This window comes from Cavia porcellus, unplaced genomic scaffold, assembly GCF_034190915.1.
Source record: "Cavia porcellus strain 051 isolate PalLab524CR breed Dunkin Hartley unplaced genomic scaffold, mCavPor4.1 scaffold_61, whole genome shotgun sequence".
NCBI lineage: Eukaryota > Metazoa > Chordata > Mammalia > Rodentia > Caviidae > Cavia > Cavia porcellus.
Genome location: NW_026947544.1, coordinates 93,124 through 165,212, shown reverse-complemented (window position 1 = coordinate 165,212; position 72,089 = coordinate 93,124). Strand labels below are relative to the sequence as shown.

The 72,089-nt window shown below is 40.1% G+C and overlaps 1 protein-coding gene and 1 pseudogene across 3 annotated transcripts; both read left to right on the top strand.

Moving 5' to 3' along the window:
• Positions 1-25,591: 25,591 nt before the first annotated feature.
• LOC134475099 (ubiquitin-like modifier-activating enzyme 1) lies at positions 25,592-44,195 on the top strand. 3 transcript variants are annotated; one of them, XM_063244457.1, is made up of 26 exons: positions 25,592-25,717; positions 27,601-27,705; positions 27,843-27,898; positions 27,997-28,165; positions 28,251-28,385; positions 29,506-29,612; positions 29,851-29,941; positions 30,048-30,180; positions 31,196-31,293; positions 31,439-31,585; positions 31,730-31,906; positions 32,019-32,123; positions 32,203-32,283; positions 32,627-32,782; positions 35,531-35,696; positions 35,808-36,004; positions 39,037-39,101; positions 39,352-39,547; positions 40,133-40,207; positions 40,310-40,499; positions 42,268-42,356; positions 42,582-42,674; positions 42,797-42,988; positions 43,426-43,527; positions 43,638-43,738; positions 43,885-44,195. In XM_063244457.1, exons 2-26 carry the CDS (start codon positions 27,601-27,603, stop codon positions 44,018-44,020), a joined length of 3,162 nt encoding a protein of 1,053 aa, XP_063100527.1. In that variant the 5' UTR covers positions 25,592-25,717; the 3' UTR covers positions 44,021-44,195. The 3 variants fall into 3 exon arrangements, with proteins under 3 accessions (XP_063100527.1, XP_063100528.1, XP_063100529.1); XM_063244458.1 differs by lacking the exon at positions 28,251-28,385 and having other exon boundaries at positions 25,627-25,717; XM_063244459.1 differs by lacking the exons at positions 27,843-27,898; positions 27,997-28,165; positions 28,251-28,385 and having other exon boundaries at positions 25,630-25,717.
• Positions 44,196-57,743: 13,548 nt separating this feature from the next.
• LOC134475102 (ubiquitin-like modifier-activating enzyme 1) lies at positions 57,744-69,266 on the top strand (annotated as a pseudogene).
• Positions 69,267-72,089: the final 2,823 nt, after the last annotated feature.

Genomic DNA, 72,089 nt, shown 5'->3' with positions numbered 1-72,089 from the left:
CAGAAGTTCTTTCCAATAATACAGAAAAGCTTTCCCAAAGAGAGATGGACATGAAAAATCTCAAAGTCGCTTCAGTTTTCTTCAGACTCCATGGTCTCTTGAAGAATTCTTGGTTTCTAACCTATCAAGTGGCTCATCTACATCCTAGGTAAGACAATCGTGTCACTGAAAAATGTTGTAATTTTCTCTCCACCTGAGACAAGGAAAGCAGAACTGCAGAGCTGAGTCCAATTTAGACCACACAATTTCCCTGCAGGCCAGCAGGCAACTGTCAAAACTGCTCAAGCGGGTGCAGGTTCAGATGATGCAGGCTGCAGACTAGGGCCTGATACTTTGTGTCCCCTACAGCTACTCAGTTCCCATCAATGTCATCGATTAACTCAGGCCTGTATACTCATTCCTCATCCTGTCCACATGACCCACTGTCCTTGGATCTTGTTCACCAGAGGCTTAGCCATCCAATGACACAACCTGGAAAGGGTAAACACACTCTTGCCTCTGGGCCTTGTATCCCATATCAAGAGAAATTGGAGGCCATGAAGTCACCAAGAGAAGCTGATCTTTGAAATGACTCCTCCACTCTCCTACATCCATAAAGATTAAGCTGTCTAAATAAGCATTTCATCCTTTTAGTTTCAAATATTCTGCAAGGGATCTTCCTTTCCAAAATTTCTTTTTTAAAAAGTTCTTCATTAATGACTATGTATGTTTCAGCCTCATCCCATAAACTTGACTTAAATTTTTCACAAAGCTTTTTCACAAATTTTTCACAACATAATTTCCATTCTTTCAACATAATTTTCATAGTTTCCTAGGAAAAATTAGGGAAAGTCATTGTTATCTTCATCTCATTCTGAGATATGAAATGTATAATTAGGTCTTTTTACAAAGCAACCTTGAGCCAAAACCTGGAAAGTGTGTTCCTCAATCACAGGCCTTACTTCCAAGGCTTCCATGCATGTGTGATCACACAACAAAGATACAAATACTGGAACCAGTTGATTCATCTTTAGAAATAGCATCTTGAATTCCTGAAGAAATTGGGCCATCCCAAACAAAGATTTTCACAGTGACTCTTCTCACCTCCATAGGTAACGCAATGATCACTTAAGACATCCCCTGCATATCTATGACATCACAAAATGACTTGTCTCCTAGCAACTAATGTGTAACATCCAGTGTGAGTGTATCTATTTTCTTCTATTCTGATTTTATTTACATGAGGTGAACCTCAAAATCTCATTTCCACAGAATATTTCATAACAAACAAACAACCAGTCTTATTTTCAATTCCTGAAAACTTTATTTTAGTTTTACATGTGAATACACTTCCCACACTACAGGAACAGAACTGTACATGGGACATAGGTTACAAATTCTGTAAATTTAATAGGGCTCCAATGGAGGGATTGTATCCAAGTTTGGATATAGTATATTACATTTAGTATGAATAGTATAAGTAATGAATTTATATATTGTATTTTAGGAAACTTTTTAGTGTGTGCTGTTTTTTTCATAATTTGTCTTTAAACATAAAAATGTTTCTTCAGTTCCTTATAAATTCTAGATTTGAATCTCCTTTCTGTGAAATCACTTCCCAAAACTTTTCTTTCCCATTGTGTATGTTGCCCTTGTACACTAAACCTTTGTAGACTACACACATACCTTTGTAGACTAAAATAAAAACATAAATAAAAATAATAATACCAATAATAATAATGATAAAGCAGCATGGACAATAAGAAGGGAAAGTTACATTGGAGACTTTTTTATTTAGAAAATTGAAAATGAAAAGTGAGAAATCATTTTGCTAAAACAGCTGAATGGCAGATGAAAAGCCTTAGCAATCAATGTTCAGAAAACAATGAATCCACTAGAGTTTGTAAGATGAAAACAGAAGACCCTTGATGAATGTGTTGTACAGCTATGATGCTCATAATGCAAAAGAAGGTTGATTGATCTTCCTATAAATAAGCTAAACTATCTGGCCTACCACCTTGGATGACCGATATAAACCTACCTTGCTTATGTCTCACATGGAAGTCAGCTCTGATGTTAATCTGTGGATGACAAAATGCCTATCAAAAGTGTGAGAAAACAAACATTCTCAATTGACTCTGACTTTGAGGTGAGAAAAACAGTGGTTGAGTATTGAGGGAGACCATTGATTAAAGATTGATTAAAAGAACAAAACTTTCACTGTAGACTCTTCCATTAGAGAGAGATGAGCACTTACATGATTAAGTGAAATATCAAGCAAGTGAGCATCTCATATAGTCTTGAGGACTGTAAATACACTGAAGCATCTGCTAGGTGATTGTGCCCAAACAAGTATGTTGAATAAAACATGATACCTGGAATTTCATTTGTCTCTAATGCTTGGTTTCACTTTAACTTTACACTTAAGCTTTCTTTATTTCTTTATTTCATTTTTCTTTCTTTGATTAGACTATTTTTAGTCTAATCAATTATTAGACTAATTAGACTATTTTTCTTTTGCATTATTCCTCTGTATGTAAATATTCTGATGCATGTTCTGCCAAAATAAAATTTGGAGAACTCACTTTATGTTCAGAGGTGATTAGATGAGGCAGACTGAAACGTGAAGTTTGCATAAATATTCTATTTGATTTATGGTTGCAAAGCATTAGATAAAACAGACTGTATTTCTCCTATTGATTTTACTTCCTTCCTTTCCCTAAGTCCAGAAGGGTAAATATGTAAACATTCTTTTTAGGGAAAATCTTAAGTGCTTTACATATGTAACCTATATTTCCATTTTCAAATGTTTTCTGCAACTAGAAATAAAACCAAGTAGCTCATTATAAAATTCAAATAAGAAAAAAATCACAGCTAAGAGATGACATTAACAATAAAATTTTGGAAGAATTGTTTTCTCTGTAGTTAGAAGACAAAAAGGGAAATTGGGAAAGTGTGTATCTCAATACAAAGAAACAATTTAAACTCTTCTAATACTCTGTATCAAAAAATTAAAAAATAAAGATAGAAATTAATATGCAAAATATAATATTGCTGAAGAAAGCATTGGAAAACTGAGTCTGAATACATTTCTTTGATTAAACCATGGTAAATAACAAAACCAAAAAGAATGCTCAGAACTATATCAAACTTTAAAAGTTTATTTTCAATCAAACACAAATCAACCATGTGAAGAAACAAATTATGAAAGTGCATAAAATGTTTTCATCTCATGTATTTGGTGAAAACTAATAGAATATATAAAGGAACTTTCAGTTCTAAAATGGTTAGTTCCACCAAAGAAATGTGAACATGATGTACTGTGAACCAGTCATGATTTTAAATAAATCAAATTATCCAATCAAAAATGGTTAAATAAAATAAATGTACATTTTTCCAAGAATGATGTTGAAATCAAAAACAAGGATATGAACTGATAGTTAGAATTCATGCTAACAATGCAGTTTGGAGCTCTTAAATCATATTCAGAAGATGGATTTTACAAAGCCAAACCTAACAAAATGCATCTAAATCCAGAAAATGTGTGATAGTGTGGAAAACTTGGAGCACTTGTTCACTCTTGCTGGGTTTGTAGCACGCTGTAGTAACCAAGAAAATCTGGAGGGATCTCAAAATAGTAAAATTAGACCTGTTATAATTATTACTCTTGTTGATATTTCAAAGAGAAGTCTGATGTATTTGAAAAGGGCTCTCCCATGTTGATTTGGTTGTGAGGGCAGTATAGTTGACTTAATGCTTGGTGGTGTGGTTTATTTTAAAGCAAATGGTCCAGGGATTATGAGATTATCTTCTTTTCAAAATTCTTCTTTCTCTCCTTTTGTTTCTTGACCTTTATGACTTGAGTGTTTTCTCTCCATCATTGTCATCAGCCATCCTATCCTGACCTGGAGATAACCAACACTAGAAACTGTTAGTCTCGATCACCCTATCCTCCTTTAAGTTGCAAGTGTGTGGTATATGACCCCAGGGATAAAGGTGGCATATTAACTCTATTAAGTATGTATTGAGTTCAGTAAATTTCTTCCCTTATTTTCAATATGTTTATTTTGTTCATTACAGACACATGTAAAGTACAGAAAATGAAACAATTATCTCTAAATATCTTTATATTTAATATTTTAATATAAGTTGAAGTAGTAATTATAAACTTAAAAATTTAAATACATGAACAGTATAAAAAGCAATAGAAACATTAATTTGGAAACCTTTGGGGAGGACATAATATCACAAATTTGTCATCCTGATAACTGATATAATCACAGTCATAAAAATTAGGAAATAATAATAAGCTCAATTATTGTGACTCTGAATTTTTATTAACTAGCTAAAACATTCACATTAGCTATGTAGCTAGTTACATAGCCAAATAAAACTGTATAGCATTAGATTTCATAAAACTTATTTAGTTACTAAATTGTAACAGCAACTTGGAATTGGCTGGGCACATACATCACACTTGGAAAATATTTTTAAAGCATGACAAATAAAATTAAAATATGAAAAACTGTTTAAAAGATTCTGAAAGTTTCAATTTGTTATTGGGGGTAAGTCAGCTATTGATGCTCACAGAAGTTCTGAAAATCCACTGAACTAGATTACTTTTGTCAGTGACAATTTTCACGTGTGTTCACAAGATTTTTTGCAAATTCATAAAACTATATATTTGGCACATTTGTGTGGTTTTAATTTTGAATCTCTCCTATTCCAGCATTAACCTATGCAACTGTCTACAGCATATCAGTATGTCACCTTACTATATTAGTTGTATGTCTTTTTTTTTTTCTTCATAAGAGGTTATTTCCCTCTTTTTTTTATTTAAGAGGAAAAAGAGAAAAACACAAAACAAAACAAAGCAGTGTAAGGTTACACATAATACAGAACTACAAAAAAAAAAAAAACATAACAGTAAGAAATCACCTGTTAATGGATTACATATTATCATCTTGGAAATAGTTGCTCAAATCACAGTATCAAAGAATACTAAGTAGACATTCAAACAGAGAGACTGCAAACAGCTGTGTTCAATGATCCAAAAACATTAATATAGTCAGCTATTTAACATCCCTAAACACACTTGCTGTTATATCCATTAGAGCTCTTTTTTTTCCCTCCCTCTCTTTTTTACAACAAAATTTACACATTTTGGATTTTATTACTCCTTAGTTCTTATTACTTTTTTTGGGGGGGGGAGAGAATAAAGTCAAATATGGCAAAACAAAGCTGTAAGTCAAAACCAAGGATAGACATAGCACATGATGTAGAACAGAGTACAAGGTTATTAAAAATGGTTATCAACATTATCTCTTGTTTCCTTAAAAGGAATTGTCTATCTCACTAGAACTAATTTGAAGGCAATAAGATTCACAAAGATGCCCATTCTGGTTTGACTATTGTCTCCTTTGGAAGTCCTGTAATGTTCACAATGCCTAAGTTTTATTGGTCTTGTTCTCCACTGTTTTGTCCAACTTTATAATATCTAATGAGATAGTTGTATGTCTTTAAGCAAAGCAGACAATTTTTTTTCTAATTGTATGTTTCTTCTGCAAAGCTGTTCAGCTTCCATAGTCCAATAGGAGTTTCAGACTGTGAAAGTTATCTGGTCTCTCAACTAGCAAACCAGCAAAAAGACAAACTTTTATAAACAGATCTGTTATTCAAGTATAGGTGTACGGAATCACATTCAACAGTTGCCTCCACACAGCTCAACCTGCAAAGAGCAGGTTCCATGAAAAACCACAAGGGAAATTCTGTACCTGACAACATCCCCTAGACCCAAAACTGGCCTGTCTATCACCTCGACTTAGATTACCCTACTGAGAGAACCAAACTTTTTATCCCCCTCAGCAATGCCTCCCTCCCTTACCTGAATTCCTTTATAAAAACATGACATATCCCCTTATTCTGGGTGAATCATATTTTTTGCCCTTGGTTCAATCTCAACAACTGGCAATAAAGTCCTGGCATTCTGCTTCAACTCTGCTTGCCTCAATGATCCCAGTTATACTTTGCTTTAGCATAACATCTAGTGCCTCATGTGAGAACAGAATGGAGGACTATTGCCCTAAGGATCTGACTTCCCCTCCTCAAACCTTGCCTGCGTGCTCTGACAGAGGTTGTTGGACCTCTGGCCCCACTTCCTCTCCACCTGCCACAGAATATGATCCACCTTCAGGTTGGGTATGTGACAGTTTATTGTCCCTAGCTTCCTTCTCCACTTTGCTTATCCTCAAAGACCAGTCAGAGTTGTGTGGCAAGAAATTCCAATCCTGGTTCTCATCCATCCACCGCCAGGAGCCTGCATCCCTGTCTGGGGCCCAATCTAAGACCTCTGACTTGATCTCTTCAGTCTACTCTACTGTTCTCAGGCTCATGAATTGATGGAAGATGTCCCCTCTTTTTCCTGAATTGTCCTCTGATGTCTTGAGTCATCCTGGATAACTTGCCTCCTTCTATCTCTGTCACCTACCATTGGTTTATGTCCTACAAGCTCTCAAGCCTCACTATCTCATCTGCACCATGAAGACAAAATGCTACGTTTTCTTCTGTAATATGACCTGGATAGCCTATAAGATGGACAATTAATACCAATGATCAATTAACAGGATATTTGATTTTTTAATCCTTCAAGGCATTGACAGTTAACCTCACAGACTGTATAATTGGTCTAAGGTCCAACCTGTCCTGGCATTTTTACTGTCTGCCAGTTCCTTCATTATGTGCCACCTGTGAATAGGTAGAACTTCTTCTCTCCACACCTCCTTCCATCCTTCCTTGGCTCCCCCAGCATATGATTCTTTACTGAACCCACTTTACTTTCTCTATCGCCTCATCCATCTCCACCTGCCATTGGGTCTGACAGCTCTTCCAGCAGCAATGGCACCACTCATAAATTCCCCACCTTCTCCTGTACAACCACTTATGCCTCTTGTTTCCTCTCAGCAATGACCCAAAGTCCCACTAAGTCTACTTCATCTAATATGTTATCTGGCCTCCCCTTTAACCTTCCTGCCCCACAATGTCCCCTTTGACAGGTTGCTAAGACAAAAGATAGTATCCGGGTCCAAATTCCTTTTCCTCTCACAGACCACACTCAAATTAATTGCCTCCTTGATTCCTTCCGTCTGGACACTTGCAAATATGTCCCAGAGTTGCAGCATCTAATGTACACATTTGACCTCACTTGGGATGCTATTACTGTCATCTTAACCACTGCTCTCTCATTGAAGGGATGAGAACAGGCCTATGCTAAGTCTCGGGCTTATTCTGAGGACTACTACCACTTCAAGCAGTTCTTGCTGAACCAAGTTGCAAGTGTTGCTTCAGTCAGTACTCAGTGCAACTTCAGTGTCAGAGTCAAACCAGGCTTTGGTCCATCGAGAACTGCAGATAGAGATCACATGTTACTTGACATATTGAGGGAGTAAAACATGTGGCACATGAACCAGTGAATTATGATAAACTCACAGAGTTTACCCACACTAAAAATGAAAAGCCAGCTCAATTTATGTCAAAGCTGGTGACAACCATGAAAAATATACAAACCTTAACACAAGGAGCCAAGGAGTTCATCACCCAATCAGCCCCTGACATATAGAAAAAGCTCCAAAAACTAGAGACCCCACAATGGGAATTTCCCAGGCCTAACGACCAAAAGGTCTATAATGACTAAGATGAAGTTTCCCTGCCCCGCAGCAATGGATCTCTGATCTTCATTTACTTGTCTAAACCATATGAATCCTAAAACCTAAAGCCAGTACAGATATGTCCAAACAGGTAAAAAAGGTAACTGTCTCTCAGGGACTTTGCTTGTAAAAGCATCAAGCATCAGGCTGCCAGGTCAAACAATGCACTAACACCAGGCCCCTTTCCAAACCATGTGCCATGTGTGGGGCTACTTTCTGGAAGTGGAACTGTCCCTTGGCAGTCTGGCTTGCTGCAGCAGTCCTTTAACAGAACACCCCACCAGACACTCCTACCTTCTCTGATATGATCCACTGGGCCTCAGATGGCTGAAAGCTCAACAGTCTCAAATATCCCCAGGCAGTCATAATCACTGAACCGTGGGGTAACACTAAGGGTGCAAGGTAAGACTGTTTCATTCTTAAGTGATACACATGCAGCCCATTCCACCCTCGTCTCCTTTTCAGAATGGCTGTTTTTAGCTGATATTTCTGTTGTAGGAATTGACAGCAAGATATCTGAGTCACCCTTTTTTCCAATTACAAAACCACTTTCCTACTGTAGACCTGTACTGTTCTGCTCTTTTGAGGAGGCATTCTAGTAAAAGTATCTGCTACTCTGTCACTGGCACTATCTCATGCTCATGGTATCTGCTTTCCCCTTCTCACACTGGGCTTGATCTCCCTCTCTCAATCACTTGCTCAAAACCTTCCATAGACACATAACAACCTCCCTTCCTTCTTTCCCAAGGCATCCACCCACACCCAGCTCATCAATAATAGCAAAACTGGTATCTGCTCTCAGAGGACTTGTACCTATCATTAATGACCTGCAGCCAAAACCTCACACCTTTTGACTCCCTTTTCCATACTGCCTCCCTTACTGCCAAGAATTCTGACCAATCACACCATCTGATCCAAGACCTCTGAAATTCAACCAAATTGTATTCCTCATCCACCCAATTGTCTTCAGTACCCATAACGTCTTATCCTCTATACCCTCCTCCTTCATCCACTACACTATCTCAAACTTCAAAGATGCTTTCCTACACTCAAAATCACAGCCATGCTTTGCATGGACTGACCCAGACACATATCAACTCCAGCAACACACTTGGACAGTTCTATCTTGAGGCCTCCATGTCAGCCCTTACTTTTTCAGCTAGGCCCTCACTGAGGACCTCACCCTCTCTTTGTACCTTGCTGCTTCCCATCTCCTACAATATGTCCATGATGTTACTTTTTCTACTCCCACTACTACATCTTGCCCACAGGACGACTTCAACTTCCTCCAACACTTAAATAGCAAGGGATAGCAAGTCCCACACTCTACAGCATACCAAATATGTAAGATCTCAGTCCTTTGTCTAAGCACACTTCTATAAAAAGTACCAAACTACCAAATTTCTACCTTCTAATGCATACATTACATGCCTCAAATCCAGATGCCTTCTATGGTCCAATGGCTCGTTTTCTTCCTGGGAATTATAGGCTACTTCCATCTCTGGCTCTCAGGCCTCTCTATACTGGCCAAATCCCTCTATGAACATACTCACAACAACCTTTCCGATGAAAAGGCTTTGCCCATGCATCCTTTCCGTTATTAAAACAGGCTTGAAACACAACCATTCCATTCACTGCTTCTTGCTGCACACAACAGAACACAAAGGAGGTGCTGCAGAAGGTAGGAGTCAGAGTTTAAAATGTGAACCAGTCACATTCCTCTCCAACAACTGGACCCCACTATCAGAGGATGGCCACTGTACTCATTGCTCCTGGAAGCCCTACAGTTCATGCCCATGCACCAACAACTTTTACTCTCCTCATCATTAATGAATTCACCTCACATTGTCGTATCTCCTCCACCTATTACTGCTCCGTGACACATACAACCCTTTGCCCTCTTCTTTGAGATCTGTACCATTATTTTAGCCTCAAGCTCTGCCTTGTTATCAGCAGATACCCGAATTTCACTGCAAACAACAAAACCCAACCAAGCCTCTACTGGGAACATGACTGAAACTCCTTCCTGCAATAGCACACCAAGATTTTCCCCACACTTCAGACCTTCCTACTTCTAAACTTCAGAGACAGAAGCTCCTACAAGGCCTCGACCACTGCAACAACAAAAATCAGGAAAAGGGACATCAAAAGCACAGAGACACTGGAACACAAGGAAGTTCATTTGTGGATGACACAGTAGGGAATGCTACTGGCTCTGTCAAGACTCCACCTGCCCCTCAGGGTCTCTCTTTGGTATCTCTCTTTGGAAGGCATCACCCCCAATTCTTCACAGGAAAAGTTAGTGTCTGCAACTGCCCGTTTCTGAGGGTTCATTTCTTGACCAGGGTTCATTTCTTCCTGCCTCCCCCACCTGCCACTTCTTTCTTCCCTTCATGACAGCTTTTATAGAAGTTCCAAACCCCTCATCTCATTCCCTTCCTGAGGGACAGCTATAAACAGAACACTATATACTGTTCAGTCTTCCATTCAGCCCCACCCTACCTGCAGGTCTGCCTCCATCTCCATGCTTACCCCACTCACCAACATCAAGGATTAATACTGATCCAAGACTGGCAAATGAACTCCACATATATGCTATAAATTTAAAAATTTAGATGTCTTCTTTTCCCTGGCAGGGGGCAGGCAACAACTTCTAAACCAGGTAGATGTCCTGGTTGCCACCATTCTCTGGCCCCTAATCTCAGTCTTTTCACTATTGTTTTTGCCTCATGTGATCTCTAACAGATTTCATCCTAGGTCAAGTCCAGTGCATGACAGCCAGACAACTCCTTCTGATGGCCAGCTACACTGCTGTCCCCCAAGAACTGTATGCTGATTCATGTGGAGACGCTGTCCTCCACAGCAGCCTGCACCCCCCAATTCTCTGAATGAGGCTCTGAATGATGGTGCTTCTTGCCCAGACAGCACCCCAATTTCTTTAGGTTACCCACAACCTAAAGCCCTCTGTCACCCTTGAAGAAGCCTTCAAAAACCACACCTCTAACCCATTCTCTTCTCTATCTTTATAAGACAACAGTCAGGAAATTCAGGTCTCTGAATAAGGCTCCTGCCCCTTTAGGAGAGAAAAATCTTCCCCAAATAGATTGTTACTCACTGTTGGGTTGGGGCATGGTGTTCAACTGTTGTCTCTACATAGCTCTAACTTCAATGAGCTGGTTCCTTGGAAAACCACAAGAGATATACTGTGTCTGCCAGCATCTCCTGTACCAAACACTGCCCTATCAGTTAGCCTTAAACATCCAACTCAGAGACCCAAACTTTTGCACCCTGTCAGCTATGCCTCCCTTCCTTTCCTAAACTCCACCATAAAAATGTGCCCTTTCCCCTTGTTGAGGGCCAAGATCTTTTTGCCCTCACCCCTTAGACCAGTTGGCAATCAAGTCCTGGAATACTGGGTCAACTTTGTCTGCCTCACTGGTCTCAGTCATACCTCAGTTTAGACTAATACAGTTGGCCATAACCTCTCAAAATCATGAGACCCTAAGCACATACTTGAGAACAAAGAATTCAATCCCTTAAGGCTTCATTTGTAGGAAAGAAAAGCAATCCAAGAATTTCACATTCTTCACTGTGTCCGCATGGCAGAAGGCAAACACCAAGGAATATCATACTGTAGCACTTCAGAAGAGAAAAGACAAACTCACTTTTATAAGACCCTTTCTGTGTGTGTGTGTGTGTGTATGTGTGTGTGTGTATGACTGTGTGTGTGTTGGTATGTGTGTGTGCTGGTATGTGTACACTTGCCCTTATTTATCTATAGAGAAAATGATGACCCTCAGGATATAATAAAAAGATTCATGTAAAATAGCATCCACTTCTAAAGGTATTCTGAGTTGAAGTCCCAATCAAGTGTCCCGGTTCACATCCTGGAACGTGCATAGCCAGGTACAGCACTGGAATGAAATTCAAAATGTTAAGAGAGACAGTGCATATCACTTCTATTCACTTGAAGAATGTCAAGGGGCTGTCAAATCTGACACTACTTACTGTGTAACTCTTTTCCTGGAGTAAAGTATCATATCATCTCTCTATTCTCATTCCAAAATGATATCATCTTGTTTTCTGATTGCTTTTGCAACTGTAAGTTTGTCTTAGTTGTTTGAATTAGATGGTGTATGATATGCTTTCTTCAACTAACTGATCACTAAGCCAAACCTTAGGCTTTCCTAACTTACTACAGAAAACTAAACCATATTCCTCAACTAAGTGAGGGAGGGCATTTTAAAATACTTTCATGTTATGCTGTCATTCTAAATTTATCATATATCTTTAAGGTTCATGTTGTGATTAAAATACTCATAGTGAGATATTATCTTAAGAACTGTAGTTTTAAACAAATAAAAACTATAATGTCAATGGTAATGTTAGAGTTTTCTGGTTAAAAAACAGGACTTGAAGTTTTCAACTGCTTCTAATAAAACATCATGCACTTTGTCACATTTCAGAGGGTATGGCTTATGTGTTTTCATTTTGTTTTGTTTTTAGTACTAGTGATAGATCTGGTGACATTGTGCTTGCCAGGCTGGCACTTATGATGCTGAGCTAAACTCTAGGGCCTATGAGGGTAGGTTTATTTAATTATTTAATTAGTAAATAAAAAACAGAGATGCAAGTCTTTTAAAAAGAAGCAAAATCTCTTTGTTGGAAAGTGTAGGGACAAAGTTGAGGATCTAATAGTCACCTTAATGGCAGTGAGGTAAGGAGCCCAGAGCCAGCACACTAGGTTCTTCGTTCTTTGCTACATTTACAGTATAGCAAAACTGCACTCTGCCCTTGAGTGTTAGAATGAATATTTCAGGTCCTAATACACTCGAGTTGGCTGTTGACCATTTCCAGGGCCTACTTGCAAACTGTTTGTTAAGTTCATTTTGGCCTCTTGGTCCTGTCAAGGTACTATGTCTAAACTTTATGGTGGGCTTAGGAACCAAGAGAAGGAATACGTGCAGATTGCATTAGGGTATATGGTGAGATAATGTAGTAATGATGTTGATGTTGATGATGAGATACACAAGAATCTGAAACCTGTCTCTCAAACTATGACACATTGTATCATTCTTGAGGACCCATGCAGGATGTATCTGGCATGTTATCAATAAGGAAGTAGAAGTCAACCTGTAGAGACATTGTTTCACTTCATCCATCTCAAAAAGGGGCAGGGCATGAGCCAGATCATCATTTGGCACATTAAATAAGGTGAAATACTCTCTTGAAGGGAGAGGATGATACAGCTATGGAGTAGAGAGCTTCAGCCTTCACTGAGTATACTAGGCATCCCACATTTTGCTTTGGGTGGGATTTCAGTCCCCCCCCCCCACTACTACCCATCTACTGCCATCTACTTGCAAATTTGGGGACATGACTGAAATGTTTTGTAAAATTGCTTAGCTTTTTCAGACAAGGTCCCCAAGAGGAACCTAGAGGTCTTATTATAAGGTCTTACAAGTTCTTATTATAACCCATTAGAGGGTGAGTTATTACAATCCTTCCTAGGATAGATACATGGTAATTTGATAACTGGCCAGAGGCATCCAGTTAGTAAGGAAACTTGGTTCCCAACTGCATGTCTGGAAGATGGCTTGTGGCCTTAGAGGAAAAGGCAAATGTCCAAAAGAAAGTGGTTCTGGTGCCCCCAAATGGTCAGACAACAGCAGCATAGAAGGAGTTGAGCTCAACTCTAAAAACACCTTGGTGAATAGCTAGCTGACCTAGAGGAGGCACTTTGGGTGGGATTTGTATGTGAAAATTTACAAACAGAAATTTCTATAAGGTTCCTATGTCCTAATCTGAAAGAGCCTGTTCTTATCAGGATGTCATGGGTGCCAGACACCTCAGGGACTGGCCATGATACTTGTAGAAGTATCATGCTTGGATTTGGGACTGAGCCACTGAAATAAGTGTAAGATTTCCAAATCTAATATATACCCCAACTGTCTATAAGCACATCTAGGGATGCACGTCAAGGATCCATCTGAATCCTCAACTGACATAAACAGGAAAAACTGTTATATATGCTTGTCATTTATGCCTTTGTGGGCCTCTACAAAGGTCTGATCTTAGCTGCAGATCTAGTCCTTCTTCAGGAGTGAGGCTGTTGAATACTTTCTAATGTCAGCTTTTTTGCCTCAAAGGTTTTGTAGCACAGAAAACCCTGTACAGTCAGTAAACAAGGTGTTAAATACCATTTCTTTTGTTCACTTCATAGCAAGGTGCAGTCTGCATACCCTAGCATACTCAGTGAACTCAAAATCTCAACTTGCCACCATTCTCCACAGCAAGAAGGCTTAGGCATGAATGATACCTGCCATCTGGGTGGAAGTCCCTTTTTCACTTAGGTACATTCAACAGTGCCAATAGAAACTCGGATACATTTTGTAAGGACTCTGAAAAACTTTCTGGTGGATTCTATATCATCACATTGGTTTGTGACCCAGTCTAGTGATTTGTCCAGTATGTCCTAGTTTCTTGGTGCACAAAGTACAGAAAAAAGAGTCATTAGAATTATTAGAACTGCAAGAGGGGCTAATGATGATGGCTTCACTGCTGCAAGTTGCAATACCCTTAAAATTGATACATTATTTGGACAGAAAAGATGATCATATGGGATTATGCATTGGGTAGAGAAATCAAATGAAGGCTCTACTTTAGGTGATCTGAGCTGGGTATATGCCAGGGGAAATAAAAGCTTGAGCTCAGTAAAGTTAGCTAGGTGAAAATCCAGCTGTTTCCCAAAACCACTTTGTAAAGGCAAACTATAAAAATGCTATTTTAAAGCCAGAGTCAGGAGTGAAGAAAACACCAGATTTCTTAAGGACAGCAATTGACTTACTGGTCCTCCCTGGGTATTGGGAGAAAACTGCTAGAAAATACAATGGGGTCAACAAAATGTGATAATTCATTTGACCAGTGTTGCTTACTCAGGCTTTAATATCCTCAAGTTTGAGAACAATTGAAATTTATAAGGAAAATAAATCAAGAAACAAACCCCAGTGACAAATGGTCATGGTGAGATCCACAGTATCAAGTAGACTGAGGTAATCTGAAGCAGGAGGGCAACAAATGAGTGAGCTTTGAGTGCAGCTGGCCTGTGCACTGAGCAAAGAAGTAACATCTACAGCTACCAAAACCTTCTCAGTTTAGCCAGAATATGGATAGATCATTGGCCTTCTAGGGGGACAGCCCTTCTTGTGGATAAGAACCCAGTCATCTACCTACACAGTGCCTAGAGAAGAATGCTTGGATATCAGTTGTTGGTGCCTGTCTCTCACATAGGATGTCACCAGTCATTTGCAGGAAAATCCAATAACTGAAGATGAAGAGGGCAAACAGTTTAATTTTTTATATTTTGTTTTGTTTTGCTTGTAATACTGGCCAATCTTATTCTGATATCTTCTTGTGAATTATCATGCAGTTTCCCAGTGGTTGTGGGCCTTGGAAAATTTAGCTGGTCATAATTCTTGACCTGCATTCTAAATGGGTCATTAAAATATTTTCATTTACAAGCTACTTTCATGGTACTACTGGAGCGTCCCCATTTGGAAAAGATTAAAAGGATATTTATAAGAATTTCCAGGTCATTTTTGTCATTCAACACTCTTCCAAGCCATGTTTCAGTTGTTAAAGACCTGGCCAATACTGAAACTCTTTGATTCTGATTTTCCTGTTGGGCACTTACAGCTTGAATAGAGGGATGCACCTTGAGGAGCATTGCCAAAGCCATTTGTCAATTATTCAGTAGAGAGATTTTAATCTACACTCTCACAGAAAAATGCATTACATCAACTGATGATGAGCTGGGCAAAGACTTAGGCCAACTTTCAATGTTTTTGGCTCTCTGTTTCATATTACCATGCACAACTCCATGCATTATGCCTTTTTACTAATCATCAAGCCATCAAAGGAAAATCATCCAGTACAAAAAACAGAGCCATGCATGAAGCAGTGGTCCCTATTCAACCATTAATAGTAGACACATACTGTCATATAGGACAGATTCCAAGAGACCAGATATTAGCTTTGTTACCTTGATCTCAAAAATGTCTTCTATTCTATATCTGGGGCATCCAAGTCTCAACATTTGTTTGTCTTAAAATGAGATGCTTTACTCACCAATATGATACTTGGACTGTCTTGCTCTAGGGCTTCAGATACTTCACCTCTTCATTTTACACAGGTTTTAGCTGAAGTGTTAAGAAACTTAAGGTTCAAAGTGGTGAAGGTTAATTACAGAACATAGGTGACCACATTTTGAGTTCTACTAAGGAGTTATCAGAGAAAAACTTCATAAAACTCAATATTCTACTAAAAAGGATTCAAAAACTTTCTGAACGTAAGGTCCAGATCTCTCAACAAAGGGTGTCCTGCATGGGAGTAGTTTTAACATCATGGCACAGATAATTGTCCTCAAGAGAAGACATACAAGTTGCCAACTGGATCTTTTAGAGTCTTCACAGCAGCTCAGTCTTTCTGTGGAATGCCTGGCTTCAGTGCCATGTGACTATTCCATTTTGTAGTGAGGGCCACTGCATTAATTAAAGCAACAAATGAACCCAAAACTGAATGCTCAGATGGATACCAGCCATGCAAGTAGATGTCCAGTCTAAAATGAACCCTGCTGTCTGCTCCAACAGTAGCAATCACAGGGACCTACTTAAGTCTTGCACTTGCCTCAAGGCAGGACAGAAAAGAGTCCTTGGAATGTGAACTCAGTGTCTGGTCCAGAAAAACTGAATATATATATTTCTCAATAATTAGATGGGGTCACAGAAGCCCATATTATCTGCCTACGAGGAATAGCTGCTACAACATTCTTAGCCAAGAAAGCTTATCAAATATCATGGAGACAAAATCTCTCAATTCGTACTCCACCCCAGGTTAAGGACCTCATAGAACACAACACACACTTGTATATGACTGGAGAATTATTAATATAGGAAGATTCTTAAAATCCCCAAAGTCCTTCTGAGTTCTTCTAAACCTAGTGACCCTCCAGCAATCTAATCACCACTTTGTGCATGAATGTGAACAAAACATAGTGCAGAACTGTGCCAACAACCCTCAGCTGAAGGACAAGTCATTGACAGGGATATCTAGCACATGGTTCACTGATGGCAGTATTTTCAAAAAGGATGTAACTTAGTAGGGAAGTTAAGGTTTAGTGATCCCTACCCAAATCATGGAAGCAAGAGGACTCTGCAATGGACTGCATGTAGACAACACCCCAATTGTCTCTTTCACATATAGGTGGGACTGTGTGGGTCTTGACTGCATCTAGGGTGTGTAGATATAGGCAAAGATTTTTTGTGAATACTAAATTCAGCCAAAGGTTGGTCTTGCACAGTTCTGGATGTGGATAATTTAATGATCAGCTCTGGAAGTGGGTGGCACGCCAAAAAGGTTTGTAATTTAATGGAATAAACAGGAAAGGGAGGTTGGGTGTTACTGCTGCTGCTGCTACTACCAGCATACCATGCCATGTATACTTTCTGTTTTGCCATGCCCTTTTGCCCAGCCACCATACCTTAGAGCCGGTCAACAATAGACTGAAACCTCTACAAAATGCAAAGTGGAGTAAACTTTCCTTTCCTCCTCTACTTTTCAGGTGTTAGACTTGTTTTCTTCACAATGAGAAAAGTAAGTAAGACAGATTTTGGTACCAGATGAGTAGGACCCTTGCTATGCCACTGACCATATGATTCAGACCTCTTTGGAGATAGTTTATGAGAAGTGAATAGAAAGTCTTGGAGATGACAGATACAGAAGCTGCCCTGGAATGTTGCAGTCAAACTTGATATGAGATCTGACCACAGGTCAGAAGACCAGAGTGGTGATAAGGAGAAATGTCCACACTCAGGAGGCTTCAGTTAGGAATTGGTACTGCAATGTTATTTTGGTGTAGGCTTGTGTGTTATGCTTTGACAGAGAATTGGTCTACATTTGGCCTGTGTCCAAAAGCACTGTAGCTCACTGAGATTAATGACAGTAAAGGAGCTGTTCTAGCAGGAAAACATTTAAGGAAGCCTAATGTTTAGATGATGACATGGTTGCAATAATAAAACAAAACAAAGTAAAATAAAAAATAAACATTAAAAAATGGATTTAGACAGCTGGACTTTGAGGATCAAGAGCAAGCAGCCTGGCACAATGATTTGAAGTGTTGAGTTTGACCTGAAAGCAGCATTCAGCAGAGTTGTACCTTGCAGAGCTGAACCTAAAGGCAATGTGTTTGATGAAATGATTGGCAACAAAATGCCAGTAAAACCTTAATATTCTCAGAGATAGACTTTTAATCCAAACTGTGTATTTATTAAATGAATTTCCTCCACAGAAATAGTAAAAATTGTTTATGTGCTTGGTTTTAATGTTTCTAACATAAAAATAAAAGAAAAAAAAAGAAATTTTTAAAGTCAGACTAGTAATGGATATGAATTATATTGAGATGCTATGCAAAAGCCTAATGCATTGACAGGGGGATTTTGAAATAGGGTTAAGTTATCTGCTAATATTGCCCACAGAGAATTCTGAAAATCCACTGAGGTTGATTTTTCCACATTAACCAGCTCTGCCCTGTGTCTCCAAGTTTCTTTTTAACTTCATTAGATCTTAGATTGGTATATTTTTGATTCTTATTTATTATAGTACTAACTGGGTATCTTTCCCTAGAATAATGACATATTGTCTTGGTTATTTTCTTTGTATAGTATCCTCATGACTAGTAGAATGATTTCTTTTTCCACTTGTACTTCTCTATCAAAAGTGCTTAGATATCATCATGAGACAGGAGATTAGGACTCAGTGTGGGTTCGTAATCTTCCAAAGTTATGAGACTCCAAGTACATGAACAGAACACAGAATTCATACCTAATTTCTCATCAGTAAGAAGGAGAAGCAATCTAAGCATTCAAGATTGTAAGCAACCCCGATGTGATTTATACAGGTCTAACAGTCTGTTCATTGACATGCTCTCACCTCAGCAGAAAGTAGTTTTCTTTGAGCTTCTTTGAAATGGTAATAGGAGATAAAGTCCATGCTCAGGAAGTTTCAGTCATGAGTTAGTAATGCACTGGCACTTGGATACAAAGGTGGGTGCTATGTTTGGAAGGAAATTGGACCAGACACTGGATTCACATTCCGAAGACTCTTTTCTGTGTTCTGCATTGAGAAAAGTACAAGGCTTACATAGGTCCCTGTGATTGCTACTGTTGGAGCAACAGCAGATTTCATTAAAGATTGGCTATCCTCTTGCATGGGTTTTCCTGCAAAGATCAGAATGAGCTTTGGAGCTGATGAAAGGATTTCTTAAATGTGGGAATCCTAGGTTGGTGATGACCATGTATATCCAAAAACATAAAAAGGAGCCTGCTCCACATACTGACACACACAATGAAAGTTTCAATATTGCAGCCCTTTCCTTTTGGCCTAAGTGGCTTCTCTAAATTTCCTCTAAGCCCAGGGATAGCCCTACCTCTCCTCAGCCCAGAATGCACTGAGCATGTCAATGATGGGCCAGCAGATAAGATGCCAGAGTCCTTGCTACAAGTAAGCTGCCATCAAACCAGTTGCATTTCCAGGGAAGGACACAATGAATTAAAGACTGGCAAATATGATGAAGCAAGTGTGGAGACCATGTAAATTGTTTCTCTTTCTGCTCTACTGTTGTCCACCATTAAAGGGTTCTTCTCCAGCTATTTACAGTGAGACATTGATTTGAAGCAACTAGGGACCTATGTCTTATGTAGGAGTCCCATACCTTCTAAGAAAAATATTTTGAAAAAAAACTTTTTCTCTTGTTTTACAAAATAAATAGCGTTCTTTGACTTGGTCACTGATGAGAGCATGAACCTAACTGTAGGAATGTGAGAGACGTGTGACATTCAAATAGTTGGAGTACTCTCACACTATGTATGCCCATCTCAAAATATACTGAAATTTAATGCTTGTACTGTAAGACATAGATCACACTATGTAAATGATGAATGACAAATAATACCGCAAGAGTCTTTAAGATAAGACAAATGTATGTGCCAGGATACAGGACTCTCCTTGGGAACAATGCTGTGGCTGGCAAGAACTTCACAATCAATCAGGAGTGGTGAAAATGTCAGTGTTTATTTTAATTAAGGGACAGTATCAAAGGAGGGCATAAGTGAGTCAAAGTGAGTCATTAGTATTTTTATAAATGTTTGTTTTTCTGTAGTTAGGGTTTTGCAGAAAAGGTAATGATCTAAGGATGTATCCTTCAGGGTATTTAGTGCTTTGCAGAGTTATTGGAAGTAAATATATTGTGTTTAAAATTACTTCTCAAGATTTAAAAATTAAAAGGAACAGGAACCTTGTGAAGGTTATGATTTCAAATTCTACACTGGAGAGAAACAGAACAAGCAAGAAAAAAACCTAAACCTATTTCACACCCAAAGGTTTGATCTGTATAACTGGTAAGAATAAAGAGGTTTAACTTCTCACTCCAAATAGATGTGTACTATATTTGCTTTGTTCACTTTAATTTGTTCTTAATTTTCCTTGTAAATTGTGAGGGATTCAATTCCTAATGTTTTAAAATGTCTTCCCAGCATGTGGGCTAAATACTATCTTAACATAAATAAGTGACTAGTAAATGGACCGTTATGATGACACCTTCTGAGCTCTTGTTGCTCAAATAGTGCAAAGAAGGAGTCATTAACATCAACACCATTGCCACCTCTGTCTATTATATTTCTTCAAATATGGCACTTGGAAGAAGAAAGAAGGAATGAAAAAGGAAGAAAGGAAGGAAAGAAAGAAGGAAGAAAAAGAAAGAATTGAAAGAAAAATAAATAAATATTTCTTTTCATTGAAGGATACAACTACAAAGAATTACTCAGAAATAGCCTCGGTGTAGAAAATGTGCTTAGAAACTTATCAAGATTGCAAGTAAGGTCATCTGTGTCAAGCCTACTAAAAATTACAGCACAGAAACAAGACTTATAGAAGGATCTCATAAAGGATTACCTAAAAGAACTGTCCGTCTTTTGGTGGGGCCATTGGATATCATCTGACTTTGACTGTCCTCTGGGTTCAACATCACAATTTTCAAGTGAGCACTTGCTCAGGTTCAAGCATTTGGCTCTTTTTACTTATTTGCTAGGGTTGCTTTTGATAGATTCTGCATCATTTAGCAAATAAACTCATGAATGCCATGTCACCAAAATATATCAAGACTGAGTGATGGAACAGAAGGAACTTAAAACAGTTTCCTTAAAATTAGGATTGTAAAGCCATAATATCCAGTTTCCTCAGCAATTCAAGGCCTGACAGGGCCACTTAGTGACACAGGAAGACAACTAACTGTGTGATAATTCAAAAAATAAAAGAAACCAAGAATTAACATACAAGGTGTGGATATTGCCTTCAAGGCATGGCCTTGGGTTTGATCTCCAGGATAAGAAAACAAGAACAACAATAAAGAATTTTGATGATGACAGTACTTCAGGTGGACTATGACCAAGGAATTTACCATTATTGTGTTTTTCCCATGAGTTCTGGGGATTGAATTTAAGATCTTCTTGGAAGATACATCCCTAGTTTTTAAAAATTTATTTTAAACTAGGATTAAAGTAAGTTGCTAAATTCTTTATGCTGGACTCAAACTTTCATTTTCCTTTCCCAGCCTTCCAGAATGCTATGGTGACAGGCATGTGATCTCATGTTTGGATTATTGTTTCAGATATACGAGCCCATATAAAAACAAGCTCCGAGCAGCCAAACAAACAGCTTCAAGCCACAGTCAGTCAATAGAATGAAATGATTATTTTATGAATGCACACTCAAACCTGCCCTTTTTTTGAACTAAAACACAAAAGACTTTTTTTGTTTTCCAAAAAGGGGAACTAAATATGATCTTGGCATGAACAATGCAGCAGATTTCTTCAAATTTTTGTGTACTTCAAAAAAATAAGTGATCAGCCTTGCACAAATATTTCAAATTTTTGTTTGTGATTTTACAATCTTGACAATTGGAAATGGGTTGCAGGAACTGAGGAAGATCTTATTAATGAAAAGTATACAACATTTCATGAACATTCCATCATTTTAAGTTGTTTAATCAAAGCTTCCAAATTCAAGCTACATTGAAGGCTTCAGCAAAATACTCTGAATTTCTGCTGTTTGCAGAAAAATACCCCAAAATACCTAGATCATTTTGGAATCTCCTCTTCCCAACCCAAATATATCCTCCCGTGACTTGCCTATTATATTCTCTGTAAGATCTACTTACCATAGAGGTGGCATCCTTTTGAGTTTTCTCTAACTGAGATGTGTCTCACTTTGCGGAGTTTTACTCTAAAAGAGACAGCATCCTAAAAATGACAGCATCCTTGGCAACCCCTCAGGACCCTTTTTACCTCTCTCCTAGACAGAAGCTTTTGTCTCTTAATAAACATATTCTGCTATTAAAACAAACAAAAAGAAGAACAAAGAAAAACAAAACAGCAATATAAGGTGGTCTCTGTGAATACCATGATGTCTACTTGTTGGAGATGAATTTATCAAAGCAGTTACTAGAAAATAACTAACCTTTGGAAAGTAATCTGAAGATGCAACTTCTTAAACTTAATAAAAATACCACAATCTACATATCCCATCAGGTCAATACAAACAAACAAACAAACAAGCAGATTCAAAGTGGCAAAAACTCAAAGTAATCAATCATAAGGCATATTGTAATGAACCTTGAAGGTCTATAAACAGAAGATCCTGGAGACTAAACTCCTCATAAAGAAATTCTCACAAATTTTTACATAGAATTTTTCAAGTTCTAGATACCCAAACTCCCAAATGAGTGTGTGGCACAAGTTAAGTAAAGAGACAGTATGATTTTTAGGGCTCCAGGAGGGTCAAAATACTTTAAGCTCGAGGATTTGAGGATAAAGACAAAGGATACTCTGGATCAGTGCACTTATATTAGGATCAATACAAAGGGTGGAGAGACTGAGGGAAGTGCAGGCAATGAGCAGGACCTTGGGAGTCACTTCAAGGATGTCTCTAAGTCATGAATCAAGTCAACTCAGTAACACTGTCTTATCATGAAGACATGGTAGAAATGAGACTGTAGGAGTAATCTTGGCAGCTGCAGTCTCTACCTTGTTAATTGGGTTGGAGCCAGAGTGTCCACAGTTGTGGCCTTATCCTGTCCTTTGAGGTATCTCTGGCCTCACAGGCCACTACAGGCTTCCACCAGGACCAGTGATTCACAGAGGTTCACTTACTATGAATCAGCTCCCATTGCCAGGCTAGCGGCTAAGGCCTAGGACAGACTCACAGATAAATATAGAAAGCCAATTAGTAAAATTTAAAACCTGCTCAGAGCCGCTTTGTAATGGTTTCCAACAGTAAGTATCATCAGAAAAGACAGATGCAAGAGATGGTTTGAAGAGGTCATTTCCTAAGCTGATAGAAGGAAATCAATCAAGTTTAATATATGCAACAAAACAATGTTCTGACAATGAGAAAATGCAGATAACTCTAGGTAACGCAACAGAATTCATCGCCAGGTAGGAGGATTGCTACATCACAATAACAGAACATTGGATTGTTATGCCAACTCACATAATGAAGAGAAAACAGGCAGAGGTAGAACTTCATCTAAAGAGGTGACAAGAACTGATTTTATTAGATGTGATGATATGAACAGCTACACTGAAGAAAAGGACTCATCATGGTAGCCACTGATGACTCCCCATCATTTTGTTTTGCAGTCTAATAATGCTTATATTTCTGGTTTTGATTGATTTTAGTTTGTGTGTAATTATTAGATTTCAGTATGTATGAAGGTATGAACAGCTATTTTCAAGAGGCAAAGGAACATGCTAGCTATTATTGATCACCTAATGTCTGGTTTTATTTTTTTTGTTTTTAATCAGTATGGGGGATGGAACTTATGACCACCTGCTAGCAAGGCAGTTACTTATGCTGCTGAGCTAAATCCTCAGCCCCTAATGTCTGGTTTTAAAGGCCCACAAGGCTCTCAATTTTTGTTCTGATTGATTTTATACTGTTTCGGTTTGTATTAACTTTTTCTTTGTGATGGTATGGACAACAATGTCGAAGAAAACAAGAGATATTATCGTAGCTACAGTTGATTTCCTGTTGTCTTGTTCGGAAATCCTGAAAATACCACTGTTTTGATCTGATCAACTTTGTTCTGTTCTGTGTTTCATTGTTTCGTTCTCTTTAAAAGAAAATAGGCAGATGCATTAGCATTTTAATAGAGAAAACAGATATAACTTGAGATATAAAAATGTATAAGAAATGACAAGATTGGTTTAGGATGGTGAGCTACAGAGTCAGATGAGGAAGCCTGCAGAGGATGCCTGCATGCTGGAGACTGAAGAATTCAATCCAAGGTCTGAAGTTTACCCTAGTGTCTCAGTGCAAGTCTGCACCAGCAGGCTGATGGGTCTGTGACAGAAGGCTGAAAGATCTACAATACAAGGCAGAAGGATCTATGCCAGAAAGACAAAGTCCAGACCAAGGGTAAATACTGGAGCTTCTCCAAAGAAAGCAATGCATTCCTCCTTTCTTTTTATAAACTTCTAAATGTCTCAAGCGGAAACAACAACTACAGCAGAGGTAATCGTACAGATAAATACAATAGACCAGCTTAAATTTGACCTTGCCTTAGGAAGATTGTTTTGGATTGACCAGAGGTACAAAGAAATCAAATAGTCTTAAAAAGAGAGTGAGAGAAGGGATCCAGGTGAAGTCATAGAGATGACTGAGCATAAAATGCAATGATGATTTTTTCAGGATGAGAAGGTCCCCTGGGAAAGAATGTATGGGGGCAGAGGGAGGATGGACAAGGAAGTTTATCTATTTCAGGATATTTTAACTGGATACTTAAGTCTGGGTGACTTAAAAGGCACAACATTACTCATGGCTTCCTCACTGCATCACATGGCAGAAGGAAAATCTGACAAATTCATGTCTACAAGGCCATGTGAGAAAGAGAGGGCCTGTGTGTTTGTGTGTGCATTTTACCTGTGAGCTGCACTCCTTCCCCTTTTTCCTACCTCAGTCTTTGATCACCTGGAATTACAGCCATGAGTCACCCTGCTCCTTCCTCCTCCTCCTCTCAATAGTGATGACAATCCATTTACCCAGTTGACTTTCAACTTCATGATGGAAAATTTTCTGGTGTCCACGGACCTCTTCATTCACAGTTTGTATCGCATTATGCAATATCATTGCCATTGCCTTCCTACCAAGCAATATTCTAATCCTTTAATGCTCAACTTTATCTTTTTTCTTTAAAAAGAAAACAATTATTATCGTTATCATTATGACTAATTATGTTTTGATTTTTTTTTCCCCTTGCAGCAGTCAAAATCAGGAGCTCCGGCTTCCCAGGCCTTGCTGTGAGGCTTAGGTATATCCGGGATTCCTTTCTTTATGATTGATATTTGTAATTTTCTGACTTATTTTGGGCATAGGAGGTTCTTGTCGGATTTTGCAGAAGGCGAAATTAAGGTGTCGGTTCCTAGGGAAGGATTCAAAGCGGAACCCTGGAATAGAAATTTAGCAGCCTTGGTCAGCGAAAGGACATTCACTGTTACATACTCTGCAGTTGACAACTCGCAGTTGGTTGTAACCTTTGGCACTGTCTGCCAATTTTTGTTTTCTCCAGTGTGAGACTCTCTGCCTGGCTCCGATAACCCCGCATAATTCACAGCCAACAACCTGCTGTGAGGCGGGTCTGTACTGCTTCAGACCCAGTCATTGGCTGTGCCAACTAACACTCATCCTCATCTAGGGGCTCCTGGCCCCAGGGACACAGAGGCACCTCCGACCCGGAAGTGGCTGTGCGCAGATGACATCTCGCGAGACCTGTGAAGGCGCGTGGCCCGCCTCCCTATGAGCCTTGCTGGACGTTTGGTTCCTGCCCTGAGCTCTTCAAGCGCCATCTTGCTCCCTTGGCTAGGGCGCCCGGCTTGGAGTTGCTGTGTGTCTAAGGAAACGACTCAGCTGCACTTTCCCAGAGAAGGGTAGGTGAAGGCTGCAGCTTTTGGCCCCCAGGCTGCGGAGAGGAGGAAGCAGGAGAGTGGCTCTGGGGGTCTCCTTGGCTCTTGGGCGGGTGCCCGAGGAGCTGTGGTTGGTTCACAAGCGAGCAGCCTTTTGAGGCGGCCGGGAGCCTTAGGAGGGCCTGGAGCCCTGCCTGGCCGGGATGTCAGGCCACACCGTGCTGAGACAGCACTTCGGGTAGTGGGAGGTGAAGGGGATTCTGAAACCTAGTTTTGCCTTATCTGGTGTTCAGCAGTCTGACTTAGGGACGGCATAAGCGCAGGGACTGGAACAGCCCACGCCCCAGTCCCCACCCGCTCCGCTGCATTGGCACTTCCACCAACCCAGCTGGTGCCTCAGCCTGGGCCTCTTGCCTGCTGGCTCCTTCGCATAGTTTTCTTCGTATTTGTTTAGTGGCTTTTGCCCTGGGTATAAGCTTACCAATCGCATTTTTCTCTTCTAATTCTGAGAGGCCCTCACTACCTAGCTACTGGGACTGGGCGGAAAAAGTTACATCCTTCTGCCTCAGCCTCTCAGGTCCTGCAATTTTGGACTGCACTGCTGTTCCAGGCTAAATAACCCCAACGTTAAACTCCATTCCTTCCCACTTATAGGGATTTACAAGTTCGATCTGTCTCCAAGACTGTGCCAGTTCCAATGTTCTGCTTAGTTTCCTAGCAGGCCTCATTAAAGCTCTGGCAGTGTTTCTCCTCACAGTTTTCCTGGGAGAATCTGTTTGGGCTTCACTTCTCCTCAGGACTAACCTTCTTTGAGCTTTTCCTGTTAGACATCACTCTCTTTTCAGGTTTGTTTCCCTCACTGTTAGGAAAAGTAAGGAAAGCAGTGTATTTGTTCCTGGCCTTGCTGGCTTCATCTAGTTAACACATCTGTGCCTGTCTGTAGCATCTTCCATGAGAGACACACCTGTTTGTCCCCTAAGACAAGAAGCTTAATCTACTTTAAGATGCCTCTAGGGGAGTTTCTCCAGAGTGTGACATTACAGATAGTGTTTTGAATCCTTTTCCTCTCAGAAACATCCTAAGGCCTAGCATGTGTCAAATGTCACGGTCGAACCCAAATGCCTTCTATGAGAGAAAACCCTGTGAGTCAAACACTGTCCTTTAGAAACAGCTTCTCAACATGGGAAGTGGGGGTGAAGGGTCAGTTTTAGGGATTGGGTTTGGGGTTTTTTGTTTTGTTTTCCTTTGTTTAACTAAGTCATGCTGTGCAGCCTAGACTGGTCTCAAACTCATGATTGTCCTCCAGTTGGTGCTTAATCCTAGGGATTGAACCCAGAGTCTTTGTAGTTAGCTAAGCTACAGTCCTTTTCATGCATTCATTTGTACGTTCATTTATTTGTTTGTATATATTAATACAGAGTCTCATTAAAGTGCTAAGTAAGTTCCCCAACCAAAATCCTCCTGCCTCATCCTGTCAGGCTGCCAACAGCAGCTTTTATGTCAGACTTCTCCCCCATTCTCCCTTCACGTGAGTGCTTACCTCCATGTCCTCTAAGACCAGACATCAGGCAAGAGTTGTTTGGATACTCTGCCCTGAGAAATCTACCAGTCTGTCTCACCATTTCCCCCTCTGATTCTTTTAGGCCCTGTCAGTTCTAACAACTGTTACCAGAGATTCCTCACCACTTATATCTGGGGCCTATCTCTTATTATAAAAAGTCAGTGCTGAAAGGGGTTTGGTATCATTGATCAGAGAAGCCTGATCACTCTTTGACATCTAGATGGTGTCGGCTTACTGTTTGGGTCTTAATCTATCCTGTCTCAGTACTTTAGCATGTTGTTTACTCCCTTTTCTTTAAAGTAGGTGTGCTGTGTGCCTCACTGCTGGTGCTCCCTTTTCCTCACAGATGTCCAGCTTACTGCCTTCCAAGAAACGTAAAGTATCTGAACCTGATTCAGCAGCACTGGATTCTCCGCCCCCTATGTTGGACGAGTCCTCAGGACCAATGACTGTGAGTGTCTTCCTGGAGACTGCCAGGTGGGAGGGTAGAGTGGGTTTCTTATAAAAATCCCTCTGTTGAAGCCCCTATTATGTCTTTCTGAACCTGGTTCTCCCCCCCCCTTTGGTTTTGTCTGTTTCTCTCCCTAGGCAATACCAAAAAATAGTGACACAACCATAGATGAAGCTCTTTACTCCCGTCAGCTGTGAGTGGGGCCAGACCTGGGGATGAGAAGGAAGGAGGAAGCACAGAGTGGATAGGATGGGGTGGTTCAGGCTCTGACCCAGAAGTTTCCATCTGCAGGTATGTGTTGGGTCATGAGGCAATGAAACATCTCCAGAAATCCAGTGTGCTGATATCAGGTTTGCGGGGCCTGGGTGTGGAGATTGCTAAGAACATCATCCTTGGTGGTGTAAAGGCTGTCACACTCCACGATGAAGGCACTGCTCAGTGGTCTGACCTCTCTTCCCAGGTACCTGTCTGAGTCTTCTTGCTAAGATGCTAGCCTCCTTCATATGTGCATCTATTTCAGTCCTCTCTTGATGTGTTCTTTGTAGTACTATCTGCAAGAGGATGATATTGGTAAAAACCGAGCTGAGGTGTCACAACCCCGGCTTGCTGAACTCAACAGCTATGTACCTGTCAGCACCTACAGGGGACCCCTTGAGGAAGACTTCCTTAGTGGTTTCCAGGTACTTTGAAGCATCGCCCTGCTGGTGCCTAAATTTGTCAGGTAGTATCTGTTGGTCATGTGTTAAATGGGCTGGCCCTGTGGTCATGATTTTTGTGAGAGCCTAGGCTTAGGAATAGAATCAGGTGTGGGACTTGTCTTTGGTAGATTCATAGCCTTTCAGAAAGAAGAGTGCAGTAGTATACTTTGGTGTTGTAATTAGGAGCTCTGAAGTCTTGAACTAGATTGCCTGTGTGTTCTGTCTTTCTACATCATTGTGAAAAAGTCACTTAAGCAGCTCTGCCCTTACTTTTCCCGTTTGTAGAATAGCAACAGCAATAAGGTTGACCTTAGACTTTTTGAGCAACCTGACCTTTGACTGGCAAGTGGCATGGCATTGGTGGTATAGAGGTGTCTCTTACACAGCAGAGAAGAGCTAGAGAAGAGCTTTGGATGCTGCTTTCCCTTGGCTTCAAAGTGGACCCCGGTACTAGACAGAACTCTTGTTACAGAAGTAGAAACGTGTCTTCCTGAAGCCTTCTCCATTTTGTATTGCGTTAGGACCAGGAATTAAACCCAGCACCTTGCATTTGCCAGGCAGGCACTGTACAGAGAAGTGCATCCCTGGTCCTTTGTCCTGTTGAAGAATCAAGGAAATTTAAACCAACACTTCAGTTGTAGAGCAATTCAACTGTGGCTCTGTGGTAATTTTCTGGAAAGTTGGAACAAGTAGGTTCTTCATACGTAAAAGCAGACTTTGGCTGGAACAAAGTATTTCTATTAGTTTGTTTCTTGGAGAACAATTGGGTTGTAGACAGGCAGCTGAATTAATTAACCCATCTTCAGATTCTGTACTTCATTACCTCCTTATCCTTCTTAAGTATTGGAGATTGTTTTTTGTTTGTTTGGTCTTTGTTTTCTTCCTTTTTTTTTTTTTTTTTTTTTCATTTTTTTTAAACTGAGTTTTCCTTCTGAGTCTGACACCCTGGGAATTTTTAAATGTTTGTGAAAGAGGGCTGACTTATCACTGCTAGGATCTTCATTTCTTCATTCTGTCCTGGTGCCATCCCTCTCAGATTTTTCTGTTTCCTGTCCCTGTTCCCTTTGTGCCAGGTCACTCTAATGCCACTTCCTGTTTGCAGGTGGTGGTCCTTGCGAACACTCCTTTGCAGTGCCAGCTCCAGGTGGCTGAAGTGTGTCACAGTCGTGGAATCAAGCTGGTGGTAGCAGATACTCGGGGCCTATTTGGGTGAGTGAATCCCTCTTCTGTCCTCCTAAGACTTGCCAAACCCAGCCTAAGAGTCATACCACTCTTAGGCAACCAGATTGACAGATTTCTGTGTTCACTTTCTCTGCACTGCTGTGAACACCCTTTGCCACCCACCACTCATATCTCAGTTTGTTAGGCAAGCATTGGCTATATTTTGAAACCTGTGAGTGCCTGTGTACGTGGTCTTGCCCATCAGTTCTGTTGCCTCCCTGTATAGGCAGCTCTTCTGTGACTTTGGGGAGGAAATGCTTCTCAGGGATTCCACTGGGGAGCAACCACTAAGTGCGATGGTGTCTATGGTCACCAAGGTAAGCAGACCAGTGGTTGTAATAAATAGATGGGCAACAACTATCCTTGCCTCTTCCCTTCTGACAGTCTTACCTGATCTGTAAAACTCACCCCTTTTCCCACTAGGGCAACCCTGGAATTGTCACCTGTCTGGATGAAGCGCAGCACGGATTTGAGAGTGGTGATTTTGTCTCCTTCTCAGAAGTTCAGGGCATGAAGGAACTCAATGGCAGAGAGCCCATAGAGATCCAAGTGCTAGGTATACCAAGGCTGGGTTTGATGAGAAATGGCTGCCTAGAGCAGGTGGCAAGTTGCCCTTAGCTGTGGGGCAGTCCTAGAGGACAAGAAATGAAACATTTCTCTAGTCTGAAGCAAATTGGAAGCCAGAAGGGAGCCATGGTGTGTCTGGAACCTTTATGGAGGTTCAGTAGAGGCAGAGCCATGGGATCCCACTGATGAAAGTGTTGCAGGTAGAATTCTGTAGTGTAGTCTTTTCTGTTTGCTTATCTCAAAAAGTTGTTAATGATTACAGCTGTTTAGGTATTTGCTTTAAAATTTCTGTATCTTTACATTTCCAAAAGGATAACATTTCAGGACCTGTAGAGTGTGGTTATTTTGCTCTCTGAGTGATGGTTTACTTTCATGTGCATACGTGCTTGATAGTCAGGGGTTTTAGCATTGCTCTGTTTGCTGTTGAGTTTTGCTTTTATATGTGTCCTTTCTCAATTTGTGTTACTTGCTTTGCTGATGACAGTTATAAAAGATTTCCTGAAGAAGAGACATTGATGGCTACATGTCACAAATTCCAATGTCCCTCCTTTTTCCCTGTACACCCCAAATTACATGATGTAATTTTCTATCACCTTGAAGACGCTCTTTAACATTTTCTCTATTGTGCACCTGCTGCTAATTCTTTCAGCTCTTCTGAGTGTAACTTGTATTTCTGCTGGCTGCCTTTTGAAAGAATTTTTCTGAGTCTGGAATTGAGTGTTGAATGAAGAGGGCAGTAGCTTGAACCCAGGAGGTTCTCCAGGGCTGGTGGATAGCCCACAGTTGCATGTCAGGCTTGAGCTAGCTTTGGGGCAGGAGGCAGAAGAGGGATGATTTCTGATCTCACCAGTGCTTAGGAAGAGACCTCTAATGACTGATCTAGGAAAAGGTGGCTTTTCCTTGGTTTGCTGGTACTGTTGATCTTTGGCAGGTATGATGTGGGAGGGATATTACATGGAACTACAGGTTCTCCCTCCAACTCACTATTTTATTTAATCTTCCAGGTCCCTATACATTTAGTATCTGTGATACCTCCAGCTTCTCTGATTACATCTGTGGAGGCATCGTTAGTCAAGTGAAACTATCTAAGAAAATTAGTTTTGTGAGTAAAGCCAGTGGGGTAATGGGAGGATCAACTGCAGGGTGTTTTCCACATTTCTAGTTTTTGTTTTAGTTGAGATGTGTTGTTTTGTTGGTTTGGTTTTGCTTTTTTTTAACCTGTGTTGTTCCTGTCCCACTTTCTACAGAAACCCTTAGTAGCCTCACTGGCAGAGCCGGACTTTGTGATAACAGACTTTGCTAAGTATTCCCACCCTGCACACCTGCACATTGGCTTCCAAGCCCTACATGAATTCTGTGTTCAGAACAGCAGGCAACCTAGACCTCATAATAAGGTAAGAGAGTGGTTGAGACATCCAGAATTCTTGGTCTGAGACATTGTCTTCCCTGTTCATCGAGCTCTTCTTTTCTCATTACATCCCTTCCCTTCCTTCTGTAGTGTTCTAACAAGTTCTCTCTGGGTTTCTTTGGCCCACCAGGAGGATGCAGAAAAAGTGGTAGCCCTAGCACAAGCTGTGAATGCTGGAGCCTTGCCTTCTGTCCGGCAGGACATCCTGGATGAAGACCTCATTCGGAAGTTGGCCTATGTGGCTGCTGGTGATCTTGCACCAATTAATGCTTTTATTGGAGGCCTGGCTGCACAGGAGGTCATGAAGGTCAGGTTGGGTTAGGCAGAGCAAAACTTGTGTAGTCCGGGTGTCTTTCTGACTCCATCACTTGCTAATCTGTATCGGCCTTGGTTACCTGCTGACACTCTGCTTTCCCCAGGCCTGTTCAGGGAAGTTCATGCCCATCAGGCAGTGGCTGTACTTTGATGCTCTTGAGTGTCTCCCTGAAGACCAGGAAGGCTCCATGGAAGATAAATGTGTCCCCGTACGTAAGCAGGGCTGTGGAAAAGCACTATTTGGGATGTGTGTGACATCTCTGTAACCTCTTTCTTCCCGTGATACAGCGCCAGAACCGTTATGATGGACAAGTAGCTGTGTTTGGCACAGACCTGCAGGAGCAGCTGGGCGAGCAGAAGTACTTTCTGGTGAATGACACACTTGGACACTCACTATCTTCATCTTCCCGGTGCATGGCTTCCACTTCCAGAATCTCTTTCTGATATTGAGAGGAACGTCTTGATCTTTAAACTCTGGTCCCATCCCCTTTCCTCTTTTTGTTGATTGAGAAGAGCCTGATACCTCCTTGGCTTTCTTGTCTGGTGCCGCCTCCTTCAGGTGACCATAGCTTTAATGGCTCTCTGACCTGACTTGCATGAGACATGAGGTCCTTTAGGTCTTTCTTACTGTCTGTAGTGGAAGTGAGGAGTGGTGGGTAATCTCACACTACCTTCATTCTCTCTGACCAGATTTCTCTTTCCTGGCTTCCAGGTGGGCGCAGGGGCTATTGGCTGTGAACTGCTCAAGAACTTCGCCATGATTGGACTAGGCTGTGGGGAGCATGGCGAGATCACAGTTACTGACATGGATACCATTGAGAAGTCCAATCTGAACCGACAGTTTCTATTCAGATCCTGGGATGTCACAGTGAGTGGGGCAGGGCATGGATTTGTCTCTCTTCCTTCATAAACTTCTTGTTTCAGAACTTGATGACTTAGGTATGTTTGCTTCTTCATAACTGTCTTGCACATCATTTGTAAATTTTTAAGCCTGTTTCTTACTTCTTTTAGCTCATTTGTTAGCATTCATTCAGTAGCTCAACAAAAGTGTATTGAGTACGTCTTTGGTCTTATATTTGGCCCAGCTGTTTTCCCCAACTCTTATTTCTTTGAGTTTTTTTTTTTTTTTTTCAACACCAGTTTACAAATATGAAACTGGACGGTTAAAACATTTCTGAGAGTCTTCTGTGAAGATAAATGTTGCTTATCTTCTTGACTCACTTCATACTTCACATTCTATGTGCCAGACATTTGAAGTGCCAGGTGTGTTAGGAAAAATGTGTGTTAAAGGGAAAATACTCAGAATCCTTTCTCGTGTCCTCTGGATGAGTCTGTATTACAGAGTCATCAAGATTATATTTATTTTAAGACTGTAAGACTTCCTTACATGATTACTTTTTCATGTGAGTGGAATTTTCATGGCAGGAAGATTTTCTTAATTCAAAGAGAAAGTATTTTCCAAATATAGAAAATGATGAAAGGAGAACTTGGGTTGTTTAAAGATCCAATGAAAAGGAAAATTAAGGGAGCCCTTGTATTAATCTAGATATGAAATCACAATTTCAAAGTTAAACTAAACTTTAAATGTCTGAGCTTGGTCCACTGTGTGTTTAATTTTGAACTATCAGTAGGTGTAATACATACTTGCCTGTTGTGGTTGCACTGTCATAGAAATCCCAGGACTGGTACGCCGAGGCAGGAGAATTGCCTGAAGTTCAAGGCTACATAGTGTTGGCTACATAGTGCATTCACAACCTGCCTGAACTACATAGTGAGATTATACATTAGTTAATGAATGAATGTAGAAAACAGAACTCTTAAAATTTGTTTTGTGATGCTCAATATTCCTTGCAATCCTTTTAAGAAAACATACAGAATAAAATGGATAGATAGTGTGTCTGTATTTATGAGGCTATGTCCTTTCAAGGGTGCTTCATAAGCCTTTGAGTGCTATGTGATTCTTACAAAAATTCTGTTTTGGGATTGTTTTTCATAATATTGTTTATGGTTCATGCATTATGTGCAATGGGTTTTGAAACTGGCTACTTTGCCGATTTTCAGTTCAAATTAATATGAGAAATAATGACAGCTGTGACATAACAAACATCAAGTGAAAGTGGTAAGGACATCTGTGATAAACAGTGAACAAAAGATAGAATTAAGGTTAGCACACGATAATGAAAACAAGATATAGGGCAAATGAGAGTGCCAGCTCTTTCCCTTCTAGAAATCTTCCCAAAAGAGTGAAGAGATATCATAGTACAGTGATAAGTACATATTCCTGATTTATGACATCACAGATCAAAATAGCTAAATCTTGGAAGTAGCCCTTATGTCCATTAATCAAGAAGGAGAGAAAATATGTATATGGGTGATAGTACTCTGTTCTTCTTTTGAGAAGGATAACCTTGAGTCCTTTGTAAACAAGGTATTCATGTTGAGACTATTGTATTAGGTGCAATGAATCAAACCTACAAGCTTGGCATATTTTACTCATGAGAAATCTGAAATAATGAGAATCTAAGTTGAGAGGGAAACATCTTTCTCAAATGGAAAGGGGACAAGAGATGGAGAGGGGAGGAGCAGAAATTTGAAGGATGAAAAGAGGCTTGAGACAATGTGCTCTGTGCATATACCAGCTTGCCACAAGAAAGTTAACACACTATAGACGTACGCTAAAAGAGAGGAAGAAACAACAGTGCCATAGATCATTTTCAGTGTGGAAGGGAACCAGGAGAAGTGAAGAAGGAGCAGAAGTGGACATGAAAAGAATTAACACGTCACATAAAATGGCAACTACCCACAGTATATTTGTCCAGTATGTTTTAAATGTGAACTAAAAAAAAAAGGAAGACAAAATGAGATGAGGGAAACTTGATTGGGTGGAAAGGAAAAGAAGGGGAATAGTAAATGTAAGATACGATAAGTATGGGCCTTACTCCATTAGCTGATTGTAAACATATATATTGGAAACGTGCAAATGAAAGGAAATCTTCCAAAATGAAATCAAGTGCAATAGAGGATACCTTAATGTAGATACAGAAAGCCTCTTTGGGAAATGGCATTTCTTGAAAGAACTGAAGAACATAATAATAAGAAGTCATCTGAGAGAACACTATACCAAACAAATTCAAGTAGAGCCTGGGCATAACTGTGAGGCTATAAATGGTTTACGATGAGAGAGGGAAGTTCTATGGAAGAGGCTTTTACCTCTGCAGAAGTGTGAGTCAGTGGAGGCTTTTGACAAGTGGAATGTGACTTGGGATTAGAAAGACTGTTTATCCTCATGGTAGCACATTGGTTTGTTTGATTTGGTTGAATTTATTCCAGCTCTGGGCTCCTTAAGCCGAAAACCCTAAGTGTTGGGGAGATAAATGTGTGTTACTTTCATTTTATTGGAGGCCGTTGGTTTATTTTGTATCAAATATCTGCCCCATTTGTCACACCCTCAGCCCTGTAGGGTAGGCACAGATTGTCCCTTGTGCTGAGCTGAGATTTGCTAACTCAGTGCCTATGCCTGGCCTACCATTAGATAAATTAATTCTCAGGATAGCTCTGTAAAGACGTTCTGGACTGTGTGTATGGGAAGTTGCTCTGTTTCCTTATTTCTACCCAGAAATCAAAGTCTGAGAGAGCTGCTGCGGCAGTGCGTCAAATAAACCCGCATATCAGGGTGATAAGCCACCAGAATCGTGTGGGCCCTGATACAGAACACATCTATACTGATGACTTCTTCCAAAACCTGGATGGTGTGGCCAATGCACTGGACAATGTGGATGCCCGTGAGTTTTGATGGTGGTGGGAACAGTGGCAGAATTGGGGAGGTTGTCTTCTTGCTGCGTGTCCTAATGTGTCTTTTCAGCTCTCATGTCATGCCCCTTCCCTCTCTGAAGGCATGTATGTGGACCAGCGCTGTGTATTGTATCGTAAGCCTCTGCTGGAATCAGGCACCCAGGGCACCAAAGGCAGCGTGCAGGTGGTTATTCCTTTTCTGACAGAGTCCTACAGGTCTAGCTATGACCCACCTGAGAAGTCGATCCCTATCTGCACACTGAGGAACTTCCCCAATGTCATCGAGCACACCCTGCAGGTAATCAGCCTTGGGAGGGGGAATAAAGAGCTAGGCATCTAAGCAGCCCTTGTTTATCATTGAGGAACTGCAGCATCTATCACAACATGTCTATGTCCAGCCTCATTCCCTTTCTTCATACTAAGCAGCCTAGAATCTGAAAATTATTTTTTTTAACTTTGCAACATTGATGTTTGAAGTATAATGAATGTAAGTCAGCATGTGTATCTGAAATGTAAAAGCATATCTCTGGGTAAAAATCTTTTTGATTTGCTAAGATTCCTCCCACTGTTTCTTAAACAAGCAAACAAACAAAAGTCATCTGTTAGCTGGGTGCAGTGTGATACAATTGCAAGGATTATCAGTGTTTTGGAAACCTGTGGTAGGAAGACCACACATTTAAGTCCAGCGTAGGTAATCTATGAACTTGGAGGATCTTAGACTCAGAGTTCAAAACAAAACAAAAACAGAAACAAAAGCAAAATAGGGGCCGGTGGAGCAGCCCAGTGTAACTCAGTGTGAAGATTCTGAGTTAAAACAAAACTATGTCCCCTGCATCACCGCCAATAATCACCTCAAAAAATCTAAACCTTACCTTTAAATTTAAGGGCACAGTTTAACTTCCTGTAAACTGTTTCCCAAGCTGTGTTATAACATGTTAGGACCCATGATTCTTAGGTCTCACTCTCCGGAGGCTCTGATTTGATTTGTTACTTGCTGTCATTGGCATGAATGCCCGTCCACTTGACTGTGCTACACCAGGCAGTGATAGTGGCATTGGGTAGTTAACATTTAAACTTAACTGTTTATTGGGATAGTACCCATTTGTGTAAAGCATATTCATGGTGTCCATTACATAGCACAGTGTATATCACATAGCTGGACAAAATGAATACTTCTGGAACCTGGAACCCAGAAGCTAACTGTAATTCTACTGTTCTTGCAACTCAGAAATAACCTTCTGCTTTCACTAGAATTCTCAGTTCTTTAGTGATATGTTAAAGGGATTTGAAGGAGGGAAGGAATAACTGCAGTTCCATTTCTAACCCTTTTTTTCCAAGGTTCCAGGGTGTATGTTCATGTTAATGGATGCATCCTTGTATGCATGTCGGGGTGTAGTAAGTGTGCATATAAATTTTTTTCTATGCTGTTAACCCTCTACCTGCCATGCAGGTAAGCTCAGGAGAAAAAGTCTTAACAGATTTACCATGGATTTGTGTTTCCTATCTCTATGCGTCATGCCTTGTCTATGACGGTAGTTACTTCTTGCTGCAGTGCTACTCTAAAGAAGTACCTAACATTGAATAGGCAGTTGGAACTGCTATAAACTTTGCGAATACGTTTATGTGCAAATTCTTTGCTAGCAGTTCCAAGAGGTGGCAATACTACTTTTGCCATGTGTATTTTAAAAGCATTAGCTGGATAACACTATTGCAGACATAGACATAGGGAAGGAATTTCTGAACAGAAGTCCAGGGATTCAACAAACAGGATCATACCAAATTTAAAAGCTCCTATACAGCAGAGGACACAACCTCCAGAGTGAAGTGACAACTTAGTGAATGGGAAAAGACATATTGCCAGGTAGTCCTTAGAAGACTAAGATCAAGAAAATGTAATGACCTCAAAAAAAAAAAGACCAGAATATAGACAATCAGAACATAAGTGCCTGCCTGGCAAGCACAAGGTTGTGAGTTTGATCCCTGGTACCAAAAGAAAAAAAAAAAAAAGCAAAACATATGGGCAATCACAATGAATACATGCTTCTTAGAAGTAGTACAAATGATCAGTAAATAATGAAACAGTACTTAGTCATCATCAGAGAAATGCAAATTAAAAGTTCACTGAGATTTGATCTGAGGTGGCTATCATCAAAACATTTATTAAATTCTAGTAAAGATTTTGGGAAAAAGCAACTATTTTCTTTGGTTGCAGTGGAAATCAGTATGGTGAGTCAGATGTACAAAATGTAATTTTATTTTGACACAGCTATACCCATTCTAGCTTTCTTCTCCAAATAGTGAAAAACCATCCTGTTACCTAGGGACATGAATACCCATATTTCTAGTGGTTATAGTAACTGGGTAGACCTTGGAACAGTTTGTGTCATAAACAGACAAGTGATAAGGAAACTGTGATATTTGTACCCAGTGCAGTAGCCTGCTGTGGTAAAGAGAGGTAAATTGTAGTTATTTGTATTCAGAAGTAAGTTGAGAACAGAACATCAATCGAAATAAGCCTGAAACACAAGATTTAACATCCCGTGGTATCTCTTATATGACAAACACATTTATGAGTGTGTGTATATGATTACTGAATTACACAATTTTACTCAAATGTACAAAATAGAAGATAATTAAATAGGCAAAAGTTCAAATTCCTACCCCATGTTGTTTCAAAATCTATTTTAGTATAAGATAATTTGTTTCTTTTATGCCACTGATTAATATTATTTGTTGAAGAAAATATTACTAGTTTATTTGTGGAAGCATTTTTGCTGTATTTATGACACTTTGAATAATTTTTAAAATTTTTTTGATTTTTTTTTTTTTTTTGTGAAAGAGCTAGAATTCAAACGTGCGTTTCTAGATGCCCCAGAATACTTGACAGTTTAGCTTTCAGAGTATAAAAATAAAACAGTTTTTCACACAGTTCCAAGTTTTAGCACAGGGATTCTTACTTTTAGATGTCAAATTTTAAAAATTGGATTGAACCTCGTTTGCAGTGATACACGTATGCAAGTGTTCACACACAGATACATATTTGTGTTATGACTGCAGATCAAGGTTTTTGATTTTTAAATTGGAGATGAAAAGTTGGGGAAATTTGAAGACTCAATTTTGAGAGATTTTGATTTTTCTCTTCAAGCATCAGTTCTTGTCTTACTGGTGAGCTTTGTGTCTCTGCCTTTGTCTGTCTCACTGTGTGTGTCGCTATCTGTGTCTTACACAGAGTACTTGGGACTGAACCCAGGATCTACACACTGAGCTACCTCCCCAGGCCCTTTTGTTGATTAAATATTGCCCTCCTTGGTTTGTTTGCTCTTTTTCCAGTGGGCTCGGGATGAGTTTGAAGGCCTCTTTAAACAACCAGCAGAAAATGCCAACCAGTATCTCACGTAAGTGTCTCACACACTTTCCTACCCTACCTACCTGCCAGGATATGCTGTTTGTGTTCTTTCCCCTGAAGCGCTCAGCACCAGGCCAGGCTTTCAAGCTTTAGCAGCTTCCTGCATGCATGAGCCTCTTAGCATGTGGCGGGTGTGAGTATGGTAGGAGTAGCTTCCCATAGGACAAGAAGGCTGGACTGTAGCCTGCCTCTGAGCCTGTGAAGTAATCTAGCTGTTTACTTCCTCCAATTCCTGTTAGGGACCCCAAGTTCATGGACCGGGCACTGGGGCTAGCTGGCACCCAGTGTTTGGAGGTCCTGGAAGCTGTGCAGCGCAGCCTGGTGCAGCAGCGACCACACACCTGGGTTGACTGTGTGACCTGGGCCTACCACCACTGGCACACAAAATATTCTGACGACATCCAGCAGCTGCTGCACAATTTTCCTCCCAACCAGGTATTGCACTTTTCCTCTTTTTATTATTCTGTCCTTTAGGCAAGAGTTTATTTTCAACCACTGGGAATTTTATTGATGCTTTCACCATGGCTTCTGCTACATAGTCTTGTTGTCAGAGGCACCCTAAGATCATACTTGCTTCTTCGGCCATTGTTTTCTGCAGACATCTATTTTTATCCCATTTCCCATTTCTCAAACTAAGGTCTTTGACTGTTCCTCTCCTATGGTGTGGGTTCAGTGGTACTGATTTGCAATGAGAGCTATACATACGAACATCAGAGCAGACAGTTTTGGACTTTAGAGTGCACTTAACTGGTGTGGATTCATGTTCCACCTCCCATTTAACATTAGGACAAGTGATGTATGTTGTTTCTGTACCACAGTAGTAATAGGTAGAGCTGGATTAGTGATGTGTTAGAGGAGTTGTATGAGGACTTGTTTGCAAACATTTATAGTCAAGTAATAAAGACACTACTGATAAAACTATAAATGTTAACTTGCTCTGTGTTTGGCACAAAGTGAATTTGGGAGGCTAAGCTGCAAATATGAAGACAGACTTCCCCAGACCTGTTCTTTCCCTCCTAGCTCACAAGTTCAGGAGCACTGTTCTGGTCTGGGCCCAAACGCTGTCCACACCCACTGACCTTTGATGTAAACAATGTAAGTCTTTTTCCTGGGGTTTCCTGGGTAGGTGAGAACTGAGTGAAGACCCCCATGCCCCAGGTGGATATTCTCAGTTTTCCATGACCTGCCTTCTTCCAGTCTCTGCACCTGGACTATGTGATGGCTGCTGCCAACCTGTTTGCCCAGATGTATGGACTGACAGGGTCTCAGGACCGATCTTCCCTAGTCACACTTCTGCAGTCCCTTCCGGTCCCCAGATTTACTCCCAAGTCGGGTGTGAAGATCCATGATTCTGACGAGGAGCTGCAGGACAGCAGTGCTTCTTTTGGTGAGGGCATTTGACTGTTTGGTCAGGAGTCACTGCTCTGCCTGTCCTCTGCCCAGCCAGGCTTCCACTTTCATTAGTCTGCTGCTGGCCAGCCTGTGTGACCGCAGGCCTGTGTGCCTGACGTTCACCTGCACACCATGCTTTGAGCCTCTGCCATCTTCCATGTCAAATGTGAGAGTGAGTGAGACAAATACTGTCACTTGTTTCTTGTTTCTTCTGTAGATAAAAGGATAATTGTAAATCCCTTTTCCTGTGTTTTCCTGATTTCTCTCCTTTTGTCTGTTTCTTTAAGATATGTTTAGCTGATGGAAAGAGAAGTATAGTTTCCGAGTGTGGTCTTTCCCTCTGCTACTTTGCCTTTTCTGTCTCCCCATTTCTCCCCTTTCTCCACCCTGGTATCTCCTCAGACTTTCTCTGGCTTGCAATTTCCCTCTGGTTAGGTGTCTCATGTTCTATATGTTTCTTCATGTCTTCTCTCTGTCTCTTCCTGATTTTCTTGTTCTCTGAGTATTTGTATTTCCTACCTTAAGGTATTTTGTTTTCTAGTGATTTCATCATGTTATGCTATGTATGTCTTCAGGTGTCTCCACTTCATAACATGTGTCATCCATCACACATATCGGTATCTTTTCACCTGTCCACTTCTGTCCTTTTCTTCTAAATTTGAATCCAGGTATCATATTGTGTAATTTTTTCCAGTGAATTTTCCTGCAGTTCCTGTCAATATTTACTTCTCCGCTAGCGTCTCAGTCTTATGTTTACTGCCTTGTCCTGTCATTCTTGTGTCATGAAATTATTCTTCCTTTTCTCCTTGCCAGTCTTTTTAAGTTTTATTTGTTTGTGTATATTGTGGCACTGAGGATGAACCTCAGGACTTTGTAGATGCTGGAGAGGTCCTCTGCCGCTAGCTGCATCCCTATTCCTCATTCTCTTCTGTATCTCCTTTCTTTCTGTTCTTTAAAGTTGTGGTTAGAACACCTCATATTTGCCATCTTGGCTGCAGCTGTATGTTCTTTTCAGTGATACTGTTGATTGACATTGTTGTGCAGTCTTTGTCTTTCTCATCTGCACACCTAAACATGTGGACTGGAGTGTGACTTGGTGGTTGTGCTTGCCTAGCATGCTTGACCTCCTATGTCCCAACCCCAACATAACAAAACAATAGGGTAAAACTGCCCATTTAATACATTCTCCCCATCTTTCTCTCACCACGATCTCTGGAAGCTATCATCTACTTTTCGTGAGTTTGGTTATTCCATGACGTATATGTGGGAAAAAACACTGTTTACATTTTTGCATTTGTGTTATTTCTCATAGCATATTGTCCTCATTTGTATGTGGATACACACACAGACACACACACACAGCTCAGTCCCTGTAAGGTTTATATTTTATGGTATACTTAACTGTATTTTCCATTTAAGGCTAATGACACTGCATTGTGTGTATATGGTATGCTTTATCTATTTGATGATGGATGTTTCAATTGCTTCTGCCTACTGGTTACTGTGTTTACAGTACGTTGACTCTTAATATTTTTACCTGTTTTGTCAGTATCCTCAGAGTTAGTGTCACTGTATTCCTCACTCCTAGATATCATGTGCTTTTCCATTGATCTTCTGCAACTCATTCCTGTGATGCCAGTCCTCTTGATATCCTTTATGATTGTGGAACTTTCTGCTGCACTGTGCGCTCTTGATTTTTACCTCAGATTCTTGCTTTTACTTTGAGATTAGCAACGCTAGTGGTGTACTTTCTTGTCTTGTAGATGACAGCCACCTGCAGGTAGTGAAGGGGACACTTCCCAGTCCAGCCAGTCTCTCTGGGTTCAAGATGCACCCCATCGACTTTGAGAAGGTGTTGAAATGGGTGGTGGGATGAGGTGCACGGGTGGATTGACAGCAGTTTAATCTTTGGCCTTTGTCAGGTTTACAGGTCTTCCATGGAGTCTAGTCATTTTGTACATTTTGGGCAAATTGACACTTAATGTGCATGGAATATTTATGGGTCCCCAGTAAGTAAAGAAAGTTTTCTTAAGTGGACCCTCTCTGCATTAGCATTTCTTCCTCCTGCTCCCAACAGGATGATGACAGCAACTTCCATATGGATTTCATCGTAGCTGCATCCAACCTTCGAGCAGAGAACTATGACATTTCTCCTGCAGACCGTCATAAGGTGCTGTTAGTCACAATCCTACCTTCCACCCTTTCCCAAGCTTCAGTTCCCCACATTTAGCCTCTTCTGCATGCCCTGCCCACTTTAACAATGATCATTCCTGTTCATTTCCTAACTTTCAGAGCAAGATGATTGCAGGGAAGATCATCCCAGCCATTGCGACGACAACAGCAGCTATCGTTGGCCTTGTGTGTCTGGAGCTGTACAAAGTGGTACAGGGACACCAAAAGCTTCAGTCCTATAGGAACAGTTTCATCAACTTGGCACTGCCTCTCTTCATCTTCTCTGAGCCCCTTGCACCACCTCGTCACCAGGTAGAGGGGCTGCATGGTTAGAAACTTTATGTGAGCCTGTGTGCCTGGATATCATTCAATGGAAAACCCTCCCCAGTCCTCCTCATAGCTGGTATGACTTTCAGTAGTGTAGTACCTATACATTTGTGTATACTTGTTGTTGTGTATCCTTTGTTGTTCTTTGTGTGGAGCTGGGCGAAGTATAAGTCCAGGTAGAATGTTCACAAGGAAAGAGAGGGCCTGTGTGTATAAGAGACTAAATGGAAGAGTGATGTGGAAGAGAAGTGAGTGGACGTTTCCCATTTCTCATAATTGTGTGGTCTTGGGTGATTGCAAGTATTTCTTCTGCCTGTTCACAGCATGATTTGAACAGGGATTTGAACAGCAGAGGCCTGCACACTGTCTGAACTTAGAGCAGTTGTTGTATCGCCTGTCCCATTCTCCTTTTCATCCCTCAGTACTATCACCGAGTATGGACATTGTGGGATTGCTTTGTGGTACAGGGACGGCAGCCTAATGGTGAGGAGATGACCCTCAAGCAGTTCCTAGATTACTTTAAGGTAAGGCTCTTTTGTCCTTCATTCAAGTCATCTGGAGATGGCAGTTGTGCAGATAACTACATGTTGATCTCATTTATGTTTACTGTTGTTCTCTTTCTCATTCTTTGCAGACAGAGCATAGATTGGAGGTGACTATGCTGTCACAGGGTGTGTCTATGCTCTATTCCTTCTTTATGCCAGCAGCCAAGCTCAAGGAACGGTTGGAACAGCCGTGAGTTGGTGGCTTTGTGGGTAGGAGGGGCTTCCTGTGGGATGCTCAACTTGTAGTTTCATCATTGCAAGCTCACTGCCCTTTCCTTCTATGCTGTGACTTGTCCCAATGTTGCTTTGAGCTCTCGTAACTGCTTCTTGCCCCAGGATGACAGAGATTGTGAGCTGTGTTTCAAAGCGAAAACTGGGCCACCATGTTCGCACCCTGGTGTTGGAGCTATGTTGCAGCGACGTAAATGGAGACGATGTTGAAGTTCCCTATGTACGCTACATCATCCGCTGACCCCAGGATACCCTTTTTACCCTCTTCTCTTTCATTTCAGTTTCCTTCCATATCCCTTCTAACTGTGATAAAACCTAAGCCTGCCTGGGAATGTTAGCCCTGCCTTGTTTTTAAATATGTTTTGACTGCTTCTTTCTACTTTGGAGTTGAAAGTTATAATAAAGAGTTGCCCAGATGTGGTGTGCTTTTTTTTGGAACAGACCTAGTACTCTGTACATTGTAAGAAGAAGTGAACTCTTGTACTTCATGAGGCAGTAGTCAGTCCAAAGGACCGAGCCTCAACCCAGCTGCATGGAAATTACTCCAAACCTAAAGTCATAGGACCATGACAGTTAAATGTAACTGTTGTCATATATTTAGTGTATAGTAACTTATCTCTTATTTTTGTCTCTGCTTAGTGCAGAACAGATCAGAGCTGCATACAGCATATTTACTATTGCCCCACATAATCAAAAGTCTATGCAAAGGTTTTTCCCACCAGTTATGCTTGCACTTATCAGCTATATAAATTTTGAAAGACAGGTTCTCCCTACGTGATTTGTTGGGTTTGAACCATGCATCTGGTAAAATTTTATAATGTGAATTATGTCTCAAACGTTTTTTTTTCACTGAGATTGCTCGTGTGTCAAAGGAGACAAAGGGTAGTTAGGAATAAATGTCTTTCATCTCTGTGAACTGTTTTTTACTTGGCACATTCCCTTGCATGTACTGTTTTAAATGTCTCACTGTCATGACATCCTTGTTTGCATCTCAGCACTATTGATGAGTTTAATCCTTGACCAAGCCTTTACAAGCCTGGTTCCATAGTGTAGGGAATATACAAAGCTTTGTTGGAATGAGCTGCACCATCTTAAAATGTTTACCAAAGAAACAATTTTCTCAAAGAAGTTGCAGAAAATCAAGTGCCTTTCACACTCCACCCATCCTTCCTCCAAGACTGCCTGATTTCTACTTCAGATCGTTAGGCCTCCTACCATCCAAAAGAGTGCTTGTGAGAGAAAGGTTTGCCAGAATTGGCCGGTTCAGGAGGCAAAGGAGTTTCACTACTAGTCCCACAAGCATCTTCTCTTTATTCTTATCTGAACTCTTTAGGCAGCTGAATCACAGATTTTTTATTTGTTTTTTGCACATGTTTTGTAGCATATGATATATTCCTTGTGGGGAATTGTTTCACGTACATGACACATCTTAATATCTCCTGCTCCCCATCACCACCCTGACAACCCAGGTCCTAATACAAGATGGGCAAGTGATATAGGCTGAGCTGCATGAGAGAATTGCACATACCTTTCAAATATTTTCACATTTATACTTAGCTGCCTTATTTATTAGCTTCTGATTACCCATAGATTCCACTTGAAACTCTATACTGATGGCACTAACTTGACTTGTGAGACACAAGTATGAGCAACATCAAGTTGAAAAATGCTTCACTCTGATCTGGATTTCATCAGAGGTTGTCATGATCCATTCTATGCATAGCTCTTGGCCCACTATGGCTACTCATTCATGCATATCTTACTGACCCTAGTATTCTTCGGCTTCTTTGGGTGACCATTCGTATGTCTTTCTTCTCAATAGGACTGGAAGACATTTGAGCACAAACTGATATTAGTGGTGTTGCTAGCTAACAAATGGGAAGATTTTCCTACCACAAGACTTCATTCCCTGGAGAATCCCAAAGAGCTGCTCTCCATGCTCTACCATTACAATACCAAGGATTACTCATAAATGCTCACAAACTTCATTCCTCTTGTGCTATGTTTCCTAATTCTCAAAATCTCATTGTGTAATACATTTTTCTGCAAAGACAGACGTTTCATTGAAGTTTTCCGATTATATTTAGCATTGCCAATTTCTGAAAATGTATGGTTAGCTTACTTTCTCCAGTGAGACAGACTTGCCAGTTTACTTATATTTCCACCATGATCACTGCCTGTGTATCTCTAAAAATATTTTTCTCTTCCTGGCCACAGGTCCAAAGCATAGCAACAGATGAATTCCTGAAACAGAATAGATAGGAAAAAAAGAGTCTCTAAATGCAATACTAATTTGTCTTTGTATCATCCAGAGAAGCTAAACCTTAGGGTGCCATGTAGACTTGGCTATAGAAGCAGATTGTTAGCATGAAGACCCTTTTTTTATCAGGAAACTTCTTGAGCAATGTTGGAAAGTCAAGTTTGACAAACTAGCTGGCAAAGTGGAGAACAGATGCAAACATTTGCATGTTGAGATGGGGACTTGAGAGGCAGGAGAGCCTATGGTTTGAAGTTCCAAAGTAAATCCAAAGTCAGAATACATCACTGCTCCATTTAGAGAGTACTTTGATATTGTGATCTCTTCAAATTCTTTTGTTTATATTTTCAGTATGGTATGATTTTCAGTGTATAACACTCAGGAGACTCCCTTCAAAATCTAGGATTTGAGGTCCTATTGTACCCAGCTATTCCACTTCTAGGTAGATTCCCAGAAGAACTGAAAACATACCACATTGATTTATGTGCACCTGTGTTTATGGCAGCACAATTTATAATAGCTAGATCTTGGAAACAACCTAAGTATCCATCAACTGAGGAATGGATAAAAAAGTAGTATTTTTTTACAATAAAGTACTACTCAGCTATAAAGAATGATCACATTGCTATATTTATAAATACATGCACACATCTTGATACTCATAAGTGAAATAAATCAAACTCACATGTATTAATACCATATAGTTCTCCTAGTGTAAGAAATGGTTGAGTACATAAGCGTTTATGATAATCAAGATTCCTCAATTCATTGCATTGAAGCCTTACAATGTTTTCATTTATTAGTTGGAATAGTTTTACACTGGTTTGTTTGATTTTATTATCTGTGATAGTATGAACAGCTACTTTGAAGAAAGCAAGACCTTAGAATAATCAGTGCTGATTTAATATCATCTTACTCTGAAGTCCCACTATGTTTTTGTCCTTCTGTTTCCTTTGGTTCTATCATGCTATATTTTATTGGATATTATTATGTGTGGTAGTATAAACAAATTTTCTATGGAAAATGAGATAATATAGTAGCTATTATTCATTCTCTGTTATTTGTTTCTGAAAGCCCTGTAATGCTTTCATACTCTTGAATGATTTTATACTGTTTTGTTATGTTTGATACTATCGTATATGAAGTTGAGCTCAACTATTTCAAAGAAAGAGACATTATGGTAGTAACTATTAATTGTAGGTTGTCTTGTGGTAAAATGCTGTATTGCTTCCATTGTTCTGTTCTGATTGGCTTTGTTATGTCCTCTTGGTCTTAATCTCTTTAAGATTAAAAATAAAAAACAAACCGAAAAAACTCACAATGTGTGAATGGGATGCCAGAGCCAGTTGAATTCGCAGCCAAAGTCTATAGAAACTTTTAAGGAAAATCCAACACCCATCCTCCTCAGACTCCTAAAAGAAACTCTGATGGCAAGAGTACACCCAAAATCATTCTTGAAGGTTAACATTTTCATGACTTCTAAAATAAACAGTAAAGTACTACCAGTAAAATGGCCTAGTGAATATAGCTGCAAATATTCTTACGAAGATCATGACAAAAATATTTCAAGAGCATTCTGTATGTGTTTAAGTGTGCAAGAAAGATAACCATATGACTGTTTTGCATAGTGTATCAAACAAATATTTTGTACTGTCATTGTTTGATTTTCCACATTTTATGCTTTGATTTTGTAACTTATACTATTTCTAATATAACAATATGTTATTTATCAACTAGTGATTTCTTATATTACATTTTTTGGATTCTGCATTATTTCTACCATTTTTCTGCTATGCTTTTTTCTCTAAAGAACAATAATAGCAATAATAGTCATAGTAATAGTAATAATAATAATAAATACCACCACCACAACAATAAAAATACTTTTGTGTTACTTGACCAAGCAGATTTCACTGAAGGCCTGAAATATGGGGTGATAAAAGCAAATCAATTTAAGTAAAAGCAAATCAACAAAAACAAAAGCCAAAATTGTGTGATCATGTTAGTAGACACAGACAAAGCCATGGACAATATCCAAAATGCGCTCATGTTCAAGCACTTCAAAGGGGATATTTTAAAATATATTATCTTAACTGTAAAATACACATGGATGATCAACTTACTGACAACAGCATGTTCCATGGATAAAGCTGAAAGTGCTGTTACATTAGGAAGAAAGCCTGTTTACAATCATAGTCCTTTTTTTGTCACTATTGTTTATTGCAGACATTTAAAACTTAACTGGATCCATTAGGTAAGAGAAATAAAATGAGAGGATATATATCAGAAAGTATTAAGTCAAAGTATCATTATTTCCAGGTAACATGATTCTTTACTTACATGATCTCAAAATAACTGGTAATCTCTGCAAGTTAGTAACAAATTAGGAGTGTAGAGATTCAGCTCAGTGTCTTAAGGGTTTGTCTTATGGTAAGCATAAGCTAATGATTTCAAACCCTGGTTGCAAAAAAAAAAAAACCACACGGAAACTAGAATAAAATCTGCAATGTAGCAAAAATGCAAAATAACAGATAAAACCAATAAAATCTGCACACTAAAAATGAACTTGCCAAAAATTAATTTAGAAAAACAAATTCAGACAGAGTAACATTAAAAATAGATATTGATGGATGAAAATAACAAATTAGGAGAAAAAGTTATGTTCTGAAAGTATTATAAAAAAATGGTATGAGGATCAAAAAATGGAGAAATATTCCTTGTCTCTGGAGAACAAAATCAACACAACACAGGCATACCTGCAAACCTTATGGATAGATTCAATGCACTCTCCATAAAAATCAAACTACCAAGGGCATTTCTGGCAGCCCTAGGGAAAAATCCATCAATGAAATAACATCTCATATGAAATAAGAATCCAAGACTAGCAAATGTTGCTTTGTGTAAAATACACAAAAGAAGTGATCACAAACTCAGGCTTGAAGTAATATTGTAAAATTTGGTGCTCAAAACAGTACAATCCTGGCACAAGACAGACACAGATTAATGTTATTCAATAGAAAATAGAGGAAAAAATTACACAGATATATCATCTCTGTCAAAGGGCACAAAACCATATACTGGATAAAATATAGCTTCTTTAGTAAACAGTGCTAGGAAAAATGGTTATTTATATGCAGAATATTCAGCCATGATTATTTATCTCATCATATTTTAGGGTAAAGTGAATTAGAAATGTATTACAGGCCTAAATATGAAAACAGAAATATTAAATTTGCTGGACGATAACATAGGAAAAACTCTTGAAGACACAGGTGTGGGTTAGGGCATCTTCCAAAGAACCCAAATGGTGCAAGAAATAATACCAAGCAAATAGGATCACATCAAATTAAACAATTTCTGACCAATAAAAGCTTAATTTATTAACTGAATGAAAGGCAGCTTGTAGCATGGAAAAATATTGTCTCTCCAAAAGAATAACATTTACAATATGTAAAGAACTAAAAAATAAATATACTCCCCAAAATAAATTGACAACATCAGAAAATGGGTAAATAAAATGAATAAAAAATATTCAGGAAAATACATATCACTAATAAATATGTGGGAAAATATTCAATATGACTGACCACAGGACAAATGCAAATTAAAACTCTTTGAGATATCACCCTATTTCAGCAGAAATGACTGCAGTCTTGAAACCTAACAAAATATTTGCCTCTTTCATTGAATGTATGATTCACATTGTATTAATTATTACATAAAGGGTAAATATGCAAATTTGATTAATTCTTATTGTCCTCTCATATTTTATGAATTTGTAATTTTTGTAAAATACAATATATGAGAATGGCTTTCTATTTTCAGTCAAATCGCAATGAAACAATTATTGGTGTTTAGAATTTTAATGGAATTTATTAACAGTATTCTAGATTTTTGCAATGCTAATATATATGAAATAATGATATTTTAATTTTATTTTCACTAATGAGGTGTGTGTAGATTAGCTTTTATGCTATTATTTGCCATATGTATAGCTTTTTGTAAAGGGTCTGCCAATGTATTTATTCTATTTTTAATCAGGTTGTTGGGCATTGTGTTGGATTTTGATAGTTCTTTTCATATTTTGAAAACATTTCAATTGGTTTTATTATTTTTGTTTGCTACACTCTAAGTCTTTAAAATATTACATATAATAACTTACGGTGTACAAACTGCCATTAGTGGTTAGGAGTACAATGCAGAATAGTTAAATCAACCTAATTTTCATGGCAGTGCCTCAAATTGATACAATATTTAGTGATGAGCACAGGGGAAACCTAGCCATCTAGTAATTATGAAATGTGTCATAATCTATATACATCTTGGTGTGCAAAACAGTATAAATGCCAGCATAAAATATAAGAGAATCTTATTCCTCCTGCACAGGATCTCATACACCATCTTGGTAATATCTGGCAACATCCCTCCCCTTTTTCTTCAGTAAGTTCAACTGTTGAGCATAAAATATAAATCAGAATGTGTTACTGTTTACTTCCTGTGTTGTCTTTCTTTAAATTTTACCATACAATTTGATTTGTAAGTGATCAAAGTTTGTGTTCTGAACAACTTTTTATTATGCATGTATGATGCATTTTCCTTTGTATAAAAATTCTTCTTATGGACTATATCTACATGTTTCAATTCTATACCCACGAATAGGGTAAGATTTTTGGATGAGAAATGAGGAAATGATCATACAGAAATAATGCAGTCAGATGGATAAATCAATACCAGTAATAACTCTCTGTGAATGGTTTTAAATCATCAATAAAAATGTTTTCATTCATTCACTGGAGTGGTTTTATTCACGCTGTTTGATTTTATTGTCTGTGATGGTATGAACAACTATTTTGAAGAAAACAAGACATCATAATAGCTATTTGCTGATCTAATGTCATCTTGTTTTGAAGTTCCATCAAGCTTTTGTTCTTCTGTCACCATCAGTTTTATCATGTTGTATCTTATTGGAATTTATTATATGATAGTACAAACAAAATTTTTTATAGTTGAGATAATATAGAAACCAGTGTTCATTTTCTGTTTGTTGGTTCTAAATATGCTCTAATACTTTCATTCTCTTGAATGGATTTACACTCTCTTCATATGTTTGATGCTATAGTATATGAAAATATACTCAAATATTTCAAGGAAAGGGACACTATGGTAACTACTGTTATGTTGGCTTATCTTGTGGTGAGACACTAGGTTTGTTAAATTGTTCTGTTCTGACCTGCGCTGCTGAGTTGTTACATGCTCTTTTATCTCAATCTTTTTATTTATTTATTTTTATTTTTTAATTAATGGAATGAATAAATAAATAATTAGCAGGATATATTATGATAACCATTTTGATTTCTTATTAACTTGATGTGAAGCACTGTATTGCTCTCACCATCTTGTTTTAATTGCCTTGATTCTGTTTTGTTTGATAGTATCATTTGAGGGTGTAGGTAACTGCTTTGAAGACAATATGATTCATTGCGATGCTCATTGTGGTTTGAGTATTATCTTCTTTGAAGTCCTGTAATGTCTCCAATGTTTAGGTTTTATTGGTTTTTTTCCATACTATTTTGTTCAATTTTATTTCACCTGATCATATAGGAAATTATTTTTAAGATACCAAGAGGCATTATGGTAACCACTGTTGATAACCTTGTATTCTGTTTTTACATCATGTTCTGTGTCCATCCTTTTGTTTTGACTTATTCTGTTTTGTTTTGTCACATTTGGTTTTATTCTCTTCCAAAAAAAAAATAATAATAAGAACTGTGGAAGAAATAAAACCAAAAATATGTAATTGTTATTGTAAAAAAGAGAGGGAAAAAAGTGCTCTAAAATATATAACTTCATGTATATTTAACTGGATAAGATAGATGACCGTATTACTAAGTTTTTGTTGGGTCACTGAACAGAACTGTTCACAGTCTCACTGTTTTAATGTCCATTTTGTATGCTTTAATTTTGTAACCTGAACAACTATTTCTGAGATGACAATATGCAATCTATTAACTAGTAATTACTTACTGTTTATTTTTTTGAAATTCTGCATTACAGAATTCCATCTGTGTTTTTTTTTCTCTTTAAATGAAATGTTAAAAAAATACTCAGGATGGCTGAGTGAGTGAAGAAAAATCTTAGTGAAAAAATAGATCAAGAAAAGCACCCAAATGATCAGCAGCATACCAAAAATGCATTTAATTAACAAAGTATTTGGCAGATTAAAAATTATAAATGGGTAGCCATATTTCATTGAATGGAAACCTGGAATGAAGCATGAAGGGATATCTGAAATTCATCAGTCTGTTTCACACCAGAACTGATGAGAAAACACAACAAAGATCACCGCATATTAGCTAATGAGCAATATGGCCATTAATAACAGCAAATACAAATTTAGCATGTCAAATGCCACATGTCAAACTTCATAAAACAAACACTTTGGTACATGAAAATTAGAGAAGAAAATATTCGATGGCAATGGAATACTTCATAATCTACTGTCACACACAGCAGATAATCTAGATGAAGAAACAGCAAAGTTTACAAAATGAAACAAACTTTTGAACAAAGAACTTTATAAATATACATACTTTTCCATCCAAGAAGAGAAATACATTATTTTGAGCATCAAATAAAAAATTATCCAAAACAAACTAACAGTATCCCATAAAATATGCATAACTAAAAGCACTGAAATGCCCTCTTGCTGGCCATTAGGTCAGATCAAAGTGCAAAAAAACTGGAAATCAAAGGCAAAGGAATTCATATAACCTATGCTGACTTACAGGAACCTATCAAAAATATCTTGAAAATAAGGGAGTCTCTCCTAGTGTAGAAAATGGTAAAAGTACATAAGATTTTATAGTAATCATGATTCCCCATTAGATTGCTTTGAAACCTTATAATGTTTCCATTCATTAGTTGGGATGGTTTTATTCTGTTTTGTTTGCTCTTATTATGTATGATGGTACAAACAACTATTTTGAAGAAAACAAGACATTATGGCAGCCATTGCTGATTTAATATCATCCTGCTTTGAAGTTTTGTCATATTTTGTTCTTCTATTTCCTTTGGTTCTATCATGTTGTGTTTTATTGGACATTAATATTGTGATAGTATCCACAATTTTTATGAAAAATAAGATATTATAGTAGCCATTCTCCATTTTCTGTTATTTTGTTCTGAATGTCCTGTAATATTTTCATTCTTCTGAATGGTTTTATACTATTTTCTTATGTCTGTATTATTGTATGTGCAGTTATGGTCAAATATTTCAAAGAAAGAGACATTATGGCAGCTACTGTTAATATCTACTTGTCTTTTTTTTTTTTTTTTTTTTTTTGTCTTTTTCCTTTTTATCAGTACCAGGGATTGAACCCACGACTACCTGCTCGCAAGGCAGGTGCTTATGCCGCTGAGCTAAATCCCTAGCCCCAATATCTACTTGTCTTGATATGAAGGGGTGTGTTTCTTATATCTCTCTATTCTGATCTGTTTGTTCTGTCTTCTTTTGTTTTATTCTCTTTAAAATAAAATTTTTAAGGGAGCTTCTTATGAAATTGAGGGAGAAATTAGTCAGTTCTTACAATTCAGAGATAAAGCCAATATACACCATCCCAGAACCCATGAGAAATTGAAAGGGCTGTGGCCCAGACAGGACACTGTAGCCAGGAAAGCCTCAACCAGAAGCTGGAAGCCCCTATCTCCCTGCCCCTCAGAATTTACCTGTGATGCCATCTTTCTGCCCTTGAAAATTTACATATGGTGCCAAACCTAGGAACAATGGGCTACCTGTGCATCCCTAATGCCCTCCTTAGGCTCCACCCCAAACCAAGGGTATTTACATACCCCATGCCACGTGTCCACCGGAGAGATTGCCGGTCGCCAGTAGTGGTGGGGTTCTGGCCATCTCTCTCTATGTTCTCAGAATAAAGGCCACTTTTTATTTTATACTTCTCATCTTTTAGAAATATTTTTCATCTTTTGCAAATAATCCTATCATTTGGTACCATGACTCAATCGACAGGCGATTGACTCCTGGGACACACCCAGTTGAGTCCCCTAACCGATAATTAGATAACATCCTGGATGAATTTCTTTTTCTTCTCCCAAGACGTCCTTGTTGCCAGTCACCTACACTCAGCATCGGCCAGAATGATTTCAGGTGAGCACTCTCCGGGGAACTTTTGGCACTGGGCAGCCCCAGTCAACTGTTCTCCCCATTCACGTGGGTCTGTGCATTTTCACGGCCTTAGGACAGCCCAGGGCAGGATTCTTTCTGGGCAAACCTGTGTCCACACTCTATAAAATCTCTCACATTCTTTGGGTTCAGATAGCCCAAAGCAGAGATTTTTGGACCTCCCCCCCCACACTGACAGGACAGCCTCACTTCCCTGAAAGCCTTGTGCTTTCATGGGCAAAACTGTTACTGACCCCACATGGGCTCTACTTGTAAGTCTCTCAGTGACGACTGGAATATATGAGTTTTTGGAACCATAGCCGCCGTGTGGTGCCACAAATGAGTGATGGCTTGTTCTGGACCACTGGCTTATTTCTTGCCTAAATCAGTCATGAGAAATGTATTTTCTAACTCCCAAAAGATGCCTTTACAATGCCTAATTTCCAATTTACGTACTCTAAAAATTAAAAGTACCATAAAAACTAAACAATTAACTTTTTACTGCCAGGAGGTCTGGCCAACCTTCCCACTTATCGGCAAGCATTGGGCCAAGGAAGGAACATTTGAACCCTGAATTCTCAGAATTTGTATAATTTCTGTCAGGCCGGTGACAAGTTATTAGAACTCCCTTATATTCAGGTCTTTCTTACTCTGAGAACACGCCCATCTCTCATTAAGTCTTGTGCTCCTGCTCAGATACTTTTAGCTAACTCTACTGTGCCACAAACTTTTATGTCCTTCCCTCCGGTGTTTTCCTAGCCGCCGCCTGCCTACCCCCAAACTCGTTCCCTGTCATTACCTCCTGTTGGACTGCTCTCCCCTCCCCCTATGCCTGATTCTCTTAGCAGTCCTGGTCCCAATGCGTCGCAGTTACCACCCGCTGTGCGATCATCTCCCTCTCCACCCTCCAGGACCCATAACTCTCCCAGTAGCTCTAATCCCTCTCTGTCACAGTTATCTCCCGCTGTGTGATCCTCTTCCCCTCCATCTCCCAAGACCCATAACTCTCCCAGCAGCTCTAATCCCTCTGTGTTGCAGTTATCTCCTGCTGTGCGATCCTCTTCCCCTCCATTTCCCAGGACCCATAACTCTCCCAGTGGCTCTAATCCCTCTGTTAGCACTTCCTTGAAGTCTCTGACTTCTTCTCCTGAGAATTCTCTATCCCCTACAGCATTCTCACTGCCCACCCACCATACTAGGTTTTGGTCACAATGTCCTTCCAGCAGGCCACGTGATTGTTCCAGCTTGCGCTGGGAACAGTTTCAACCCTCTGCCACGTGGCATGGTGCCGCCATGTTCAGGAGGGTCACATGGTGACAGGGCACCGCCATGTTTTGGTCCACGTGAGAGGGCGCCGCCATGTTTCCAGGACGCTCACTGTCAATGGGCGCCCCCTTATGGCTCCTCTTGTGAACTGCAACAGCTGCCCTGTTGCAATGCACATGCCGCTTCATTGTGCTGCCGACAGCAATCCTCTTGCTGCAAGGCACACAGTGAGACACCATCTGCCTGTGTTTCCAGGGGGCCAGCAGCTCTATAGCCGCTCTACAGATGATTGCTCAAATGTGCCTACCAGACGGATGGCTGCCCAATGGCCCTCTGCTCTGGAATCTTCTCCTCAGGCTCTGCTACCACTTCGGGAGCAAGCGGGCCCCAAGGGACTTATTAACATGCGTGTGCCTTTTTCTCTTTCTGATCTATCTCAGATTATCCATAAAGTAGGTAGCTTCTCTGTTGACCCACAGAATTATATCAGACAATTTAAATTTATTACTAATTGTTATGAATTAAATTTTAAGGATGTTTATGTGATTCTAAATACCACTTTCAGCTCACAAGAATAAGATCAGCTGTGGCAAGCAGCTCAAAAAGAAGCTGATCAGAGACATAAGGTAAACACCACTGACAAAGACCCTGGGTCTATACCTGTGCCAGAGCAGGACAAGCATATTAACTATAACAAACTTTTAAAACATGTCCAGGAGGCTAATAAAAACCCAGCTCTGTTCCTAAATTGGCTTTCTAAGTTCCAGCTTTGCGTGCTGCGTTGGGCCACCTCCCAGCCCCTCCCCCACATGCCCTCCCAGCTCCTCCCTCCCCCGTGTTGCTGCCACCTTACACATTTCCGCAGGCAGTCCCAGCCCTCACTACCTAGCTACTGGGACTAGGCGGAAAAAGTTACATCCTTCTGCCTGAGCCTCTAGGTCCTGCAAGTTTGGTCTGCAATGCTGTCCCAGGCTAAATAACCCCAACGTTAAACTCCATTCCTTCCCATCTATAGAGATTTACAAGTTAGGTCTGTCCCCAAGACTGTACCAGTTCCAGTGTTCTGCTCCATTTCCTAGCAGGCCTCATTAAAGCTCTGGCAGTGTTTCTCCTCACAGCTTCCCTGGGAGAATCTGTTTGGGCTTCACTTCTCCTCAGGATCAACCTTTTTTGAGCTTTTCCTGTTAGACATTACTCTCTTTCCAGGTTTGTTTCCCTCACAGTCATGAGAAGTAAGGAAAGCACTGCATTTGTTCCTGACCTTGCTGGCTTCATCCAGTTAACACATCTGTGCCTGGCTGTAGCATCTTCCATGAGAGACACACCTGTTTGTTCCAGGACAGGAAACTTAATCTACTTTTAAGATGCCTCTAAGAGAGTTTCTCCAGAGTCTGACATTAGAGACAGAGTCTTGAATGGTTTTCCTCTCAGAAACATCCTAAGGCCTAGCATTTGTCAAGTGTCACTTTCCAAATGTCTTATATGAGAGAAAACTCTATGAGTCAAAACACTGTCCTTTTGAGACAGCTTCTCAACATGAGGGGAGGTAGAGTGGCAGTCTTAGGGATTGGTTTGGGGTTTTTTTTGTTTTGTTTTGTTTTCTTTAAATAGGTACTGCTGTGCAGCCTACACTGGTCTCAAACTCATTACTATCCTCCTGCCTCAGCCTCACAAGTGCTCAGTCTTAGGAATTGAACCCAGTGCCTTTGTAGTTAGCTAAGCCACAGCCCTTTTCATATATTCATTTGTGCATTCATTTGTTTGTATACATTAATACAGAGTCTCACTAAAGTGCTAAGTAATTTCCCCAACCCAGGATCCTGCTGCCTCATCCTATCAGGCTGCCAGTCTAGTTGGTTTTATGTGAGCTGTTTTTACGTCAGACTTCTCCCCCAGTCTCCTCTCAGGTGAGCGCTTCCCTCCATGTCCCCTTAGACCAGACATCAGGCAAGAATTGTTTCGATACTCTGCCCTCAGAAATCTACCACTCTGTCTCACCATTTCTTCCTCTGATACTTTTAGGCCCTGTCAATTCTAACAATGATTACCAGAGACTCTCCTCTCCAGTTACATCTGCAGCCTATCTCTTATTATAAAAGTCAGTGCTGAAAGGTGTTTGATCACCCTTTGGCATCTGGATGGTGTGGGCTTACTGTTTGGGTCCTGATCTAAACTGTCTCAGTACCTAGCATGTTGTGTACTCCCTTTTCTTTAAAGTAGGTGTGCTTTGTGTCTCACTGCTGGTGCTCCCTTTCCTCACAGATGGCCAGTTCACTGCTGTCCAAGAAACATAAGGTATCTGGATCTGATTCGGCAGCACTGGATTCTCCATCCCCTATATTGTTGGACGTGGCTTCAGGACCAATGAGTGTGAGTGTCTTCCTAGAGACTGCCAGCTGGAAGGGTAGAGTGGGTTTCTTGTAGAAGTCCCTCTGTTGAAGCCCTAGTCCTCTTATATCTTTCTCAACCTGTTTTTTTTTTTTTTTTTTTTTTTTTTTTTTACCTTTGGTTTTGCCTGTTTGTTTCTCTCCCTAGGCAATACCAAAAAATAATGCCACAACCATAGATGAAGCTCTTCACTCCCATCAGCTGTGAGTGGGGCCAGACCTGGGGATGAGAAGGAAGGAGGAGGCACAGAGTGGATAGGATGGGGTGGTTCAGGCTCTGACCCAGAAGTTTCCATCTGCAGATACATGTTGGGTCATGAGGCAATGAAACATGTCCAGAAATCCAATGTGCTGATACCTGGTTTGCAGGGCCTGTGTGTGGAGATTGCTAAGAACATCATCTTTGGTGGGGTAAACGCTGTCACACTCCATGACGAAGGTGCTGCTCACTGGTCTGACCTCTCTTCCCAGGTACCTTTCTGAGTCTCCTTGCTAAGATGCTAGCCTCCTTTAGATGTGCATCTATTTATGTTCTTTGTAGTACTACCTGCAAGAGGATAATATTGGTAAAAACCGAGCTGAGGTGTCACAATCCTGGCTTTCTGAACTCAACAGCACCTTCAGGGGACCCCTTGAGGAGGACTTCCTTAGTGGTTTCCAGGTACCTTGAAGTATCACCCTTTTGGGGGCCTAAATTTGTCAGATAGTATCTCTGGATCATGTGTTAAATGGGCTGGCCCTGTGGTCATGATTTTTGTGAACAGCCTAGGCTTAGGAATAGAATCAGGTGTGGGACTTTTCTTTGGGAGATTTCATAGCCTTTCAAAAAGAAGAGTGCAGTAGTACACTTTGGTGTTGTGATTAGGAGCTCTGACTTCTTGGAACTAGACTGCCTGTGTGTTCTGTCTTGACCTTTTCTTGCTACATCATTGTGAAAAAGTCACTTAATTTGCTCTGCCCTTAGCTTTTCCCTTTTGTAGAATAGCAACAGCAATAATGTTGACCTTAGACTTTTTGAGCAGCCTGACGTTTGACTAGAAAGTGGCGTGGCATTGGTGGTATAGAGGTGTTTCTTTCACAGCAGAGAAGAGCTTTGGATGCTGATACTTCCACTTGGTTTCACAATGGACTCTCGTACTAGACAGAACTCAGAAGTAGAACTGTGTCTTCCTAAAGCCTTCTCCATTTTATCTTGGGTAGGACCAGGGATTAAACTCAGCACCTTACACTGGCCAGGCAGGCACTGTGCAGTGAAGTGCATCCCTGGTCCTATGTCCTGTTGAAGAAACAAGGAAATTTAAACCAACACTTCAGTTGTAGAGCAATTCAACTATGGCTCTGTGCGAATTTTCTGGAAAGTTGGAACAAGTAGGTGCTTCAAATGTAAAAACAGACTTTGACTGGAACAGAGTATTTCTTGGAGTACAATAGGGTTGTAGAGAGGCAGCTGAATTAATTAACTGGTCTTCACACTCTGTACTTCATTACCTCCTTATCCTTCTGAAATATTGGAGATTGTTTTTTGTTTGTTTGGTCTTTATTTTTTTTTTTTAACTGAGTTTTCCTGCTGAGTCTGACACCCTGGGAATTTTTAAATGTTTGTGAAAGAAGGCTGACATCACTGCTAGTATCTTCATTCTGTCCTGGTGTCATCCCTCTCAGATTTTTCTGTTTCCTGTCCTTGTTCCCTTTGTGCCAGGTCACTCTAATGCTATTGCCTGTTTGCAGGTGGTAGTCCTTGCGAACACTCCTTTGCAGTGCCAGCTCCAGGTGGCTGAGGTGTGTCACAACCATGGAATCAAGCTGGTGGTAGCAGATACTCGGGGCCTATTTGGGTGAGTGAATCCCTCTTCTGTCCTCCTAAGACTTGCCAAATGTAGCCTAAGAGTCATACCACTCTTAGGCAACCAGGTTGACAGATTCCTGTGTTCACTTTCTCGGCACTGCTGTGAACACCCTTTACCACCCACCACTCATAGCTAATTTTGTTAGGCAAGCATTGGCTATATTTTGAGAGACATGTGAGTGCCTGTGTACATGGTCTTGCCCATCAGTTATGTTGCCTCCCTGTATAGGCAGCTCTTATGTGACTTTGGGGAGGAAATGATTCTCAGAGATTCCACTGGGGAGCAAGGACTAAGTGTGATGGTGTCTATGGTCACCAAGATAAGCAGACCAGTGGTTGTAATAAATAGATGGGCAGCACCTATCCTTGCCTCTTCCCTTCTGACAGTCTTAGCTGATCTGTAAAACTCACCCCTTTTCCCACTAGGGCAACCCCGGAATTGTCATCTGTCTGGATGAAGTGCAGCATGGATTTGAGAGTGGCGATTTTGTCTCCTTCTCAGAAGTTCAGGGCATGAAGGAACCCAATGGCACACAGCCCATAGAGATCAAAGTGCTAGGTATACGAAGGTTGGGGTTGGTGAGAAATGGCTTCCTAGAACAGGTGGAAAATTGCCCTTAGCTTTGGGGCAGTGCTAGAGGAAAAGAAATTATACATTTCTGTAGTCTAAACTGAACTGGAAGCCAGAAAGGAGCCACAGTGTGTCTGGTAACTTATGGAGGTTCAGTAGAGGCAGAGCCATGGGATCTAATTGGTGAAAGTGTTGGAAGTAGAAGAATTCTCAGTGTAGTGTTTTCCATTTGCCTTTCTCAAAAACTTAATGATTACAGCTGTTTAGATATTTGCTTTAAAATTTTGGGTCTTTACATTTCTGTATGCGTAACATTTCTGGATCTGTAGAGTATAGTTATTTTGCGCTCTGATGGTTTACTTTTCATGTGTATAAGTGCTTTATAGTCTTATACACCATTTTTTAACCATTGTTCTGTTTGCTGTCGAGTTTTGCTTTTATGTGTGTCTTTTCTCAATTTCTGTTACTTGCTTAGCTACTGAAAGTTTATGAGATTTCCTGAAGAAGAGACATTGATGGCTACATGTCACAAATTCCAATGTCCTTCCTTTTTCCCTTTACTCCCCAAATTACATCCGATGTAATTTTCTATCACTTTGAAGATGCTCTTTTAACATTTTCTCTATTGTGCATTTGCTGGTAATTCTTCTGAGTGTTACTTGCATTTCTACTGACTGCTTTTGAAAGAATTTTTCTGAGTCTGGAATTGAGTGTTGAATGAAGAGGGCAGTAGCTTGAACCCAGGAGGTTCTCCAGGGCTGGTGGATAGCCCACAGTTGCGTGTCAGGCTTGAGCTAGTTTTGGGGCAGGAGGCAGAAGAGAGATGGTTTCTGATCTCACCAGTGCTTAGGAAGAGAGCTGTTATGACTGATCTAGAAGGTGGCTTTTCCTTGTTTTGATGGTACTGTTGATCTTTGGCAGGTAAGATGTGGGAGGGATATTACATGGTCCTAAAGTTTCTCCCTCTAACTCCTTATTTTATTTAATCTTCCAGGACCTTATACATTTAGTATCAGTGATACCTCCAGCTTCTCTGGAGGCATTGTTAGTCAAGTGAAACTAAGAAGATTAGTTTTGTGAGTATAGCCAGAGGGGCAATGGGAGGATCAACTTCAGGGTGTTTTCCACATTTCTAGTTTGTGTTTTACTTGAGATGTGTTGTTTTGTTGGTTTGGTTTTGCTTTTTTTAACCCGTGGTGATCCTTTCCCACCTTCCACAGAAACTCTTAGTAGCCTCACTGGCAGAGCCGGACTTTGTGATAACAGACTTTGCTAAGTATTCCCACCCTGCACACCTGCACATTGGCTTCCAGGCCCTACATGAATTCTGTGTTCAGAACAGCAGACAACCTAGACCTCATAATAAGGTAAAAGAGTGGTTGAGACATCCTTCTTGGCCCGAGACATTGTCTTCCCTGTCCATCAAGCTCTGTTTTTCTCATTACATCCCTTCCCTTCCTCCTGTAGTGTTCTAACAAGTTCTCTCCAGGTTTCTTTGGCCTAACAGGAGTATGCAGAAGTGGTAGCCCTTGCACAACCTGTGAATGCTGGAGCCTTGCCTTCGGTCCGGCAAGACATGGATGAAGACCTCATTTGGAAGTTGGCCTATATGGCTGCTGGTGATCTTGCACTGATTAATGCTTTTATTGGGGGCCTGGCTGCCCAGGAGGTCATGAAGATCAGGTTGGGTTGGACAGAGCAAGACTTGTGTGTCTTTCTGACTCCATCACTTGCTAATCTGTATCAGGCTTGGTTGCCTACTGACAGTCTGCTTACCCCGGGCCTGTTCAGGGAAGTTCTTACCCATCAGGCAGTGGCTATCCTTTAATGCCCTTGAGTGTCTTCCTGAGGACTAGAAAGGCTCCATGGAAGATAAATGTCTCCCCATACGTAAGAAACGCTGTGGAAAAGCACCATTTGGGATGTATATGACATCTCTGTAACCTCTCTTCCCATGATACAGAACCAGAAACATTATGATGGACAAGTAGCTGTGTTTGGCACAGACCTGCAGAAGCAGCTGGGTGATCAGAAGTACTTTCTGGTGAATGACACACTTGGACACTCAATATCTTCATCTTCCGGTGCCTGGCTTTTCACTTCCAGAATCTCTTTCTGATATTGAGAGGAATGTCTTGGTCTTTAAACTCTGGTCCCATCCCCTCTCCTCTTCTTGTTGATTGAGAAAAGCCTGATACATCCTTGTTTTCTTGTCTGGTGCCACCTCCTTCAGGTGACCATAGGTTTAATGGCTCTCTGATCTGTCTTGCAAGAGACATGAGTCCTTTAGGCCTTTCTTACTGTCTCTAGGGGAAGTGAGGAATGATGGGTAACCTCACACTACCTTCATTCTCTCTGACCAGATTTCTCTTCTTCCCTGACTTCCAGAGGGCAAAGGGGCTATTGGCTGTGAACTCCTCAAGAACTTCAGCATGATTGGGCTGAGAAGTCCAGTCTGAACCGACAGTTTCTATTCAGATCCTGGGATGTCACAGTGAGTGGGGCAGGGCAGGGATTTGTCTCTCTTCCTTCATAAACGTCTTGTTTCAGAACTTGATGACTTGGATATTTTTGCCTCTTTATAACAGTCTTTCACATCATTTTTAATTTTTTCAGCCTGTTTCTTACTTCTTTTAGCTCAGTTCTTAGCATGCATTCTATAGCTCATCAAAAGTGTACTCAGTACATTTTTGGTCTTATATTTTGCTCTGCTGCTTTCACCAACTCTTTTCCTTTGATTTTTGTTTGTTTGTTTGGTTTTTTTTTTGTCTTTTTCCTTTTTATCGGTACCGGGGATCAAACTCACGACTGCGTGCTTGCAAGGCAGACGCTTATGCCACTTAGCTAAATCCTCAGCCCTCCTTTGAATGTTTTTTTAATACCAGTTTACAAATGTAAAATTGGATTGTTGAAACATTTCTGAGATCTTCTGTGAAAATAAGTGTTGCTTATCTTTCTTGACTCACTTCATACTTCACATTCTGTGTTCTAGACATTTGAAGTACCAGGTCAGACACAGAAAGTGTGTTCCCTAAAGGAAAAGTGCGTGTTAAAGGAAAAATTTTCAGAAGCATTTCTTGTGTCCTTTGGATGAGTCTGTATTACTCATGGAGTCATCAAGTTTATACTTATTTTAAGACTATAAAACTTCTTTACATGATTACTTTTTCATGTGAGTGAAATTTTCATGGCAGGAAGACTTTCTTAATTTAAAGAGAGAGTATTTTCCAAATATAGAAAATGATGAAAAAAGAATTTGGGTTGTTTAAAGATCCAATGAAAAGGAAAATTAAGGGAGCCCTTATATTAATCTGGATATGAAATCACAGTTTCAAGTTAAACTAAACTTTAAATGCCTGTGCTTGGTCCATTGTGCTGTTTAATTCTGAACTATCAGTAGGTGTAATACACACTTGCCTGTTGTGGTTGCACTGTCATAGAAATCCCAGGAGTGGTAGGCTGAGGCAGGAGGATTGCCTGGAATTCAAGGCTGGTGTTGGCAACATAGTGCATTATCGACCTGCCTGAAATACATAGTGAGACTATTCTTAGCTAGATTCAAACCTGCATTTCCAAATGCCCCAGAATACTTGACAGTTTAGATTTCAGAGTATAAAAATAAAACAATTTTTCACACAGTTCCAAGTTTTAGCACAGGGATTCTTAGTTTCAGATGTCAAATTTTAAAAATTGGGTTTAACCACATTTTCAGTGATACACGTATGTAAGTGTTCACACACAGATACATATTTGTGTTATGACTGCAGATCAAGGTCATTGATTTTTGAAGTGGATGTGAAAAGGGGGGGAAATCTGAAAAGTCAATTTTGGGAGATTTTGATTTTTCTTTCCAAGTATCAGTTCTTGTCTTACTGGTCTTTGTGCTTTGTCTGTCTGCCTTTGTCTGTATCACTGTGTGTGTCGCTCTCTTTGTTTTACACAGAGATACTTGGGACTGAACACAGAATCTACACACTGAGCTACCTCCCCAGGCCTTTTTGTTGATTAAACATTGCCCTCCTTGATTTGTTTGCTCTTTTTCCAGTGGGCTCGGGATGAGTTTGAAGGCCTCTTTAAACAGCCAGCAGAAAATGCCAACCAGTATCTCACATAAGTGTCTCACACACTTTCCTATCCTACTTACTTGCTATGATATGCTGTTTGTGCTCTTTTCCCTGAAGTGTTCAGCACCAGGCCAGGCTTTCAAGCTTTAGTAGCTTCCTGCATGCATGAGCCTCTTAGCAGGTGGTGGGTGTGAGTCTGGACTGTAGCCTGCCTCTGAGCCTGTGAAGTAATCTAGCTGTTGATTTCCTCCAGTTCTTCATAGGGACCCCAAGTTAATGAACCGGACACTGGGGCTAGCTTGCACCCAGTGTTTGGAGGTGCTAGAAGCTGTGCAGCGTAGCCTGGTGCAGTAGCGACCACACACCTGGGTTGACTGTGTGACCTGGGCCTACCACCACTGGCACACAAAATATACTGATGACATCCAGCAGCTGCTACACAATTTTCCTCCCAACCAGCTATTACACTTTTCCTCTTTTTGTTACTTTGTCCATTAGGCAAGAGTTTATTTTAAACAACTGGGAATTTTATTGATGCTTTCCCCATGGCTTCTGCTACGTAGTCTTGTTGACCCTAAGATTATACTTTTTCGACCATTGTTTTCTGCAGATATCTATTTTTATCCCATTTCCCATTTTTCAAGCTAAGGTCTTTGAATGTTCCTCTGCTATGGTGTGGGTTCGGTGGCACTGATTGTCAATGAGAGGTATACGTATGAATGTCAGGGCAGGCAGTTTGGACTTAAGAGTGCACTTAACTGGTGTGGATTCATGTTCCACCTCCCATTTAACATTAGGACAAGTGATGTATGTTGTTTCTGTACCACAGTAGTAATATGTAGAGCTGGATTAGTGTTGTGTTAGAGGAGTTCTGTGGGGACTTGTTTGCATTTATATTCAAGTAATAAAGAACACTATTAATAAAACTATAAATGTTAACTTTCTGTGTGTTTGGCACAAAGTTAATTTGGGAGGCTAAGCTGCGAATATGAAGACAGACTTCCCCAGACCTGTTCTTTCCCTCCTAGCTCAAGTTTAGGAGCATTGTTCTGGTCTGCGCCCAAACACTGTCCACACCCACTGACATTGGATGTAAACAATGTAAGTCTTTTTTATGTTGCTTCCTTTGTAGGTGAGAACTGAGTGAAGACCCCCATACCCAAGGTGTATATTCTCACTTTTCCATGTCTTGCCTTCTTTTAGTCTCTGTACCTGGACTATGTGATGGCTGCTGCTATTTGTCCACATGTATGGACTGACAGGGTCTCAGGACCGATCTTCCCTAGTCACACTTCTGCAGTCCCTTCCGGTCCCCAGATTTACTCCCAAGTCGGGTGTGAAGATCCATGATTCTGACGAGGAGCTGCAGGACAGCAGTGCTTCTTTTGGTGAGGGCATTTTGCTGTTTGGCCAGGAGTCACTGCTCTGCCTGTCGTCTGCCCAGCCAGGCTTCCACTTTCATTAGTCTGCTGCTGGCCAGCCTGTGTGACCGCAGGCCTGTGTGCCTGACGTTCACCTGCACACCATGCTTTGAGCCTCTGCCGTCTTCCATGTCAAATGTGAGAGTGAGTGAGACAAATACTGTCACTTGTTTCTTGTTTCTTCTGTAGATAAAAGGATAATTGTAAATCCCTTTTCCTGTGTTTTCCTGATTTCTCTCCTTTTGTCTGTTTCTTTAAGATATGTTTAGCTGATGGAAAGAGAAGTATAGTTTCCGAGTGTGGTCTTTCCCTCTGCTACTTTGCCTTTTCTGTCTCCCCATTTCTCCCCTTTCTCCACCCTGGTATCTCCTCAGACTTTCTCTGGCTTGCAATTTCCCTCTGGTTAGGTGTCTCATGTTCTATATGTTTCTTCATGTCTTCTCTCTGTCTCTTCCTGATTTTCTTGTTCTCTGAGTATTTGTATTTCCTACCTTAAGGTATTTTGTTTTCTAGTGATTTCATCATGTTATGCTATGTATGTCTTCAGGTGTCTCCACTTCATAACATGTGTCATCCATCACACATATCGGTATCTTTTCACCTGTCCACTTCTGTCCTTTTCTTCTAAATTTGAATCCAGGTATCATATTGTGTAATTTTTTCCAGTGAATTTTCCTGCAGTTCCTGTCAATATTTACTTCTCCGCTAGCGTCTCAGTCTTATGTTTACTGCCTTGTCCTCTCGTTCTTGTGTCATGAAATTATTCTTCTTTTTCTCCTTGCCAGTCTTTTTAAGTTTTATTTGTTTGTGTATATTGTGGCACTGAGGATGAACCCCAGGACTTTGTAGATGCTGGAGAGGTCCTCTGCCGCTAGCTGCATCCCTATTCCTCATTCTCTTCTGTACCTCCTTTCTTTCTGTTCTTTAAAATTGTGGTCAGAACACCTTGTATTTGCCATCTTGGCTGCAGCTCTGTGTTCTGTTCAGTAATACTGTTGATTGACATTGTTGTGCAGTCTTTGTCTTTCTCATCTGCACACCTAAACATGTGGACTGGAGCGTGGCTCGGTGGTTGCGCTTGCCTAGCATGCTCTACCTCCTATGTCCCAGGCCCAACATAACAATAACAATAGGGTAAAAATGTCCACTTAATACATTCTCCCCATCTTTCTCTCACCATGATCTCTGGAAGCTATCATCTACTTTTTATGAGTATGGTTATTCTATGACATATGTGTGGAAAAAAAACACTGTTTACATTTGTGTTATTGCTCATAGCATATTGTCCTCATTTGTATGTGGATACCCACACAGACACACAGACACAGTCAGTCCCTGTAAGCTTCATATTTTATGACATACTTACGTATATTTTCCATTTAAGGCTAATGACACTGAATTGTGTGTGTATGGTATGCTTTTATCTATTTATTTGTTGATCGATCTTTCAGTTGCTTCTGCCTACTGGTTACTGTGTATACAGTATGTTGATTCTTAATATTTTCACCTAGTATCCTCAGAGTTGGTGTCTGTATTTCTCACTCTTAGATATGATGTGCTTTTCCATAAATCTTCTGCAACTCATTCCCATGATGTTAGTCCTCTTGATATACTTTATGATTGTGGAACTTTCTGGTGCATTGTGTGCTCTTGATTTTTACCTCACACTCTTGCTTTTACTTTGGGATTAGCAAAGCTAGTGGTGTTCTTTTTTGTTCTGCAGATGACAGCCACCTGGAGGAAGTGAAACTGACACTTCCCAGTGCAGCTAGTCTCTCTGGGTTCACGATGCACTCCATTGACTTTGAGAAGGTGCTGAATATGGGTGGTGTGATGGGGTACATGGGTGGATTGACAGCAGTTTAATCTGTGGACTTTGTCAGGCTTACAGGTCTTCCATGGAGTCTGGTAATTTTGAATGTTTTGGGCAGATTGACACTTAATGTGCATGGAATATTTATGGGTCCCCAGTAAGTAAAGAATGTTTTCTTAAGTAGACCCTCTCTGCATTAGCATTTCTTCCTCCCACTCCCAACAGGATGATGACAGTAATCATATGGATTTCATCATAGCTGCATCCAATCTTCGAGCAGAGAACTATGACATTTCTCCTGCAGACTGTCATAAGGTGATGTTAGTCACAATCCTACCTTCCACCCTTTCCCAAGCTTCAGTTCCCCACATTTGGCCTCTTCTGCATGCCCTGCCCACTTTAACAATGATCATTCCTGTTCATTTCCTAACTTTCAGAGCAAGATGACTGCAGGAAAATCATCCCAGCCATTGCGATGACAACAGCAGCTATCGTTGTGTGTCTGGAGCTGTACAAAGTGGTACAAGGACACTAGAAGCTTCAGTCCTATAGGAACAGTTTCATCTACTGGGCACTGCCTCTCTTCAGCTTCTCTGAGCCCGTTGCACCACCCTATCACCAGGTGAGGGGTGCTGCAAGTTGGAAACTTTTGATATTAGTCATGTGTGAGCTTGTGCCTTGATATCATTTGATGGAAAACCCTCCCCAGTCCTCATCATAGCAGATGAGACTTTCTATAATGTAGTACCTATACATTTGTGTGTCCTTGTTGTTGTGTATCCTTTGTTGTTCTTTGTGTAGAGCTTGGTGAAGTAGAAGTCCAGGTAGCATGTTCACAAGGAACAAGAGGGCCAGTGTGCATAAGAGACTAAAACATACGAGACTAAATGGATGACAGATGTGGAAGAGAAGTGAATGGAAGTTTCCCTTTTCCCATAATTTTATGATCTTGGGTGATTGCAGGTATTTCTTCTGCCTGTTCACAGCATGATATGGCCATAAGGGTTTTGAACATCAGAGGTCTGCATATTGTCTGAACTTAGCACAGAGCAGTTGGTGTAGCTCCTGTCCCATTCTTCTTCTTTTTGTCCCTCAGTACTATCACCGGGAATGGATATTGTGGGATTGCTTTGAGGTACAGGAAAAGCAGCCTAATGGTTGCCCTCAAGCAGTTCCTAGATTACTTTAAGGTAAGGCTCTTTTGTCCTTCACTCAGGTCACCTGGAGATGGCAGTTGTGCAAATAACTACATGTTGATCTCACTTATGTTTACTGTTGTTCCCTTTCTCATTTTTTTTCAGACAGAGCATAGATTGGAGGAGATTATGGTGTCACAGGTGTGTCTATGCTCTATTCCTTCTTTATGCCAGCAGCCAAGCTCAAGGAATGGTTGGAACAGCTGTGAGTTGTTGGCTTTGTGGACAGAAGGGGCTTACTGTGGGATGCTCAACTTGTAGTTTCATCATTGCAAGCTCACTGCCCTTCCCTTCTATGCTGTAACTTGTCCCTTTGTTGCTTTGAGCTCTCAAAACTCTGCTTCTCACCCCAGGAAGACAGAGAGTGTGAGCTGTTTCAAAGCAAAAACTGGACCACCATGTTCGCACCCTGGTGTTGGAGCTATGTTGCAGTGATTCGAATGGAGACAATGTTGAAGTTCCTTATGTATGCCACATCATCTGCTGACCCCAGGATACCCTTTTTACCCTCTCCCCTTTCATTTCAGTTTCCTTCCATATCCCTTCTAATTGTGATAAAACCTAAGCCTGCCTGAGCATGTTAGCTCTGCTTGTTTTTAAATATGTTTTTGACTGCTTCTTTCTACTTTGTTTGGAGTTGAAATTTATAGTAAAGTGTTGCCCAGATGTGGTGTGCTGTTGTTTGGAACAGACCTAGTACTTTGTCCTCTCTAAGAAGAAGTGAACCTTTGTACTCCCTGATGGAATTCAAAGGGCTTAGCCTCAACCCAGCTGCATGGAAGTTACTTCAAACCTAAAGTCATAGGACAATGACAGTTAAATGTAACTGTTGTCGTATATTTAGTGTATACTAACTTATCAATCTTTTTGTCTCTGCTTAGTGTAGAACAGATCAGAGCTGCATACAGCATATCTACTGTTGTCCCACATTATCAAAAGGCATTATGGTAACCGTTGATGATCACCTTGTATTATGTTTTTATATTATCTATTATGTCCACCCTTTTGACTTGACCGATTCTGTCCTGTTATGTCTCATTTGGTTTTACTCTCTTCCAAAAAAGCAATAAGAACCGTGGGAGCAATGAAACCCAAAATGTGTAATAGTCATTGTACAAAAGAGAGGAAAAGAAAGTGCTCTAAACTATATAACTGCATGTATATTTAAGTGTATAAGATAGAAAATGATATCACAGAGTTTTATTGGATCATTGAACAGAACTGTTTGCAGTATCATTGTTGGAATGTCCACTCTACAAGCTTTAATTTTGTGACTTGAACAATTATTTTTAAGATGGCAATATGTAATCCATTAATTAGTGATTTCCTACTGTTCATTTTTTTCTTCTGTAAATCTGTATAACTTGTACCCTTTCACTTTTTTTTCTTTTCTCCTTAAATAAAAAAAAAAGTCTATGCTAAGGTTTTTCCCATCAGTTATGTTTGCAGTTATCAACTATATAAATTTTGAAAGACAGAGGTTCTCCCTACATGATTGGGATTTGAACCATGCATCTGGTTAACTTTTATAATGTGGCTTATGTCTCAAAGGTTTTGTTTTGCTGGGATTACTCATGTGTCAAAGAAGGAGACAAAGGAGGAGGAATAAATGTCTTTCATGTCTGTGAAGTTTTTTACTTGGCACATTCTGTTGCATGAACTGTTATTAATGGAGAACATACTTGAGCTTTAAATCTGTCACTATCTTGACATGTTTGTTTGCATCTCAACACTATTGATGAGTTTGAACCTTGAGCAAGCCTTTATAAGCCTAGTTTCATAGTGTAAGGAATATACAAAGCTTTGCTGGAATGAGCTGCACCATCTTAAAATGTGATTTACATTACAAAAGAAACAATTTTCTCAAGTTGCAGAAAATAAAGTGCCTTTCAGGCTCCACCCAGCCTTCCTCAAACCCAAGACTGCATAATTTCTCCTTTAGATCCTTAGGCCTCCTACCTTCAGAAAGAGTTCTTGTGAAGAAAATGAGGTTTGGCAGAACTGACCTGTTCAGGAGGCAAAGGAGCTTCACTACTAGTCCCACAAGCACCTTCTCTTTATTCTTACCTGAGCTTTTCAGGCAACTGAATCACAGATTTTTTATTTGTTTCTTGCATGTTTTGCAGCATATGGTAATATTCCTTGTGGGGAATTGTTTCATGTACATGACACATCTTAAATCCCCTGCTCCCCATCACCACCCTGACTTAACCCAGGTCCTAATACAAGATGGGCAAGTGATCTAGGCTGAGCTGCCTCATAGAACTGCATATATCTTTTGAATATTTTCACATTTCTACTTTGCTGTCTTATTAGCTTCTGATTACCCAAAGATTCCACTTGAATCTCTATACTGATTGCATTTACTTGATCTGTGAGACCCAAGTATGAGCAATGTCAAGTTGAAGAATGCTCCATCCTGATCTGGATGTCATCATAGATTGTCATGATCCACTCTATCCACAGCTCTTGGCCCACTGTGGCTACTCCTTCTGACCCTAGTATTCTTAGGCTTCTTTAGGTGACCATTATTTCGTATGTCTTTCTCTTTTCAATAGGACCAGGAGACATTCAAGCACAAACTGATATTATTGGTGATGCTAGCTCACTAACAAATGGAAAGATTTTCTCACCACAAGACTTCATCATTCCCTGGAGGATCCCAAACTGCTGCTCTCCATACTCTACCATTACAGTATCAAGGCTCACTCATAAATGCTCACAAACATCATTCCCCTTGTGCAACCTAGGTTTCCTAATTCTCAAATTCTCACTGTGTAATATACTTTTCTGCAAAGATAGACATTATATTGAAGTTTTCTGATTATAGTTAGCATTGCCAATTTCTGAAAGTGTAGTTCATATACTTAGCTTACTTTCTCTGGTGAGACAGATTTGCCAGTTTACTTATATTTCCACCATGAGCACTGCCTGTGTATCTGAAATATTTTTTTCTTCCTGGTTACATGTCCAAATCATAGCGACAAATGAATTCTCAGAACATTTAGAATAGATAGGGAAAAGGGACTGGAGAGTCTCTAAATACAATCCTAAATTGTGTTTGTATCATCCAGAGAAGCTGATCCTTAGGGTGCCATGTAGACTTGGCTATAGAAGTAGATTGTTAGCATGAAGGGAATTTTTTATAAGGAAACTTGTTGAGCAGTGTTGGAAAGTGAAGCTTGATAAACTAGCTGGCAAAGTGGAGATCCCCAGAACAGATGCAAATATTTGCGTTTTGGGATGGGGACTTGAGAGGCAGGAGAGCCCATGGTTTGAAGTTCCAATGTAAATCCAAAATCAGAATACA

Bases quoted from the DNA above. Each gene is read 5' to 3' on its own strand.
- LOC134475099 (XM_063244457.1), top strand. From the start codon at position 27,601: ATGTCCAGCTTACTGCCTTCCAAGAAACGTAAAGTATCTGAACCTGAT. The intron at 35,697-35,807 runs GTGAGTTTTGAT...CCCTCTCTGAAG, and splicing joins ACTGGACAATGTGGATGCCC to GCATGTATGTGGACCAGCGC. The intron at 40,208-40,309 runs GTAAGTCTTTTT...GCCTTCTTCCAG, and splicing joins TGACCTTTGATGTAAACAAT to TCTCTGCACCTGGACTATGT.